The sequence below is a fragment of the Pseudorca crassidens genome, chromosome 19 (assembly GCF_039906515.1).
Source record: "Pseudorca crassidens isolate mPseCra1 chromosome 19, mPseCra1.hap1, whole genome shotgun sequence".
Taxonomy (NCBI): domain Eukaryota; kingdom Metazoa; phylum Chordata; class Mammalia; order Artiodactyla; family Delphinidae; genus Pseudorca; species Pseudorca crassidens.
Window position 1 is genome coordinate 54,784,055 of NC_090314.1, and position 60,948 is coordinate 54,845,002.

Genomic DNA, 60,948 nt, shown 5'->3' on the forward strand with positions numbered 1-60,948 from the left:
GAATATGTCTGGAAGTTCTCATAATGAAAAGGTTGTTTTTAACGTATCGAGTAGGAACTCAGCCAGAGTTGAGGAGCGTTCGGCAAAGGATGTCAAGGTGCAGACGGTGGGCACCGACCATGAGGGAGCCCGGAGCCCCTCCCTGGCCCTGCCGACCACTCTCCCTCCCCAGCAGTCTCCCTCTTGACTCCCATGTTGTCCAAGAACCCTCGGCTGTGAGTAATGAATGTGCCGCTCCGCGGGACATGTGTTTCCAATCACTGCTCAGCAGTGAGTCACCACGGACAGCTGCTGCCTGTCTCCGACTCCCACCCCTCACGTCGTCCAGATCCGCCCTGCCCCCACCCAGCTCTGTGCTCAGCTGACAGGCCCCTCCTGCAGCTCCTGCGTCCTCCTACCTCTGGGTCCTTCTGCCTAGAACAGTGCTCCCACCTTATCTGAATCATTCTGACCAACCTCCAGGTCTCCACCCCAGGCCATCCGGACCTCGCCGGTGCTCTTGCTCCTTGTCTGGCCCCCAACACACTTTGCCATCATCTCTGCCTGTATTTCTACTAAAAGGTGGATCGTGCTCTAGCAGGAAAGGGGCTGTTTTTGTTCCATCCACATCCCCGGCACCTGCACATGCCTGACACACAGCTGGGGCCCAATACAAACTTGTCGAATGAATGAATGAATGAGTAAACAAGTGAGCTATAACCTTAAGAAGTCGGGAGTCTCGGGGAAGGCAGACATGAAGACAAGTAACCCGTGTGAGAAAACGCAAGGGGTCTGAGAATTCCAGGTAAACGGGCCACAGAAGGGCAGTTTCCATCTCTACCCCTCCCTAGGGCGGCCCGCTCTCCACACCACCCCAGCCGGCCACCTCCCTGGGAGGGAAATCAATCACGAGCCCCCTTCGGCTGTCTGGGCTGGCTCCTGGGTCTCGGCGAGGAAGGCTCTGAGGCCACGTCCAGGCTCAGCGGGGAAGGAGCGCTGGAGAGCGATATGCCTGGTGGCGGGCTGGGGTGGGGGGGACAGGGGTCTACTCGCCAGCCAGGAGGCCACACCTGGGACACCCGACTACCTGGCCTGAGGAGTCAGACCACAGCCCAACTCGATGGGGAGTGCCGAGGGGGACCCAGGGCACCCTCTGTGTCTTCAGGAAGCTCAGCCTGCCTGGGTGCTGAGAGACGCAGCCCACCCAGCCCCTGTTGCCTTCCCTGTGGGCATCCAGGCGACCGGGCTCTGTGGTCAGATGACACCTGTCAGGGGAGCCTATGCTGGAGGATGCAAGTCACCTCCAGCAGTGACTGGGTGTTGGCCTTGTTCCCGGGCCAGGGAATGCCTGGGCAGAACTGGGGCTGTGCGGGACAAGGAGAGAAGCAGTGGGATTTGGGGCAGGACTGCACACGTGATCCCACTTCTACCAGGGGCTGGGCAGGCCCGGGGACATGGGGTCCCAGAGGGTGAGCCACTGCCTTTTGGCCCCTCTTGCCTGTGGAGTTGGGCTGCTATCTCGTAGCTGAGGAGAGAGTGGGAGTGCCAAAAACTGAGAGTCAACGAGCCAGGCCCACAACTCCAGAGAGCAGCTGGAAATGGCGGTGAGGACCTGATGAATCACTTTTCAGGGAGCCGGGCCTCTCCTCGCCTTCCTCCTGGCTCTGTTCGTTGCCTTCTGATCTCTTTGTTGGGGACGAGAGCCACCCACGCGCCGCTCTCCGTCTTGTCTGGCAGTTCAGCTCAAGGTTGAACGAGGGCCTTTAGGCATTCTGTCCCCTCGCCCTCACCCCGGACTCCCGTGGATGACCTCCAGGGGCTGGGACCTCATCCGTTTGCTCCGAAGCTCGTCACAGAGGGAGGGAGTGAGACAGGTTGGAATCTGAAGGTGACAAGAAACCGGATTGGGGTTGGAAGGAGCTTGGTGATGCTGACCACGGGCTGACCTCGCTGAGAACCTGAGGCATTCCCAGAGAAGAGAGACCGGGGCGGGGCAGGGCCGGGGGGCAAGGGGGAGAGAAGACAAGGCAGGAGCACGGAAAGGAAAATGGGATTGGGGAGAGGAAGGAGAGAGAGAGGAAATTCTTGGGCATAGTCCTAATCATAGCCTTGAAATGAAATTTACTGCTGCACTCAGCATGGGAAGCCAGCCAGAGCCGCCAAACCAGCCCCCCTTCTGTTTGGATTAGGCGATGACATCATGGCCATGGGCCATCACTCCCAACACCAAAGGAAGGGCAGGATGGCGGGGCGGGAAACCTGAGCCTCCTGCCTCTGGCTTGCAGGGAGGCGAACCTGAAACCACGAAAACTCAGCCCCAACCATCCCCTGCTGAGCTGGGCAGCCAGTCCCCCAGCTGTCCCGCCCCTCGCTCCTGGCCAGCCCCTGGTCCCTGGAATGCCAGCTGTGGCTGCTTCCGGGAGAAAGTCAGGGATGGAGAAGAACTGGTCCCATCTCTGCTCGCTGGCCCTCCTCCCTAACCCGCCCATGCGAGGAAGCACGTGACCGCATGCCCAGGGCCAGAAGGAAGTGGCCTGGGCACGAGCAAATGCAGAGCAGTGCCCCAAAGCGAGCCACTGCCTGCTGTCTCTCATAGTCCTTTGTTTTCCATGTAAATGAAGCCTACGGGGGGCTCTGGGAAGAGCCCAGTTCAGGGAGAGCTGAGAGGCAGACAGGTGGGGAACCGGAGGAGAAAAGCACAGCTCCGGGGTGTGGACTTCTGGGGCACAGACTGTGCAGGAGCGGCTCCCTGGCCCTCCCTCGCTACGGGAAGGAGGGACGTGCCCTCCCTTGCAGGACTGGAGTCCCTTCTGAGTCACAGGGAGGCAAAACACAGCCACAGGGAGCAGAGGCAGTGCCATCTGAGAGTCCATGGGAAGCAAGGTCTGAAAAGGCTTCCCGGCCCAGGGGTGAAACCACGGCTGTGCCAGAGCCGCCTCCCTGGAGGAAGTGTTTACGTGCTGCCGGTCTAGGCTGTCTGCTCTGGATACATCAGATGCGGCAGTGTCTTCAAGCCAACAACTTACTTCATGGGCTTTCTGTTCACCCCCAGGACAGCCTCCCTCCCTCCCTCCCTCTTTTCTTTCTGGAGTCACTCTAGAATGGATCAGAGCAGCATGGGTGGTGTGAGTACGCTGCCCGGTTTGCGAAGGCTGTGCTCTGCATAGTGGGGAGCGGGGAATTAAGACACAGGCAGGTTTGCAAGGGGTGTGCCCTGGCTCAAGGCTGCCTTTGCCCAGAGGGGACCTGCCTGGGAGGGGAGGAAGGGGGATTGACAGGGAGTGAAGGAGAGAGGCCAGGTCCTGCCTTCTTAAAGATACTTTATGGGATGGCATAAAGTATAGCCACAGGCGCAGCCAAAGAAACCCCAATGGGAGGCGTGAGCCAAAAGCAGTGTAGAGGACGGGGCAGGAGCTTTGGAGAGTAAATGCCTAGAAAGAGCTGCAGCCAGGGCAGGCTTTAGTAGTGACGTACCGAAAATGTAGAGAAATGGCCATATTTCTGCCCCAAGTGCTGTCCATTTTAGGGTTGGACCATCATCTGAAATTGCTTTCCCCACACAAGGAGCAGGATATGACATCTATCTCATCACCTAAGTCCCCGTCACCCGGAGACATGCAATGAACTTTTTGGTGAACACCTGTTCATACATCCGTCTGCATCCCTGCATATGTGTAATTTCCCATAAATGGACTATCACGCATGCTGTATGCTCATGCACACATTATTATTATTATTAATTATTTTGGCCGTGTGGCTTGTGGGATCTTAGTTCCCCGACCAGGGATGGAACCCAGGCCCTCAGCAATAAGAACGTGGAGTCCTAACCACTGGACTTGCCAGGGAATTTCCATGGGCACTTCTTAAACAACAATCTTTATACTATTTCTTGCCTTCCCTCTCTCCCATGAGAACCAGTATGGACAGAGCACCATCTCCCAGCCTGTTCTCTGGGTGATACGTGGGTACAGGGACCCTCCCTACGCATTACTATTTGCCCTACAGAAACGGAACCTTGTTGTTTATATCTGCATTTGGTCTCAAGACCAACGATTTTTATCAATTTTCCTAGTTAGGGGTTATCAGCTAGGGAAGTTTTGCCACCCAGGGGACATTAGCAATGTCTGAGGACAGTTTGGTTGTGCAAATTGGGGGGAAGATGCTGTTAGCATCTAGAGGGTAGATACCAGGGTTATTGCTCAATACCCCCGCCATGCACAGGACAGCCCCGCTGTGCAGAGGACGGCCCCACCAGAGAAAGGTCTGGCCCCAAGGTCAGCAGTGCCGAGGCTGAGAAGCTGGCCCAGCGGAAGAGGATTCATAATGAAATTAATGAAATGAAACAAAAATCGAAACGTCCTTTAGAGTGTCCACGGCTGATCACAAAGATGTTCATGTTGACTGTGCAGTGACCCGTAGCCCATCTTCACGCCACACACAGGTCATTCTTATTCACCTTCTTGTCCCCTTTGGGATGTCCTATGGTAAACAGCCCCGCCAAGGAACTTTGGGGACAGATGTCTGGGCTGCGTGTGGCACCGCCACCTACTGTGGCCAGGAATCTGATGCCCGGAGTCGACACGGGGGTGGCGGTGGGCATCAAGACCCCGTTGCCAGCTGCCCATTCCTCTCCGGGGGCCACACATGACAAACCACCAGGCACAGGGACGCATCCCTCACCCTCATCAGCCACCAGCTCCCGCGACCCCGGACCGGCCCGAGACACGCCCACTCTTTCGGGGCCAGATTCCTGAGCCTGTGGGACCGATTTTCACACTACATACTGTAGAGCGTCTGGCTCTCTAGAACCTGCCGGAAGGAGTGTGAGGCCTTCAGCTCTGCTCCAGCTGTCTCGAGGGAGAAAACACTCCAAGCTCAGGAGGAAATGGATCTTCGGTAAACTGGGAGAGTGAATCGAGTGAGAAGAGGCGTCTCTGATGCCTATCCTCGTGCTGGCTGGACAGGGCCTCCTCTCTGAGCCTGGTGAGGTCACTCTGACTCGGTTTACCTGAGAGGAGCAGGAAGGACCCTGGACAGCGTTTACGCTGCCAAGCCCAGCCCAGGATGTGTTTGCTAGGTGTGCTCCCACAGGGGTGGGACCGGCTGACAGCTCTGCTGGGCTCTGCCTTGAGAAAGTCTCTTTGGGAAGGAGGCAGGGGCAAAGTGGGCGTCCCTGGTGGGAAGTAGTGGCCCCAGGGGTTGCGGGTGGTGATCTGAGGGTCCTAGAAGCCCCCCTCCCCGGCCGGCCTGGCAGGTGCTGCCCCCTCCTGTCTGTCCTGAGTCCTGCCGGGAGTCACAGATACAAGACGAGGTCCAGCAGGCTGTGGTCAGAATGCACATGGGGGCTGGGCGGGGGTCTCCCGTATGGCTCCCCTGTTAGCCTGCCCCCTAAGATCAAGGTCCGGGAAGCTAGTTAGGAGAGAAGCCCATGGAGAGAGCTATCAGCCTTCGGGTCCTCCTTCTTCCTGCACGTGAGGCGCCCTGACCCTGACCTCCCTCCTTGGGCAGAGGTCAGAGCTGCGGCCCTCTCCCCACATTCATCCCCAGTTGCTGAGCCCTCTTGGCGGTGGAGCAGAGAGCGTGTGAAAGGGCATCTGTTGACACCGTAGTCAGATCCTAATGTACTTCTTGTCTTCAGTAGATTCCTCACCTGGGGCCTCAGTTCCCATGGTTTTGAGATGGGAAGATTCTAACTAGGAGCACAGGCAGAGGAAGACGAGGAGGAATGGAGAGGCCGGGGCAATGAGGCGGGGCGCCCAGGAGCCAAGGCCGCCACAGGCACCGTGAAATGGCTGGGCGTGAGCTTTCGGGGGCTGCTCTGTCCCTTCATCTGCTGTGCCCTCGTGAAAGTCGTTTAACATTCAATGCCTCCTGATGGCAGCCACCACATGCATCGATTTTAGAGCCTCTGCTCAGCCATGCTCAGAAATCCACTAGGAAGGGGACTTTATCATCGTTTTGTGGATGGGGAGACAGGCTTGGCAAGGCCAGCGAGGAGGCTGGGCTGCTGCAACTCTGAGTCACAGGTAAACCCTCTGCCCTCACTCCTGCCGATCCTACCACAGAGCTCCATCCTTTCAGAGGGGCCCGCTGCGCCCCTCTGCTCCAAAGCCTCCAGAAGCTCTGACCTCAGAATAAAACACGGTCCCCTCCCAGACCCTCTAAAATCTCCTCCATGGCTCCTCTCCCCTCACTTCTCTTCTCCTTCACCAGCTCAGGAGTCTTTCTACCCACTGGCCCAGGGACCATTGTCCGTTCTGTGGAGGCCTGAATGCCCAGCTCTCAGGACAATGCCCACTGCAGATGCTCAAGTAAGCATTGTTGATGGAAGGAAGGAAGGAAGGCCAGCCCAGGCCCCTCATTTCCTGCCCTGTGCCTGGCGTGGACCCCTAACCCCTTCTGCACCATCATCAACCTACCTGTAATGTATTTCTCACCCTCAGGTATACTTGATCATTTATGTGTCTATCTTGCCTGAAAGGCTGAGAGCCCCTATGATAGATATTTGTTTCTTTCATAAACTGACAAATTGATTTCAGCTTCTGTAAAGTTCAAGAGCATTTCGTTCCACTTGCAATAACAAAGAAAGAAAGAAATGAAAAGGCTACAGGCAGCCAACTTGCGATAATTTTCCAAATTAACTGTGCTTAAAAAATTAGCATTTCACAAATGACACGACTTTATTTTGCAGAAACAAAAGCCGAAAAAGTGACTTTGGAATTGTTAGAGTACTAAAAATAACTGCCCTGCCTATTTAACTTTTCTTCAAGTTGTCTGTTTCAAAGCACGCATAAACAGAAAGAAGCTGTTTTTCCATTGTTTCAGTATTTCCCAGTTTCACATCTCAAGTCAGCAACACAGTTTAGCGGGCAATTATTCTTTAATTGTGTCATTTTTCTCAGTTTACAACTCCCTGGCTAGATTACAAACATCCTGCTGGCAAGAACGAGGCTTTATGTGTAACAGTGCCCACCACAGAGAGGGCTCAGAGACAGGTAGACAGGGACCCCAGGGGCCACACTTTCTGTGCCATCCACACCTCTAAGACCCTCTGCCCTACCGTGGAACACAGAACTGTTTTGGGAAAAGTCCTTCAGCTCCCACATTTGTAGGCTAAGGGAGCAGAGCCCGGAAAATGCCTTCATCCGATCCTACTGTCTCCTGGGCTCCTGCCCCCACCCCCCGCCCCGCTGGCTGGTCAAAAATATGGTCAGTTTATATAAAATCCTGTTTTGTTCATAGTAACCACTCTCCCCTCCCCCTCCAACTCTACTGGCCAAGCGCACTTAAAATTCTAAGGCCTCCATTTGAAAAAGGAATCCTCGGTAAATTTCAGGAGGCCACCCAGCCAAAGGGGCCTGGGAGAGGGACGGCAGGGAACGACCCCTGCTCCAAAGCGCACATCCTTTTCCTCAATCCCTGGCTAGAATCTCAGGGACCCCAGGGGTGGAAGGGAATCAGGCAGTGTACATCTCCAGTGCCAAGCGGGAGGGGAAGGGGTGGTGCGTGGGCCGCCTGTGCCCTGGAGGGGTGGGCTGCGAGTCCCAAGTGCTGAGTCAGGGTCCACTGGGCACTGTCCTCCCGCAGCGCCCCCCCCCCCCAAGCTCTGGAGATTTGGGAGGCTGCGGGGTACGGTCCCGGACGGTAGGAAGCCAGGTGCGCAGCGGCGGGTCCCGGCGGTGCCAGGCTGGACACAACAAAAGCCGGGCTTGGGGGAGGGCCGGGAGGCGCGGGAGGCGAGCGGGGAGGAGGCGGCTGGGAGCTCCCGGAGCCGGCATTGGCCGCCCGCCACTGGGGGGCGGAGCCCAACAATCCTCGGAGAGCAATAAAAGGCCGGCTCGGCCCGCGCCCGCGGCGCACACAACCATAGAAGGCAGCTGAGTATCGGCGACCAGGCCCGCGGCGCGCTCGCTCGCTCTCTCGTTCGCTCGTTCGTTCGCTGCCCCCCGGCCCGCTCTCGTCTCCGCGCTGCCGGCCGCGCCCCGCGCCCCCTCATCGCCCCCGCGACCAAGAGCCGAGAAAGTTTGTGCGGCGTGTGCGGGCCGGAGCGGAGGGCGCGGCCGCGGAGCGCCGCCCAGACCCGCGCTGCCCCGGCCGGCGAGAGGGGAGCGCCCCGAGCCCAGGCGGCGGCGGTTAGCCGGAGCCCGAGCCCGCGCCCCCGCCCCCCGCCCGCCATGGGCGCCGCGGCCCGCAGCCTGCGGCTTGTGCTCGGCCTCCTGCTGCTGGGGATGTTGCTCCGCCCGACCGACGCCTGCAGCTGCTCCCCGGTGCACCCGCAACAGGCGTTTTGCAATGCAGACGTAGGTAAGGACGGCGACCCCGCCCCGGCCCGGCGCCCACCGTCCCTACGGGACGTGCTGGACCCGTAGGTTTCGCCGGCGCCCCGCCCGCCCGCCCGCCCGCATCTTGCAGAGGGACCCAGCGCCCGCCTCCGGGGCCTCGGTGCCTTCTAGAATCCTGCAAGTTGATGCCAAAATCGTACTTTTTACCCCCTTCCTTCTCTTCCTTTATTTTCCTCTCTGCCGAGATGCTTCTCAACCTCAAAATTCCACCGAAATTCCGCTGCAGCTCCAGCCCCAGAAAAGGGAGCCAGGGAACGGATTGGATTTTGGCAGGCGGAGGGCCCCGGGATGCCAGCGCGGGGGGTGGGGTGGGGAGGGGGGGGCGGAGCGGGGAGAGTGCGGGACACAGCCTAGGGGGTGGGGGGACTCTCGACCTCGGTGGGTTGAAGGACCGGGGACCCCAGGAAGAAACTTTCACAGGTGAGATGGGACTTGGGCTCCTCTGGGCTTGGAGCTGGGTAGGGAAGAGCTGCGCTGCCTGGGCCTCTCCCACCAAGCCGCCTGTGGGGCTCACCAGATTAGGCTGGGGCTGGATGGAAGCTTCCCTCCCCTGGTCAGGTTCCCCAAGGGCTCAGTGGAGCAGCTGGAAAGAGCCCCAGGGCCGGCTCCTCCCACGTCCTGCCCAGGAGGCATTGCACACAGGGACAGGCAGGAGGGTCCTTGAGTGGTGACTGCTTTTTCAGGACATCCACACAAGCTGGGGACTTTGGTGACTGGAGGTTGCAGGTAGTATGGCTGCTCAGGGTGCCCGACAAATATCTGTTCCCCTCAGGACCCCTTGCTCCCCACACATGGGAGCTAGCGAGGAAAGGAGGAGAGCCCAGCTATTTGTTCTGATAAGCAGAGGGGCAGGAGACAGAAGTGGGGAGAATGCAGCAGAAATGGGAGGAACCCGCTGGGCCCTGGAGGTTTCCATCCAGTTCTGGCACTTGCAGGCCTCTACTGCCCTGGTGACAGTCAGCCAGGTTTTCCTGGGGCAGGTTCAGTTTAACCAAAAGGATGGGTGCACAGCAGGTGGGCCTCTGCAGCTCACTCTCACCTCCTGACAGGTTTGTTTTGTGCTACTAAGTCTCAGCTGCCAGCCGTGCATCCTCTTGCCAGCTGTGGTGAGGCTGGGCTGCCCTCACCTGTGCAGACTCAAAGGCAGGGTCTCCGGGTTTCTCCTCTTGTCAGCCATGCCCCTCTGATCTCCCCACACTCCCCACGGCTCCTGGCCACGCTTCAGTTGGCCCTTGGAGCTGCCGCTGTTGGCCTGGCGCGGGAAGTCTTCAGGTGACCCTACCTGTGCGCCTCACGTAGCTCAGGCCACCTGCACTTGGGGCACGGTGTGTGCTTGCAGAGTGGTTTCCACACAACCCGAACTGGGGAAGTTCTCCAGTTTGGCTTCCCTGCTCAGCAAGACTGGTGGGGGGAGGAGAGGCTCCTCCCAGTGGCGGAGCCAGGATTGGCCTTGCATGCGGTGTCCCCTGGGAGTCCAGGCCTGTCCAGGCCCCTTGCGGAGAGAGAGGCTGTGCTTCTAGGGCAGAATCAGGCCCAGGCTCATAAGGAATCCGTGGCTCAGGAGACTCTAGGGCTTGGTTCACAGGGGCTGAGCAGGAAGGGGTCGGGCCTTGGGTCCACCTCACACCCCTCGGCCGCACGGAGAGAACGCCCAGCCAGCCACTCCCATCCTTGCCCAGTGTCAGCTGAGGCAGCGCTGGGGCCGTTTCTGCTTTGGGTTTGGATCAAGGGCAGCAAAGGTCAGGGTGCAGCAGTGTCCGAATGCCCCAAGGCCCCCTCTTGTTTTGCGCATTACCCTCTCCTCCACCTGCATCTGCTGGCATTTATGGCTTAGTCATCACATCAGCATCATCGTAGAGCCAAAACTTTTAACCCCAGCCCAGCTCAGAGGTTCCACAGGATCGCGCCACAAAGCCCATTACATTAGGTTCCCATGGCTGCTGTAACAAGTGACCACAAACTGTGGGGCGTCAAACAGCGAGAATTGATTCTCTCCCAGTTTAGGGGGCCTGACATCCAAAATGAAGGTGTTAGCAGTGTAGGTTCCTTCTGGAGGCTCTGAGGGAAAATCGGTTCCACCCCTGGTGGCTCCAGCAGTCTTTAGTGTCCCTTGGCTTGTAGACACATCACTCCAGTCACTGCTCTGTCTTCTGGTGGCCTTCTTCTCTGTGCGTGTGTCTCTGTGCCTTCTCCTCTTATTAGAATACCCGTCGTTGGATTCAGGGCCCTCCCTAGTCTGCTATGACCTTATCTTAACTTGATCATATCTGCAAAGACGCTATTTCCAAATAAGGTCACATTCACAGGTTCTGGGTGGACATGAATTTGGGGTGGATGCTGCCCAGTGTTGTTCCATGGGCAGCCCTTCTGTGCTTAGTCAACTCGGGATATGTCCCAGAGACATCCCGGGGTGGCCATGGAGTGAACCCCACAGTGAAAGCTGTAGCCTTTCCACATGTGCCTCTCCTTTGGGTGGTGCAAGTTCATGGCTTCTGGGTGATGATTCCCCGCTCTGGCCGAGAGCATAATTGCCTCGGGTCTGGGTCTCTTTGTAGACATCGAACGTCTGGCTCAGACCTTGGCTTTTGTAGTTTTAAAGCCCTACAGGTGACTGTGCCACCAGGGCAGTGGCCTGGGGGTTCAGGAAGGGTGATGGTCTGCTGTACTTGGGGTCCCTAAAGACTGACCTTTAATGCAGTGTGCTGGCTCCTTTAATTGTTGGCTGGACGCAGGCTTGTGAAATGGCTTGGTGTCTACAAGAGGCAGTTGGTTTAGGAAACATTCATTTTTCTGTCTGCCTGTGTAAGGATTTCTGGGGGCATCTCCTTAGCTCTTGCAGCCGGTAGGATTGGAACTGGGGTCGGCAAAAGAGTTTGTTATGAGGTTATGAGATTGAGGATGAAGGGGTGGGAAGAGGTGACCGGGGCTCCTCCTGGAAGGCCCTGCTCCCTGTCCTTTCCAGAAAAGTGAGGATGAGCTTCCTTTCCAGGAAGTCTTTTCGCGTCTCAGAGCCCTGCTCGGATGTGCCGCCAGCCTCATTCCCTCTCATCTAATGGGGTCCTTCGCCATCTCCTACAGGCCTGCACGGCTCCAGTAACCTGGCTGGAAACCAGCTTTGGGCTTGCTCTTCAGGTAGTGCCACAGTGCGGGAGCCTGGAGTTCCTTAGCCAGCTGAGTGGCTTGGCAGACCTGGGCCGCTTGGGCCGGTTTCTGGGGTCGAGGGTGAATCCAGGAGCTCTCTGGGCCCAGATGATAAACTCTCCCCCACGGCCTGGATGGCGAGGCCCAGGGCCACTGTCTCCCAGGAGGGCAGTCTCCATGCCGTCTTTCTCAGGATGCTCCCATTTCTAGACGCTGCTTTTTGCAAACCCTCCGGTGGTCTCTAGCACCAGCTGGGGCAGGGCCCACAGCCTGGTTGCCAGGGCAAACAGGCTGGCCTTGGGCACACACTGATGGGGGCCAGATAGCGGCCACTCGGGGAGAAACACAGTAGGCACTCAGAAGCGGCAGCATCCTCACCAAACATGTGCTTGGGGAAAGCAAGGCAGGTGAGCTTCCTGTGCGTTGAGTGAGGCCTTGAGCGCACGGGGGCTGGGATGGGGGTGGTGCTGTGTAAAGATACTGTTGGCAACTCCTTTCGCAAAGTGTATAATCAGTCTGTGTTTCGTAATCCCGATTTTCCTATCGGGCTCACCTGTGTTGCAACAAGCAGTTACAGGGTGCCCAGCTCTGCCCCAGGGGACATAAGGGAGAAGGAAGGCACGATCCCTGCCCTCAGGAAGGAGCGCTAGGACACTGGTGCCAAGCAGTGTGGAAGCACGTTTAAGACTGTGTGTCAGGGTAGGCAGAAGGCATGTAGACTCCCCCCACCCTGACCGCCCGCCAGGGGCGTGGCTTAAAGTAAGTCAGCCTCCATGTGCTTCGGGCAAATAATGAACCAAGTAACTGTCACAAGGTGAAAAGCATTTGGGCATCTGAAGAGAGATAACGGGTTCCGATGAGAGGATGGGGAGGGGGCCTTGGGGGGCCCTCGAGTTCCTGGGCTTGGTCTTGGACAGTGTTCCTGGAAGGATGTATTCGCCAGGGGAGTGACTGGAACCTGGGTTGGGAGATGGGAAGAGATGTGTGCAGCGCTTGGAGGCTGTGCTGCGGGCATGGCACGTGGCTGGGAGGGAGCTCTCCCCACCCCACGTGTTCCTCCCTCTCTGATCTGAGGACATGGTGCCAGCCTGGGGCCTGCTGGGTCCCCTGGAGTCGGTGGTCCTGGCCGCTAGTCCTTGAGCTGCAGGTGGGCTTGGGTCCTGCCGCTCTTCTTTTTCATCTCAGCTGGCTTGCCCAGAGCATCCCATTGGTGCGGGTTTAGACGACTCCCAGGCTTTGGGGGTCGGGGGGTGGACGCAGCCACCCTCGTCCTGATGCAGAGCTGCTGATCCAGTGCCCAAGGGGCTGTGGGAGCAGATGAACCCCTTGGGTTCCAAAATGGCTAAGAGGTATGCTTGGAGGACCCCAGGAGGTCTGAAGGATGGGAAAAAACAGCAGGAAAAAGCAAAAGCATGTGTATAACTGAATCACTGTGCTGTGAACCTGAAACTGTCACAACATTGTTAATCAACTGTGACTCCAATATAAAATGAAAAGTTAAAAAAATAAAAATTAAAAAACAATGAAATGGGCTTCCCTGGTGGCACAGTGGTTGAGGGTCCGCCTGCCGATGCAGGGGACATGGGTTCGTGCCCCGGTCCGGGAGGATCCCACATGCCGCAGAGCGGCTTGGCCCGTGCGCCACGGACGCTGAGCCTGCGCATCTGGAGCCTGTGCTCCGCAACGGGAGAGGCCACAACAGTGGGAGGCCCGCACACCGTAAAAAAAAAAAAAAAAAAACAAAAAACAATGAAATATATAAGTACTAAGGAAGTAATGTACGAAGTGATGACTATAGCTAACACTGCTGTATGACGTATAAGAAAGTTAGGATTTGCTCTCTTAAGAGTTCTCGTCACAAGGAAAACATTTTTTTTGTTTTTTATTTTATATCTGTGAGATGATGGATGTTAATTGAACATGTTGTGATAATCATTTCATAATACATCTAAGTCAAATCGTTACGCTGTACACCTTAAACTTACACAGTGCTGTATGTCAATTATATCAATAAAACTGGGGGGAAAAAAGCATGAAAGGAGATAAAGAGAAGGCAGACTAGGGGTGTAGGTGCCACCGAGCTCTCCCCTGCCTTGGAGCTCGACTCAGGTGCCTGCCCTGGACACCCCTCCACCCTGCAGTGTGTGTGAGAGCACACACACTCCACACACACACGAACAAGGGGCTGAGGGCAAGTGGTCTTGTGGCTAGGATGGTCTTTCTGGAAAGAGAAGGGCAGACTGAGGAAATCAAGGTTGAAAGCGTAAAGAACCCTAAATTGGAGGATGGAGCTGGGGGAACATGTACCAGGCATGGTTCAGTGCATGATTTTGCAGTGCCAAGGATAGGGACAGGCTGCCTGGGAAAGGTGCGAGAGAGTCTGGGTACAGAGCAGGCTCGGGGGCAGGAGGGCCCGAGAGGCAGAGTGGGACTGGACATCTGGTTTATCACATAGCGTTTGCATTCCATCCCGAGGGCCTGAGGAGAGGCATCGAGAGTGTGTACCTGTGGGTGACAGCGGGCATCACCCAGGGAGTTTGCTGGAAGGCAGTTGTCTGAATTAGCGTCCCATATTGGACCCTTGGGGCTCAGGGCGTGGGCATGGGTATTTCTCAGACTCTCCAGGTGATTCTGACACCCACCACCAAAGTTTGCACAGAGCAGTCATTTCCAAAGCGAGTACCCAAGACAATCTGAGTGTGAGAAGAGAACGTTATAGATACCTCACTATACGGATTGACAGGTGCACTTGTGCATAGTTTTAAACGAACAGGTAGATTTTGAGTGCTGGGCTAGGCTTCTGTTTAGTTGCTACAGGATCCGTAGACTGCGAGGGCCATAGGGGGTTGGGGTGGGGGGAGGCTTATGTGAGATGCCCCAGAATGCTGGGAGGAAAGGCAGCCAAGGGAAGTGGGGAGGGAGGAGGACTTCCAGACTGAGGGGCGGTCTGGGTACCAGCGTCTCAGAAAGGGCAGGAATGAAGCTGGCTCCCCCAGCCCAGGCCCAGGCTCTCCCAGGGCCCACCTCCAAGACCCCTGAGGCCTGGGCTGGCTGGAATCCTGGAGCCTCTGGCGCCGCCATCACTGCGTGTGTGTGCAGCTCCAGTGGGAAAGTGATAGAGACCCAGGTGAACCCCATTTTGTAGCTGACAGAATTGGGGTCCGCCTCGTCCAATTAGCATCCTAGGTTAAGCTACTGGAGACCCCAGCAAGGCGGACTGGGCAAGTGTTTGCTGTAAAAATTAAATTGAGATGTAATCTCTATAAAGAAGGGTCCTAACCTGGGGGGCATAGACGTCTGTTCAGAGATGGGCCTGGTGGGGGGCGGTCTTGAGCCCTGAAACTGTAAGCAAAGCTGTGTGTGTGTGTGTATGTGTGTCCATGTTTTTCTGTGGACAGGGGCCATGGCTTCCACCAGGTTCTCAAAGCGGTATGTGACCCCTAAAAGGTTAATCACTGCCTGTAAAAGACTTTTTTATGGCCTGTGGGGAGGGGTGAGAGACATGGTGGGAAGGGGCTTTGAAACCAAAGGGTGGGCAGCCTTGCACCCGGGCCCAGCAGCAGAGCCTGAAGCCCCGGCAGTGGGAACCAAGGGGGGTCTTTGTTGTCCCCCCACCTCCCCGAGAGCTGTTAGACATGGGGGGAGGGAAAGGTAGCTGCAGGCAGAAGAGCAATGTTAAGGGCTTGTAGTCAGTCACCCAGGTGAGCGGAGCAGGCACCTGCACGAGGGAGGGACTCAGGAAACGGAAGGCAGGCAGGGGGGTGACCAGCTGGGACGGGGGCTGCCTCTGGGGTTTGACCTCAGGGCCAGGGCCAGGCATCCCCTAACGTGGTCAGGTGTTCAGTGGGGTTCCCTGCTGAGTTCTGCTGAGAGAGACAGTGGGGTCTCCGGCTGTAGTAGCTACAGCAGATTATGGAAGTATGTGAGGGGCCTCGGAGGGAAGAGGAAGTGGGAGCAGAGGCAGTGGGAAGTGGGGACACATAGGTTTGGAGCAGCATGGTTAGGGCAGCTGCTCTGCAGCCCCACGACTCAGTCCAGGGGAGAGATCTTGGGCAAGTGCCCTCTGCCACGGTTTCCCCATCACCAAAGAGGGGATAATAATTTACCTACCTTTTAAGGTTGTGGGCAAAGATCACAAGAAAGGGCAGAGGTGCAGTGCCTAGGACAGTGTCCATGGAGGCTCTCGGGGTTGCGGCGGGGGGACTGGCTCTTTCTGTGCCAGATGCTGTGCTGGACGTGTAATCTTCACCCAGCCCTGAGGTCTGGCCATGGTTATCACACAGGTGGGGGGCGCAGAGACACACAAGCCTGGGCTCTGGTGCCTCCAGGAGGGCCCAGGGGACTAGGAGGGAAACCGTGGTAGTTCTGTGAAGGAAAAGTGACTGTGACAAGTAACAGTAACAGCAGCTGTCATCATCCATGCTAAGTGCTTAGAACTGTGATCCACACGTTCCTCGTGTTAACGCGTCTGATGCACAATTATCCCCATTTTACAGATGATCAGACTGAGGCACGGGCTGATTAACTTGCTTGGGTCACATGACTATCAAATAGCAGAGTAAGAAGACAGAGGGTTTTAAAATGAAAGGAGACTTAACAGCGAGGAGGCTGAACGTGGCGATTCTGGTCCACCTTGGCTTGGAGGGAGGGGGTGGTCTCTGGGGAACATGAAGGTTGGAAACTCCTGGAAGCTGACCTTGTTCGTGAGATTTGCTCATCAACTGGAGATGAGCTAAATTAAATGAAGCTTTATCCTGACAGCAGAATATTAAGCAGTCATTTTAAACAGTATTATAGATTCATGTTTTTGACCTAGAAAAATGTTCAGAGTGCATTAAATTTAAAAGCCCAGTTACAGTCAGTATGCTTTCACATTTCAAACACTGTCTAATATAATTTTTAAGTGCACCATGCGTAACTGTACATTGTAACAAAAAGTTATCAAGCAAATACTCAAATTAAGAGACTAGTCATTGCCACCCTGAAACCTCAGTTAATCCCTCCTGGTCCCAACCCCCTCCTTTCCCTTAGATAACCACTGTCACGGGTTTTTATGGTGAAAATTCCCCAGCATACAGAAGTTTTATTGCTTCTGTATGTATCTCTATCTTTTTTTACTGTGCATGTACAGAAAAGTCTGGAAGGGTGACTGTCAAAATTCTAGACAGTGGGTGAGATCAAGGGTGATTTTTATTTCGTTTTGCTTATCTGTATGTGCTAAATTTTCTGTGATTAACGTGTGTGAGTTGTATAATTATTTTAAAGTTAAAAGGCAATGGGGTGGAGGTTTCTTCAGGATGGGGGAGGCAGAGGAGAAGGCTGAGGGCGAGAGGGTGAGTGCCCTGAGCCCGGAGGGAGGGGGAGCGCGTCCAGGGCTGCCCACCTTTGCCTTCATCCCCCAAGAAGCAGATTAGGGAAGGGTTTATTGCCTCTTAAGAAGGCTGTTATTGTTTTTCTGCCTCAGAGACTTACGCTTTACTGAGGTGTAATTCACATACTGTTCACCCACTTAAAGTGTACAATTCAGTGGTTTTTAGGGCAGTCACAGAGCTGTGCAGCCATCGCTACCATCTGATTTTGCAGCATCCCGAGGACCCCTGAGCTGAGTACATCTGAGGTTTCCGAGGTGAGACTCAGGTGGTGTGTTTCCACCTGGTGCTGCCCCAGCAAGGCCGTGCCCTACAACAGGACGCACAGGATGCAGTCGGCCTCCTAAAACTCTGCTGGCCTTTCAGCGCTTGGCAAACTGCACCCTGGCCCCAGACTGCCTATTGTGGTAAATACAGTTTTGCTGGGATGCGGCCACGCCCATTCCTAATACAAAGTCCGCAGCTGCTTTTGAGCTACAAGGCAGCGTTGAGTAGTAGCGACAGAGCTACATTAGTTATTGTACCATCTGGCCCTTTATGAGAACTTTCCCCCACCCCCCTGGGTGTGAGCTTCCTGGGGCTGGCTCACCTCTCACCTGATGGCCCGCTCCCTGCTTTCCAGAAGAAATGATGCTCGTGGATATCATTCTCTGAACTGACCCCGAAGATGCCGCAAATCTTGAACCTGTGGGCCTAAGAGAGAGAGGGATGAGTTTAAAGGCCATAACCCCTCTGTAGTGGAACGTTCTAGGGTGGAGAGTCCCTGGGGACAGAGCCTGGCTCGGGATGAGTCTTCATGTGGCCCTTTCTGATCTGTGGTCTGGAGATCTTGGTTGGCCTTTCCGGGAGACCCCTTAGGGTCAGGGCATCCTCACGAAGTTGGCTCAGCACCCCGGCTCTGCACCAGGCATGGCCGAGGCCCCTCTGATGACAGTCAAAGGCCCTAGTTAGGTCTTCCCTGGTTGGCACAGCGATTGAGAGTCCGCCTGCCGATGCAGGGTACGCGGGTTCGTGCCCCGGTCCGGGAAGATCCCACACGCCGCGGAGCGGCTGGACTGTGAGCCATGGCCGCTGAGCCTGCACGTCCGGAGCCTGTGCTCCACAACGGGAGAGGCCACAACAGTGAGAGACCCGCGTACCGCAAAAAAAAAAAAGGCCCTAGTTAGGAGGCACTTCAGCAGCTGATTCTTAACCAAGGACAGAATGAAATGGACCGACATTTTAGAGGAAAAAAGACGAAGTGGAAGGTATTGGGAGAAGAAGCCTGGGGCTTTGGAGCCTGTTAGAGCTGGTTCTGAGTCCTGACTCTGTGCCTCTGTGAGCCTCGGTTTCTTCTGTAAAAGCAGAATTAAACTCCTCAGGGCCGGGCCATAGCAGATGCTGAGTGAATTTCTGATGTATGAGTAAAGTGTGCAAAAGCATGAGAGGGACTCAATAGATGTCAGCCCCACCCACTCCATCTAGAATTCTGAGACCCTGGATGATGCTTCTGTGAAACCTTGTGGCCTCTGTCCCCAGAGCTCCTCAAGAAGAAAGTCATGTGTGTGCAAAAGGGAAATAAACCTCCTCTGACATTCCTGGACCCCCTCTGCTTTCTCTGTTCTTCCTACAGTGTGTAAAATTCAGCCTGGCCTCTCTCTCTGTGGCCCAGCTCACTTCTGCTGCCCTTCCTTTAGTCCAGATCAAGAGTTCAGGGCCGGTGGATGGGTTTTCAGCACAGGCCACGTGATGTGAGGGAGACGCGCTCACGCCGGCTCCCAGCACTGTATGGAAACTGTACCTCTGATGGTCCCCTGCTCTGCCTTCTCCGTGCCGCCACTCCCTGGTCACTCCAGGTAGTTGAAAATTCACTGTGCAGAGTTGGTTGACCCGCCCCCGGCCGCCTTGTCCTCACCTGGGTCCCATGACATGTCAGGGTGTAGAGAACAAGGACGGGGTGGGAAGGATGCCAGGAACGCGTTAGATGTGGAGGTGCGCAGGAATTATCTTATTGGGCCACATGTCTAGAACGTTTGCAGGCACGCGATGAGGTCTGAGCTTGCGGTGACCCCGGGCGCCGCAGCCTCTGGAGTCCAGGGTGCTGTCAACAGACAGCACTCCGTGTAGCCGGGAGAGAAGGCCGGAGGTCACTCGTGGGCTTCAGGTTCCTGTGGATTGTTCTGCTCCGAGGGGAACATCCCTTTCCAGGAGGGCTGTTGACCCTGTGACAGGGCGATTTTGGGGGCAGGCACAGTTCTCTCCTGGGGGCTTCTCTCTGCAGCCCTCCAGCATTTAATCTTCAATCCTCAGAAGCCCCTGGGAGAAATGGCCCAGCCATGCCCAGGCAGAAACCAGCTATCTCAGGAGGAATGGTGTTGGAGCAGAGCCATGATGAGCACTGTCAGTCCCCAATTCTTGGTTGTGACATCTTGGCCCCTTGGCCCTGTTGGATCCAGGGCAGGGAACAAAGGAATAAATCTCAGGTGGTGTTTGTTTCTTGTGCACCGGTTCTGCGGGGGCGGGGGGGGGGAACCACCGGCAAATAGTCACCAATCATGTCTCTTCGATAAAAAAACATCGACTGTCTAGGGATTTTCAGTGCAAAAGGACTTCATCTCTTCCATTTCACAAGGACTCATGAGGTAGGTGGTAGGTCAGGCAGGTGTCCTCCCCTGTCTGGATGGAGAGCAGTCCATGATTTACCCAAGGTCGCGCAGCCAAGGGCGGCACCAAGAATCTAAGGAGCCGGATCCTGGCTCAAGTCTCTGGAAATAGATCAGACGTCACAGCTTTGGCCTTTCCGTTGCTCTGTTCTGTGTGGCCAAGAGGCTTGTTGTCTTTGGAAGGGCTGACGCTAAGTAGGTGTGTTTGGTCCTAACCTGAGCAATTTAGAAGCTTGGAAGGGCATTTTGACAATGCTGATCAAGGACTTCAAGTCTCCCCTTGAATGTCAATTGGTGCAGCCACTATGGACAACAATATGGAGGTTCCATAACTAAAAGTCAGACTCACCGTGTGATCCAGCCATCCCACTCCTGGGCGTGTGTCTGGAGAAAACTAATTCGTAAAGATGCATGCACCCCAGTGTTCATAGCAGCACTGTTTACAATAGCCAAGACCTGGAAACAACCCAAATATCCGTTGACGGAGGGATGGATAAAGAAGATGTGGTATATTTCTACAGTGGAATATTACTCGGCCATAAAAAAGAGTAAAATAATGCCATTTGCAGCAACATGGATGGACCTAGAGATTATCATACTAAGTGAAGTAAGTCACATAGAGAAAGACAAATGTCATATGATATCACTTATATGTGGAATCTAAGAAAATAATATAATGAACTTATTTACAAAACAGAAGAGACTCACAGACATAGAAAACAAACATGGTTACCAAAGGGGAAAGCTGGTAGGGCCAGGGGCGAAGGATAAATTAGTAGGAGCTTGGGATTAGCAGATACAAACCACTATATATAAAACATATAAACAACAAGGTCTTACTGTAGAGCACAGGGAACTATATTCAATATCCTGTAATAAGCCATAATGGCAACGCATACAAAAAAGAATATATGTATGTATAATTGAATCTCTTTGCTGCACACCAGAAATGAACACAACATTGTAAATCAACTATACGTTAATTTAAAAAAAAAAAAGAAAGAGTCTCCCCTTTGGTCAAGTAACTCTAAAGCTAGGAATTTTTTTGCGGGAAATAATGAAGTGCATGTGCTGGCATCTCGTGACGAGGATGCTCACCTCCATCCTGTTTATCTCAGTGTTAGAAGCAGATACAGCAGCAGGGCAGTGGTCAAGTAAATCACAGCCTCGGATGCTCTGTGGGACCAAAGGTTGTAGAATTTTTTTACTGAAATGTAAACTGTTCAGATAAAGGAGGGGAAATTAGGCTTTCTTTTGCAAGTGTGTGTTTTCTAATTTTTCTCTGTTGAACTTGAATGATATGCGTCGTTTTTAAAGTCAGAGTTTGCTGAAGTGTGGGTCTGACTGTGCTCAGCAGTAGGTTGGGCCGCACTATTAAAGCTGGGTTGGTCCTAGTTCATTGATGGGCCCCATGGAGCAGAGACCCCTGAGCAGAGCAGGTTCATCCGGAGGATGGGGGCTGCATCCTAGGAATCACGAAGATGGTGTCGGGAGAGCCCGGGCTTGGGTGAAATATCTTCAATGCAGGAACTACCTGGGGAGCACGGCAGTGGTGGCCATTCCAGAATGCGTCAAAGGCCCCACAAGCTGAAGTTTTTGGCCACCATGATATCTGCACTCTCCCCAAGCCCCGCCCCAAACTTGTCCCATGCTGAAGGTGGGTGTACATGATCTTGCTGAGAAGAGGCTAAGGGATTGGGGGCTGGGTGTGCTCTGGGAAAGGAGAAATGGACATAAGACTTTGTGTCTATGGGGCCAAGAAGAGGGGCCCAAAAAGTGGGTGGGGAGCTGTGGTTGAGAAGTTCAGGAGCAGACTTCCTGCCCCACGCCGGGTCGGGGACCACATGACCTCCCCAGGGCCCTTCCAGCCCCACACAAAGGCTTTCATCCCTGGATCAGCTCTGCCTCCAAGGTTCCAAGTCCCTGCTGTTGACTTTCGTGAGAAAGCAAACCCTGAGATCGGTTGCTTTGACATTTTGGGGCTGTTATCATGTTCCCCAAACTAAATTTCTCAATTGTCAAATTTGTGGAGGGTGCCCTTAGCCCTAGAAACGAGGTCAGGCATGTCCTATTTCTTATTTTGGGTGGATGGGTGGGTGGGTGGGTGACATGGGGGCCCCAGGCCAGCATTCCTTCCCCCCACCTCCAGTCGGCTCAGCTCAACAGTGGATCCTGGAGGGGCAGATATCCCCAACCTGAGTGGGACCAGACGCCCTCCCTGTGGGAGGAGGGGTGGCCAGCGTTGTCGGGAAGCCCTGACCTTGAGGTGCAACAGCTCAGAAGAGTGACACCCCGATGAGGAACGTCACCGTGCTGCCAGGCTGGGACAGGAAGGATTTTCTCCCTGCCAGACCGTCTTTAAACACCGAAAGCACGCGCACGTCAGGCATCTTCACGGGGCCCCCGAGGTGGCCATCCCTCTGCGCATCACCCCAGCTGTTTGAGCCAAATCTTTGTGATCGGTGGACTCACAACAGGTGTGCTGACAGGTGCTCGTCCTCTGGCTGGCTCGTCACTGTCCCTGAGTTCACCCCAGCTCTGATGTCAGAGCACAACAGCTCTGTTGTTCCCATGGCAGCGGCTGCCAGAGTTCACCAGCTGGGGCGGGTGCTGGGCTGCTGGTGGAGGTGGGGAGCTGCGATTCCAGCCACCTTTGGTCAGTGGGCCCCAGAGACCCAATGCAGAGCACCCAGGGCTGAGGTTCTTGTTGTGTCCCTGCCCCCTTATCCATTGTGAGGGTGGACTTCTTTCTGTGCCCAGTGGTTTGGTGAGGGCGCCTTGGGAAGTGGGCCAGTAAGGGTGTCCAGGACACATGCCAAAAGGCTAATTTGAAAGTCCTTGCACCACGGGGTTCTGCATATACAGTTGGATCGGGGAGGATGGGCAGTGGAAGCTGGTGGGATGGGGTTGGGAGTGAATGTGGTGGTTTGGGGGGGGAGATCATCATACAACAAGAACAGTTGTTGGCACTGGGGACCCCTGACCTAGGTGGGGTAGCTGCAGTAGTAAGGCTGGAGGGAAAGCAGATGACATCGTCAAGAGACATTTAGTAAGGCGCCAGTTGGATCAGCCATAAGCAGCCCCCCAGCTAGCCTGGTATCTCCTGTGAGTTTGGAAGAGCCTGTGCCTCATGTCTGTCTTAATGAAGCTGGTCGGGGAGGTAACGGAGACAAGATGACAAGGGCTTGTTCTCCTAGAGGCTGGCTGCCCGGCCATCTCAGCCTTCTAGAACTGTCCTTATCCTGAGTGTGCATCAGGGAGATGGTTAAACATGCAGATTCGCAAACCCCACCCCAGGATTCGGGTGGAAAAACGTGTGGCGGGGCCTGGCCAGGACGCATAGTCTACCGTGATCACCTCCCCACCAGGTGATTCTGATGCAGCTGGTCTAACACCCAGCCGGCTTTATGAACCACTACTCTGGAACTTAACTGAGGGAGAGTCAGGAAGTGAGCAAAAGTGGAAGCTCTGGGCAGCACACTGGGTGTCACAAAGTGTATTTCTAGCAGCTAGAACTCAGAGAAATGGAGTTTAAAATGTTTCTGATGTTTGTTTTATCTGGGCTTGGCTCGGATGCCTCCAGTGATGGGTGTCTCACTACCTACCAAGTCAGCCCAGTGATTTCAAGACAACCCTGTAGAAAGTGCTTCTTTCCACCCGGGCCAATTTCTGCCTCCCTGTAATGTGTTCTTGGTGGTCTGGTCCAGGCATCTGGAGACACGCACAGTAAGTACCACCCTCTTCCCCAAGCAGCTTGCCAAGGATGTGGGTGTTTCTGATGGTGATGAGCGCTAGCATCTGTGTAGATGATGGGTGTTGCTGTTATTATCCCCGTTTTACGGATGAACAGAGACTGAGGCACCCAGAGTTAAGAAACCTGTGCTAGGTCACACAGTTAGTCAATACTCTGAACCACCAGAGTACACTGTTCTAGACTCTTAGGACTTTCCTTCCTATGACCTGTTTTTGTTTTCATTCTCCTCCTGAACTCTGAGACCCTTCTTCCCATCCTTAACCACTCTCTGCCTTTCTGAACCATATCTGGGAAGACATACCTCTCCCTTACTCAGATTTTCTCCTTATTTAGTAAAAGTGTAATTCTCATTTAGTGTGTATTTCTCATTAGGTGAATTCCTAATAATTTCTTTTCTTTCTTTTTTGTTTTTTGCCGCACCGCGTGGCATGTGAGATCTTAGTTCCCCGACCAGGGATTGGAAGCGTGGAGTCTTAACCCCTGGACCATCAGGGAAGTCCCCCTAAAAATTTCGATAGTTGTATTTTGATTTTAAAACTTGCAGGCCATCCCGTTTGATCTTCACGCATCCCATGGGGTGGGAACAGGGTGGGTGTTCCTCCAAGTGCCTCTTTCACGTTGCGGCCGGGAATGTCCAGGTGAGTCTCACCTGTGCAGGGGCTGGGCTGGACCATTACCCTGCTTGTTTTAGGCGTTTCTAGCAACACAGGTAACGATCGCATTGGCTCTTTTGGTGACCACGGTCTCTGCCGACTGAGCTCACAGCCGGCTCAGACCCTCTCGTCTCCAGCTTTGCTCCTTCGGAGCTACATTCTCCACTTGGCACTGGCAGGGTCGGATGTGGGGACCCATGTGTGGGTTGTAGATGTTTTCCCAGTATGCTTGGCCTTGTTAGATTTGGCCAGGGGTTCAAGCCTGTGAAAAATCTGAGCTGAAGGCTTGCATGCCAGCAGCACGGCTGGTTTTCCATCTCCCTGTGGGTGATTGAGTGCCGGGGACATCGCATCCAGAGCTGGTGGCCATGGATTCAGACGCTCGTGTACTTGACTCATGGAAAGCCCGCCAGGGCCCCAGCCTCTACTCTTCTTGCTTTAGACACACTTTTAAGACACTGCTTTGTGTGGGTCCCACGTCATAGCAGTTTAGAAGCCGTATGAGAAAAGGGGGATAGGGTGCTGTCAGACACACAGACAGAAAGTTACAACTACGGAGGAAGCTATAAGAAGTACACTTAAAAACTCCAAATTATATTCAGGGATCATTTAGTTTAGAGGAACTCTGTCATATATATATATATATATATATATATATATATATATATATATATATATATATATATATACACACACATATGTACACATGATTTTTTTAGTGGGGGTCCTATATATCTTAAAAGCCCTTGAGGGATTCTCTATATTATAGTTCTAAAGATAATCCAGAGTTGTAAGAAGGTCAAATTATATCCCTTCTGTGCGCTCTCAGGAGACGAGAAATGTTTAACTTTACACATGAAAGAGTAAGCTTTACTTATATGGAAATGTTCTCTCTGGCCATGCCAGCTAATTGGGAGCCCTTTTTTTTTTTTTTGGCAATACGCGGGCCTCTCACTGTTGTGGCCTCTTCCCGTTGCGGAGCACAGGGTCCGGACGCGCAGGCTCAGCGGCCATGGCTCACGGGCCCAGCCGCTCCGCGGCATGTGGGATCTTCCCGGACCGGGGCACGAACCCGCGTCCCCTGCATCGGCAGGCGGACTCTCAACCACTGCGCCACCAGGGAAGCTCTAGGAGCCCTTTTATAGCTATTAAATGTTTCAAAAGAAAATGTGCTAAACCGTGTCCCTGGGGCGTTGAATCTGTGGGCCCCGGAGTAAAACGGGAGCATTTTCCTGTTGCTGCGGAAATCAGGGGCGGCCTTGTCAGGGAGGAAGAACCAGAACAGGGCTGGGGAGAGGTGGGTGGGTAGAATGAGGGGGGGCTTTCTTTGAGGAAGAAGGACGGGCACGAGCACAGTGAAGGTGTTGGACCTGGGTCAGGGGCATTTGGGATGCCCGGCTGGGGAAGGGGGGCCGGATCCTGAGCTGCTGGAATGTTCCCAAGCCTGTCGGCCAGGGACTGCCCGACTGACTTTGGTGAGATGGTTAACTGAGCGCATTTCTGGGCCCCTCCCCACTGAGGCAGAGGTGGGATCGGTCTGGGGCGGGCCTCCAAATCTGCATCTTAACTAGCAGTTCAGGCAACCCGTGAGGCAGGTGGCCTCTGGCTATGCTTGGAGACTTGCTGGTGCCGATTGCACAGGGCCCGTTGCAGATGCTCAAGTGACACAGGTGGCCGAGTTAGAACAGTGGCTGTAGCCATAGTGCTGGGGAGGAGGAGTCAGGTGGGGTGGAACGGGGGTAGTGACAGGGAGCCTGGTTAGGAGGCTCAGGTGAGACCCTTCGACCAGAGTCCGGTCCACCTGGCATTGGAGCCCCTGGTTTGGGCGCCACCCAGCCTCCTTCGTGGTCATCTTTCTTCCTCCTCGGCCTGGGGTACCCTGGAGCCTCCATTGAGGGATCAGAAGGCAGGAGGGCTGCTGCGGGTCTGGCCCTTCCTGGTGGCCTGGGAGGGGGTCTGCCTCGGCTGAAAAGTCATCTGAGCCACTACCCAGGTGACCGCCGCGGGCTGGCTCCACGCACCGGGGACGCAGAGGGTGAGAGGAGAATGGGCCCAGTGTCCCTCCCATCTGCCGCTCTGAGTGGAGCTTCTGTAAGGAGAGGGCTGCGGCTTCCCGAGGGGTTGAAGGCAGCCAGCACAGGCCAGCCCGTCCCGCTTCGGGGGAGCAAGGTCAGAAGGCCCGAGAGAGAACCCTGACACTCAGAACACTGGTCTCAAGTCAGTGCGCAAGGAAGGGCTTGGAGGTGAGGGCATGGGGCAGCTGGGGACATGGGCAGAGGGCAAGGGTGCCTCTGCCGGTTGGTACAGGGATTTCAGTTCCTGAACGAGGGAGCTGACTCTAATTTCCGGGCTTTATCCCTAAGATCACCACCCAAATGTTTCAGGTCTTCATCCATTTGCGTGTCTCCAGGAAAACCACCTGGGCAGCAGTGGGGCGCCCACCCCAACGGGCCTGGCTCAGGGTGTAACGGGTGACCGAGTGGGTGGGGGCCCTCCAGAGTGGGAGAGGCTCGTGCAGGTTTTGCTCATTGTCACCAGTTAACGTGGGGCGTGAGCCAGTGGCTCCAGGCCCAAAAATAGACCTTGGATCCTGGGGTGCAAGTTTCCCCATTCTGTACAGGTGAAGAGACATTCACAGCGCTCTCCCTCTCCTCACCTGTTTGGACACCCCTGTGGCCATTCCCAGGGGTGGGAAAAGCTCAATCTCTGACATTTGGGACCCAGATTCCAACCCAGCTCCTCCCTGTGAGCTGGGACGGTTACTCAGTTTCTGCACTTCTGTTTCTTGGTGGAGTACAATTGCTGGGTCATACGGTAGATCTACGTTTACCATCTTATAGAACTGCCAAACTGTTTTCCAGAGCGGCTGCGCCATTTTGCATCCCCACCAGCAGCATGTGAGGGTTCCGATGTCCCCACGTCCTCACCAAGTCTCGTCATTGCCTGTCTTTTTCATTGTAGCCTTCCTAGTGGGTGTGAAGTGGTATCTTCATTTTGCGTTTCCCTGATGAGTGTTGGTGTTGAACATCTTTTTATGGGCTTTATTAGCCATACGTAAATCTTCTTTGGTGATGTGTTTATTTCAACCTTTTGCCTATTTTTATAAATTTAGTTATTTATTTTTGGCTGCATTGGGTCTTCGTTGCTGTGCGCAGGCTTTTTCTAGATTGTGTTGAGCGGTGGCTACTCTTCCTTGTGGTGCGCGGGCTTCTTATTGCGGTGGCTTCTCTTGCTGTGGAGCACGGGCTCTAGGCACGCGGGCTTCAGTAAATGCGGCATGAGGGCTCAGTAGTTGTGGCACACGGGCTTTGTTGTTCCGCGGCTTGTGAGATCTTCCTGGACCAGGGCCCGAACCGGTGTCCCCCGCATTGGCAGGCGGATTCTTATCCACTGCACCACCAGGGAAGTCCCTGCCCATTTTTAAATTGGATTGTTTGTCTTCTTGTTATTGTAAGAGCTGTTTATACAAACTGATTCAAGTCTTTTGTTGGATATGTGATTTGCAGGTATTTCCTTCCAGTCCTTGTCTTGTGTTTTCACTTATTAACGATGTCTTCTGAAGTGCAGAGGTTTTTAATACTGATGATGCCACACTTACCAATTTCTTGTATTGCTTGTGCTTTCGGTGTTATATCTAAGAATCTTTGCCTAACCTGACGTCATGAAGATACAGTTGTTTCCTTCCAAGCATCTATGGCTTTAGACCTTACCTTAAGGTCTGTGATCACTTTAATTTCTGTATATGGTATATAATTTTGTATATGATGAGATAAGGGTGTAAATTAATCTTTTCTGCATGTGGATATCCAACTGTCCCAGGAACGTTTGTTGAAAACGAACAAAAAAATGACTCTTTCCCCCATTGAATGGCTGTGGCGCTTTTGTTGAAAATCTCAACCATTGTGTTTAATTTCCCAGCTTTCTCTTTCTCTCTCCTCTTGCTTATCGTGGTGGTTGGCAGACTGGTAGAATATGATGTTAACTGCATTTCCACATGTATAACTGCATCATCATAGTTTCCAAGAGCCAGCGGCTATGTGACCATTGGTCAAAGACAAGATGGTCTACCCGAGTAGCAGCTGCCGTCTGCCAGCTGTGTGATTTGGGTCAAGTTTCTTAATTGCTCCCTGCCTCAGTTTCCCCACCCGTGAACCAGGGGTGCTAATAACTCCTTACCTCAACGGTTACTGTAAAAAAGATAAGCGGAGGGCAGCCCACACAGTTGACATTAGTTGTTCCGCTGATGCAGCTGTGTTTCTGATGACCAGCATTACTTTGGGCTAAAATTGCTCAGCCTGGCTCCGCACATCCTAAAATAAAGAAGGGAAGGGATACCCACACAGTTGAGGAGCGCTCCGTGCAGACCGCAGTGCCTAGGAAGCAGCTCCCATAGCCCACACATCTGGCCGTTTTTGACATCAGCTGCAAGTGATACTCTTTTTTGGTGTGAATGCACCTTCTTTAGGAAGGCCTGGCAGAGCACGTGTCCCTGAGTGATGCCAAAGAGATGTGAGAAAAGAAATACCACTAGCTTAACCTCCTCTCTGGTTTGCACTGAATTCTAGTACAAACATGCACGTCAGCACACTCACCCACACTCACCTCCCCCTACACACGCACACACACACGCACACACACCCCTTTCCTGGCAGGCTCCTCCTCCTTTACCGCTTCCTCCTTTCATTTGTAAGTAGCTCCCTCCAGAGGGCCAGACATTTGCATCACCCCCACCTGAACTCTAACTTGTCTCCGAAGGTGGGGTCTTAAACCTAGCACTGGACATCTGGAGCCTGGTCCCTGTTTGTCGTGGGACCGTCCTGGAGGGAGGGGGGGTGTAGCACCCCCCCCTTCCAGTTGTGACAACCAAAACTGTCTCCAGACATGGCCACATGTCCCCCTGGGAAGCAAAACCACACCCCACTGAGAACAGCTGCTCTGCCGGGTCTCATTAAAGGCGTGTGAGACAGAGATCGGGAGCCGGAGAACAGACCCTCGTGGGCAGATGTCAGGAGAGTGATCTGGAGGGTCACGTCCTCCGGCCTGTCCTGCACTCAGAGCCCCATGTGCCTTGTCTCCAGGGCCTCACTGTGCTCGGAACGCTCCGGGCAGCGCTGTGCATCTTCCTGCCCTGTGGGCTTGCCGTGAAACGGCCGTAGCACCTGTGGCTCCTCGGCCCTGGTGCCCTGGAACCTCCACTCTTGGTTCACACCACCTTCTCTCCGAAGCGGTGTCTGCAAAGGCCCCCGACATGAAAGGAAACGCGGAGAGAGCCCCTTGGCGGAGCCCCAGTCCCGACAACAAAGCCTTGCTTTTGAGGCAGAAGCACCAATTGCTACACATCCGAGAGAAAGGAGACCTGCCCCCGCAGAGGAGACAGGACCTCTAGCAGTGGAAGAGCTGCCCCAGCGCTTGGCCGAGGAGCTGCAGGCAGAGCAGCAGGAGGCCCCAGGCCAGCAGGTCCGAGGCCTGGAGAGGCTGTACTTAGCACGTCTGTTGGAGGGGAGGCGGTGGCGGGCAGACTGCCCGAGGACCATGAACCTGACTCAGAGGGCTCGACCCAGCCAGGAGCAGCCAGGTCGCCCAGGGCCGAGAGGAAGCACACAGTGGCCGTGCGGCAAGAGAAGGGACACAGGGAAGAGCTGGTCTGACGGCAGCCCTGGGGCACCACGTCCCGGAGAAGAGCGGTGGACCAGGAGAGGCAGGGAGCCTCCAGAGCCACGGGCCTGAGTCCTTGTCCCCTGAGCCCACCAGAGAGGAGTAAAGGAAAACACGTGCCTTCAACGAAGACCGGCGGGGGCCACCGTCCCATTGACCCTGGGCTGAGCAGAGGGACAGACTTGGTCCCTGCTGCTGTAGGGGAGATCAAATGCCTGGAGGAACGGGAGACTGAAACAGCCCAGGACGGCAGGAGGCAGCTGGGGAAGCGAACGGCTTGTCTTCAAGGCCCGAAAAACCACTGTTTGGATCAGAGCCCCGAGGGCGAAGCCGACGACCTGGAACAGCTGTGGCCAGTCGGCTCGACCTGCAGAAGGGGGGCCTCACCGCTGGCACAGCTCTGTGACGAGAGCAGGTGGTAGGGAGAGCTGGAGTTTGCCTCTGAAGAGTTGTTGTTTGATACCAACCGGAAGCTGAGAAAACACCTGAACTTGCACCTGGATCTCAAGTCCGGGATGGATCAGAGCCCCAGTGAAGAACAGGGCTTTGAGGAGACGCAGGCGTGGAGAAGGGAGAGCCAGAGAAAGAGGAATGCAAGAGATGCAGAGATGGACATGGTGCCCGCCGGGGAGCCCGCGAGTCCAGTGGGGGTGGACGCCCACCTGACGCCATCCAGAACCAGCTTGAAAAAGTTACTAAGCAAGCCCAGGAACCAAAAATCCCATAGGATGGCCAAGTGCGTGCTTGAGAATGACAGTAAACCGTGGTCTCCCGAGGCAGGGACATCTGTCGATGAAGAGAACCTGCTCTCGTGCAGCCCCCAATCCAGCCAGGAGCCTCCCCGACCGGACGCGCTGGTGCAGGGCTCCCTTCAGCTTCACCCGCAAGAACAGGCAGACAGAGGTGGCTTGACGGCATCAAGGCAGAAGCAGAAAATGCAGGTGGAGCAGAGAACACCAAAGCAGCTGGACTCGCTCGAGCAAGTCAGACACCCCAAGATGAGCTTGGAGGCCGACCTCCAGACAGAGCTGGAAGATGGGAGGAGGGAACAGAGGCAAGCTTCTCTGGCTCATCGGAAGCCTGACTCCCCCTCCAGACCAGGAGAAGAAAGGAGGGTATGACAGCAGCCCCACTTCCCCCTCGGCCAGCATCGTCCACGATGACAGGCACAGTCAGATGATCCGTGACCTTCAACAGCAAATTCTAGAGCAAAACAAGTTGCACAAGCAGTTTCTTGAAGAAGCCAGGAAATGCTTGTGAGAGTTTCAGGGAATATGTTAAAAGCGAGAGTCCTGCCCCTGGTAAATACACCACTGATAACTGAGCGTTCTGCCAGAGCTGGCACCCAAGTCTGTGCGATTGTATTTGCACCATCTGCTCAGAAACCTGTAGCCTCTTTAAAATGGGCCATCAGTCATCCTTCCATCCTTTGGAGCGAATTCCTCTGCAGGAATCATACTTATTGCCAGTCTCGCCTTTAAAACTAAGTCCAATTCAGGAAGACTCCTTAGCACGAACATGTGGGGCGCGGTAGGAGGGTCTGGCCATTGTAGCACAAAGGTGTGTCCCGGAGCTGAGGCTGTTTTCACGTGCCACAGCACAGATGGAAACACCAGGTACATTTAAGTGCTTCAGATGTTTTGGCGAAATGAACACTGGACTTTGAGGGGCATGCAAGGTCAGACGGGCGCAGTTTCAAAAGATACATCATTTGTTGCTTAGCCAGTGGCTGAGACGTTAATGGAGAGATTTAACAAAAATCTTTTAGTCTTTCAAACCAACATCATTTAATAGGACATCAGTAACATTCTTATAACTTTAATATTAGAAAGCAGGAGGGAGGGAGAAAGGAGAGGGAGAGGGAGGGAAAGAAGGGGGTGGAAGCAAGAGGCAGAAAGAGGAAAGAGAGAGAGGGGGGAAATGGTTCCCAGCAACTCAGCCCTATAGACTCCTTCTGGGGCTGGCAGTGCTGGGGGAACCAGGGTGTCTGGTAGGTTCCCTACCCTCCAGCTTTACCTCTGATCCAGAAGCCTTGGCAATTGTGGAGACCCTACACTGGGTGGGGTTTTATCTGCCTGTTACATACTTAGGGGTTGGAATGGGGGTGGACAAATCTTTTCTGCAAAGAGCCAATAGTAAGCATTTTAGGCTTTGCTGGCCATACGGTCTCCAGCAACTACTCTACGCCTGCCTTTGCAGCTGGAAGACAGCCACAGACAACACATAAATGAATGGGTGTGACCGACTTCCAATAAGACTTTTATTTACAAAAATAGGTGGTAGGCAGGCTTTGGCCCTTGGGCCAGAGCTAACTGACCCCTGGACTTACCATATGAAGGAGATGTTCCTTCCCTCCCTCCGTCCCTCCCTCCCAAGGACCTCAGATGCACCGGGTGGGATAAATCCTCTTCATTCATGATATGTTGGCATCATTGGGCCATCAATGGCCTTTTTTTTAATCTTATTGATGTTTGGCATCATAGCCCAGCCGTGTGAAAGTGACCAACAGAGTGAAGGCAGCATCTGCTGCGACCCCAGCCCATCCATATATAGACAATATAATGAACAACTGTGAGCCTACCACCCAAACCCAAGATCTGGAATGTTTGCTGAAAACCAGCTTTATCTGTGTGCTGCTTCCCTCTTCTCTACGCTGTTCCTCCTTAGCTGTATCGCACACCCGCTGAACTCGGGAGTTGTCCCTGCACTTCACTACAACCCGAACACAGCCTGTATTGTTTAGTTTTACTTCTGCTTGAACCCTATAAAAAGGATATTATATCATGTGTGGTCTTTTGGAAGCGTTTTTGGACCCAGCATAGTTAGTTCATTCGTGTCACACATAGGTGTCATTTTTGCCACAGCGTCATAGCATGTGACCCTCTGAGCCTTCTTTCCATAGCTGCTTCTGTTTTGTGCCAGTTCCCCAAAAGTGAACTACGTCCCTAATGCATTTGGATCAGAAGGCCTGGCATCAAAAAGTGCTTTGGGAATGTTTGAACACCACAGCTGGGATGTAGGTGTGGGAAAGGTCCCATCCCTCCTTTTCTTCCCATTTTCACCTTTTTTTTGGGTCCCTGGAAAATGTTGACCTGATATTATACTGTTTTTCCTTTGCAAGTACTGAGTGACAGACACTGCCCCACGTCACTGGAGCTGAACAGTGAACAACACACACACAGGACATGTTCTAGTGGAGGATATAGGTAACAAGTGACCACAATGACAGAGGGTGATAGAGGGATGCTCAGAGAGGTGGGGTGACTGACCGGAAATGTGTCTCTGAGCATCGAGCCCACAGCCCCTGAATGCGACCATTTGTATGGAGCAGTAATGGCATCCCACAAGGTGTTTTTTGTTTGTTTGTTTGTTTTTCAGTTTTGTTTTAAAATCAATAGCTTGAGTGAGGAACCTTCCACCATCTCACGTCTCCATCGTGTGAGCCTCCACTGTCTGTGGCTTTTCCATTTTAGGTGGAGAGAATGTTTGATCCCAGCCCGGTTTCTCTCACCTGCTTCCGGAATAGCGGGTCAAGGCTGCAGAGCTGCTCTGGGTCAGGGCTGCAGAGCTGCTCACCAGTTTGGTCTGAGCCCAACAGTGAATACGAAAAAAGTCCTGGGGCCAAGAGAGCTTTGTCACTCCCAGGCCAAATGAGGATTCCCTGCGGGGAGGGGCCCTGGCCTTTAGCGGCTGCTCAGCTGGAACTCCCGTCTGCCACTACGGGATCACCTCAGTCTGAGGGTGGAGGGGGTGCCGTGGGATCACTGGGTTTAAAGCCGTGGCCACGATGGGACCCAAACACTGAGTAATGAGATCCTCATGACTCGGGCTGGAAGCCGCAGCCTAATGAAGGGGCAAGCCTGCCTTTAAGTGCGTTATTTTTGTTTCCACTTTCAGAGGTCATGTTTGTGGCCCGTGTGTTCTAGGTGAGGAATTGTCCCTTCTTGGCCACACTTGAGCTAAAAGTAGGTGTGGGGGATGGGCAGCGAGACGTGGTGGAGGCTGACTTAACTCTGCCTGGCCTGTCACTCCCACACTGTCCCCTGGAAGCTGGATGAGACGCCCTGCCCTTTCCCACCTGTCCTGCAGAAGGCTGAAGGGGGGCGGGCCAGGGTACCCCCTTGCCCAGGTCAGTGACGTGGGTAATGAAACAGCCCTCCAGGACTACCCCCGCCCGCCGCCCACAAAAAGAGCTGACCCTCCAGTGATTCCCGATAGAGATGATGTCACCGGTAACTTCCATCTCTCTTTGGTACCCAGGGGGTGGGCTGGGATCCCAGAAGACACTGCCTTCACTCCCTGTCGGTCACTTTGACATGACTATGGTGCCCAGGGCCCTGGGACAGCGCCACCTGGAAGGGTTCCGCCCAGTACTGCCAGGGGGCAGTGGGGACCCCGACACGGTGCCTCCTGCTAAAGGGTCCTCGCCCAGCGGCCTTCCCCATGCGTCCTCCCTCCCTCCCTCATGGGCTCTTCTTCTCTGAAACTGCATCTTCTAGAACTTTCCCCTGGTTTTGTGATTCATCCCCCCACTTTTGGGGGCAGCTACCCTGTTCCTGTTTCACTCTGTGTTGTCAGGTCACTTCCTTGCGGCCCAGCCAGTGAGTCCTCCCCAGACGGCAGCCGCTAGGGAAGGCCTCCGTGGCTGGCCTGCTGGTGGACAGGCCTTCCATTTGCCCAAGGGATCCATAGGCGGAAGACGGCGCCGGTGGTACCTGCTGCGAGGTCCGCTGTCCGCAGGCAGGTGCGGGCCAGCAGTGACCGACAAGGACCAGGACACTTCGGAAGCAGGGACAGAAGTTCTCCCTCAACAGTGTGCCTGCTCCAGCCCTGGAGGGGCCGGTGGGCACCCTCGGTTTGGATGTGACCCCGCGTTCCATGTGTGCTGCCCTGAGGGTCCTTATGCCTGTCCACCCCCCCACACACTGCCCAGCCAGGTGTGAGGTTGTAGTGGGTATGAGGACATCCAGAATCTCAGAAATGGAAAATAATGGGAAAATAGGTTTTTCAAGTTGGGGTGGAGGGCAGGGGACCCTCTTTCAAGCCTTGAGGTGCGGGCAGCTTCTTGCCTCCACGTGATGGAGACATGATTAAGAGCTGATGGCGGAGTGCAGCCCACCCTCGTCCTGGCTGGAGACGGGAGGCTGGGTGGACTGCACACCACACACCACCCGCTCCGAGGGGCAGCTGGGCTGCCACCTGGGCTCTTACTTGCTAAGCTAACGACGACTAGCCGAGGAGAGGGGGCGTGAACTGCCCAGCCTGTGCACCCAGCTTCCCTCCACACTGGCAGCTGGGAGGGTGGCTCTGGGGTTCCAGCCTTTCCATCGCTGCTCCTGGCTCCTGAGAAATGCCGTGGATTGGAGTCGGCCCACAGACCACATGCCTCAACGTCCCACGCCAGGGCCACTGCTGCTGCTCTGTCCATGCGGACGGGGGCCTGAGCCACAGGCCCGGCACTCGAGTGTTCACGCCCCAAAACGAGGCATCCTAGAAGGGGAGACCTGCCCGAGGTCACGGCCCACCAGCAGCAGCGTGAGGACAGGACCCTTGTCTGCTGCCCCTCACTTCTTAGCTGTCCGTCCAGCCCCTTCCTCAGCCTGTGGGTGGGGAGGGATCGCTGGGGGGGCGGGAATCCTCTCAGCATCTCTCCCTGCCCCCCCCCCCGCCCCCTGCCCCGCCTGGTCCTGCCCCTGCCCCCTCTCCGGGCTCCAGGCTTGGGCTTGCAGGACTGAGCTTGGCTCCTTCTTGGGGTCTTGGCGGAGAAAGTGCAGAGCAGCAGTTCCCTCCACAAAGCCGCACTGTTCTCAGCAAATCCTCCCAGGAGCGGGATGCATTTTTTTCAAATGATTCAGCAGCACGTGAATGGGAAGGGCCCGAGCCCAAGGCTTCGGAGACCGTGACCAAGGCCTCTGGCATGAGATCCTGCTGGGCCCGCAGGGAAAAGGGGGGAAAGGTGGCAGGGCTTGAGTCAGGGGTCCTATCTGGGTCCTGGGGGGTCGGGAGGGCAGCGTGGAAGCTGGGCAGTGAGTGCTGCAGCTTCTCTCTGCATCACCAAGGCGCTTTTAGAGATGCTTCCCTCCTGCTCCCAAGGGGAGCCAAAGCAAAGGGACAGGAAATGGAGATGGGAGAGCTGGTCTCCATGGAGACGGGGCATCCAGTGGACAGCGGCTCACGTGTACGTGCTAGAATCTTGAACAGCCCTGGGCAGGCCTGGCAGATCCCCCGGTACTGGGCTCATGGGCAGCGTGGACCAGGGCTGGGGCTGTACTGCTGTTTCCTGTTGTCTGTCCTGCACCCGTCACTCTCCCTGCCCCACCCTCAACTCCTGAAAAAACACATCTGCTCTGAGCAGTTGTCATTCCAGGCGTTTTTGACCCTGGCCTGAGTCACGCTGGCCAAGTCTTGCCCTCACACTGGACACCACAGCCCTGCCGCGGACATCTGTTGGCTCCTGGGGTTGGGGAGGTTTGGGGGACCTGGGGGGGGGGTCTGGTCTCTCACAGCTGCTCCAGGGATGGAAGAAGCCCTCGGTTCCCTGCATCATCACAGGGCTGTTTTTAATTACTTCATTTCCCTGAAAGCAGCGAATTTGGAGGAGGTCTGCTCCACCCCTGGCTGAACGGGACCTGGCATTGAGGCCAGGGAAGGCAGAGCTGAGTGCTTGGGGAGAGCCCCCAGGGCCATGTCCACCATGGGGCAGCTGGAAAGGTGAAGGCTGGGTGCACAGTGAGGCCAGAGGGGCAGGTGGGGCTAGATGCTCCCACGGCCTTCTGGGCACCAGGCCAGCACTGACGCCATGCATTCCTTGTGACATCTCCCAGGCTGCTCGGCCACATCCCGTTTCCACGTGCCGTTCTGTTGGGGGGGGGGGCGTGGCCCCGAAACCTGGGGAGTCCCAGCGGTCTGCAGTCCATGTGAGCACGACCCTCTTTCTAAATCATCATCCACCCGCCCCCTGGCCCTGTAGCTGGTGCGGTCTGCCCCCCACCCCAAAGAAGCGGATGCAGCCCACTGCAAAGGCTCACAGTGTCTTTATCATGCTCCCCACAGCCCACTGAGATGGTTTAGTTACTTGTAAGCAGTTAGGCATCCCTCAGTAATCCAGAGCAGGGCTCTGAAAAGCATGATCACTTCATTACAGCTTTCGTGGGGCAGAGCAGCAGGCTGTGTGTCTGGGGTGTGGGCGCAGGAAGTGGGGCGCCCCTCATTTCTGACTCTACCCTTAAGGGCTAGTGGTGGCCGGGTTGGAGGCAGCCCAGTCCACCCTCTGGGACTTGGGGCAAGTTCATCAAAATTCAAAGGTTAAGGGGCCTCCGCCAGCTCAACCAGCCATACAGTGTCACTGTGTCCACCCTAAAGGGACAAGAGACTCATCCCAAGAGGCAGCCTCGGGATGTAGCTGCGGGCATTAAGCGAGGACTTTGGTAGCTCTGTGATTTGAGGGTGTAGATGTCTACCCTCGTGCTGTCCCTTCTCTGGAGAGTGTGGACAAGAGTGTGGAACCCTCCAGCCCTCCCCAAGTACCCCAGCAGTGCAGAGCACACCTGGAGAGCTGGGGGTCCGAAGCGTGGCCTGGAGTAAGTGGGGGCTGGGTCTTGTGTGGGACAAAATCGTTGCTTTCTGAGTTCCTCTGAAATGGTTGGCGTGTAGTTTTTCCCAGAGACAAGGAAACGGACCAAGTGACCCTCTACTCTCAAACCAGGGCTCGCGTTCCAGGCACAGCAGCAGAGCGGCCCCCACCCACTCTTGATTGGGGCCAGTAGGGTCTTTGGCAAATGTGCCGGCCAGTCGAAAGCCCCTGACCTCTCCCGCACAGCGGATGGCTTTGAGACCGTGTGCGCCTCACCGGAGGGACCACTGGGCGTTTTCCACGAGGCTGCGACCAAGACTGAAGAGTAGGGCGGCGAGGTCCGTGTTAATGCCTGTCTCGCTGGGCGCCCCTTCCAGATCTGAGCTGGAGGCTGCAGTAGGTGGGCGGGGAGGTGACGGTGGCCTCTGCTGCTGCTGAGGCACCCTTGCTGCCCTGAGTCAGTGCAGACACATAAGACTCAGATGGTTCAGGGTTTGTTTTTTTTTTTTTTTTTTCACAGTATGTGGGCCTCTCACTGTTGTGGCCTCTCCCGTTGCAGGGCACAGGGTCTGGACGCACAGGCTCAGTGGCCATGGCTCACGGGCCCAGCCGCTCTGCGGCATTTGGGGTCTTCCCAGACTGGGGTACGAACCCGTGTCCCCTGCATCGGCAGGCGGACTCTCAACCACTGCACCACCAGGGAAGCCCGGGTCAGGGTTTTGACCTTGTATTTAGATGTTTTTCCGAATCCTGGAGATTCCCGCACCTGTTGCAGGCAGGCCCGTGATTTTTCCCTGCGCCGGAAGCTCTGCCTGGGCAGGCTCTGGGGTCTGGGGATTCTGGGGTGTTGAGTGTGTTGGTGCAAGGCCGTGAATGTCTAAAAGTCAGAGTCCTGAATCCACAGTTTTACCGTGCTCTGGGGTCGGGAGCCCACGCCGAGCAGCGTAGCCCCGTTGGGAAGGGTCCTACAGGATACGTTCGCACGTGTAGCACATGGCATTCCTCTGGAGAGAAGTTGGGCCCGTGGGAAGACAGTCAGGATAATTCAGTTTATTTCAGTGTGAAATAAATGAACTTCTGACAGGCAGTTCTCTTTTGGGGCCTGGCTCCCCCATAGACTATGTCCTTGGCTTGTTGTTCATCTCCATTGCTTCCCCGATAAGGTCTGCAGACACACGAGGACTGAGACGTTGGCAGGGTGTGGGAGAGACTTAAATTGGCCTGGGCTGGTCGACTGTGCTGCTCCTCTGGACCGGCCCTGGCCACAGGGTATGCTGGGGACACCCAAGGTTTCCTGCCAGCCTCCTCCCTGTCCCCTCGCCCCAGGGCAGTGGCACAGTCTGGCCTCCGTTGGTTTCGCCTGGGCTGTTGTCACCTCTTGGAGTCTGAACATAGCCTGTGTTCTTTGGATCGTCGTCCGCAACCTTGACTTTCCACCCACCCCGTTCTTTTCCATCCCAAATCTGGCTGGGTGGACTAGGGATTGTTTTTGCAGGCTCCTAGCGGGGGAAGTGACGTCATGTGGTGTCCACAGCCTGAGGGGTGGGGGCAGGGGCTCTGCGGTTGCTTGTGCTTTGAATTAAGTCCACGGCTGTGCATTCCAGTAGCCAACATCTGGCAGTGAATTCATCAGCCAGTGTATCACCCTTGATCTCAAACCCAGATGTTGTGTTAACGGCAGAAGAGAAAGAAGAAAAAATCTGAGCAGCCCAGGGAGAGGCCATCATTTTTGCGTCCAAAGCGGTTCGAACAGGAATCTTTATAAAGACTGCCTCCTACTGCTGCCTCTGGTTCCCCAGGGGCAGGATGGTGGAGCAGAGCTGCTCACTCGGGGGGTGGACAGGACCTAGACTGATCCCGCAACCCAGGGCCAAACACCAGGCCCAGCATGCAGTAGGTGTTTGGTAAACATGAGTCCATGCCTCCATTTTAACTTCTTCCCAGATTCTTTGGGTCTCTTTGCTTCTCCCCAGCCCTGTCCTTTAAATGGCCTGGGACTCAGAGAGGCCCATCCCTCACTTGGAGCGGCCTCCAGTCTGGAGCTCAGGGTTATGCCCATTGTGCTAGGTGCAGGGAACACGTTTCTGGAAAGCTCTTCTTGCCTCCTCCTCTGTCCGCCACTGGCAGTTGGAAAGAGTGTGCTTCTTGGTTTTCCTGTCCATCATCTATCTTCCTGCCTGTGTTGGATCTCCTTGAAGGCAGGGACTGTTACTGAAGACCTTTCCACACTTTACCCCTTTTTCCCTTTGGGCAACAGGAGGGGGCCCATGCTTTTTGGATTTATACTTAAAAGACAGTCCAACTCGGAACTCTGAGCTTGGCATGGAAGACAGTCCCCACTCTGGCTCGTGCCGGGGGCAGAAAGCTGAGGGTCGGGATGTCCGCAGCCGAGTTGGCTGGGGTCCACTGTGCGCTGCTGCCCCGCCCTCCCTCCCCTGTGAGGCCCCTCAGGTCTCCTCTCTGTAACTTGCCTGTGGGAACCTCTGGCTGTGATCAATTCATCAGCCGATGCTTTGCCTGTGTCCTCCCCCCCCCACCCCATGCAGAGTGGTGCTGAGCCCAGATGGTACCTGCTGCCCTGAGCAGCTCAGCGCTGTGGATCCCTCGCACCTACGTGGACAGGTGTGTGCCCAGCATCTCTCTTTCGTGGTTGGAGGGTGTTGACACTTTGGGGAAGGTTTCCATAGAACTGGGCTTTCTATTCTCTCTTGCTTCACTTTCTTTCCTTCCATTTCTTTTTTTTTGTTTGTTTATTCATTTATTTTTGGCTGCATTGGGTCTTTGTTGCTGCACGAGGGCTTTCTCTATTTGTGGTGAGAAGGGGCTGATCTTCGATGCAGTGCACAGGCTTCCCACTGCAGTGGTTTCTCTTGTTGCGGAGCACGGGCTCTAGGCGCGCGGGCTTCAGTAGTTGTGGCATGTGGGCTCAGTAGTTGTGGCGCATGGGCTTAGTTGCTCCGTGGCATGTGGGATCTTCCCGGACAAGGGATCGAACCCATGTCCCCTGCGTTGGCAGGTGGATTCTCAACCACTGCGCCACCAGGGAAGTCCCCGAGGTGCTGTGTTTGTTCTGTCCTGAGCTACACCTGCATCGTGTGTCAGGCACCGCATCACGTGCCCCCCATCTCTTAGTCCTCCCACACCTTGATGGTGTGCAGATACTGGCGGCGGTGTCTCCATTTCCGATGTGAGCAGCTGAGTCCCAGGGAGGTCAGGGAACTTCCCTGAGGCTACACAGCAGGGAGGGGCTACAGCAGGATGGAGCCCCACTGCTGCCCCCTTTCAATTAAGAACTCAGACTGCCTGGGAGCCGTAGGAGATTTTATAAGAGAAAAATTCATGGACCTTGATGTGTGGAATGGAATGGAGTCTCTTGGCTGTTGGGGAGTAGTTTTTGCTTCTTTTCTTTTCTTTTTAATTTTATTGATGTATAGTTGATTTACAATGTTGCTAATTTCTGCTGTACAGCAAAGTGATTCAGTTATATATATATATATTATTTTTCATATTCTTTTCCATTATGATTTATCACAGGATATGGAATATACTTCCCTGTGCTCTACAGTAGGACCTTGTTGTTTATCCATCCTGTATATAATAGTTTGCATCTGCTAATCCCAACCTCCCAATCCCTCCCCACCTCCCCCTTGGCAACCACAAGTCTGTTCTCTATGTCTGCGAGTCTGTTTCTGTTTCATAGATATGTTCATTTGTGTCATATTTTAGATTCCACATATAAGTGATATCATATGGTGTTTGTCTTTCTCTGTCTGACTTACTTTGCTTAGTATGATCATCTTTAGGTCTATCCATGTTGCTGCAGATGGCATTACTTCATTCTTTTTTATGGCTGAGTAGTACTCCATTGTATATATGTACCACATCTTCTTTATCCATTCATCTGTCGATGGACATTCAGATTGTTTCCATGTCTTGGCTGTTGTGAATAGTGCTACTATGAATATAAAGCTGCTTTCATCGTTTGTTTGTTTGTTTGTTTGTTTGGCTGCATTGGGTTCTTGTTGCTGCACGTGAGCTTTTCTCTAGTTGCAGCTAGTGGGGGCTTCTCTTCATTGTGGTGCATGGGCTTCTTATTGGGTGGCTTCTCTTGTTGCAGAGCACAGGCTCTAGGTATGTGGGCTTCAGTAGTTGTGGCATTCAGGCTCAGTAGTTGTGGCTCATGGGCTCTAGAGCACAGGGTCAGTAGTTGTGGCACATGGGTTTAGTTGCTCCGTGGCATGTGGGATCTTCCTGGACCAGGGCTCGAACCCGTGTCCCCTGCATTGACAGGCGGATTCTTAACCACTGTGCCACCAGGGAAGCCCAGGGGTACTTGTATCTTTTTGAATTATAGTTTTCTCCAGATATATGCCCAGGAGTGGGATTGCTCAATCATATGGCAACTCTATTTTTAGTTTTTGGTTTTTTGGGGGTTTTTTTGCGGTACGCGGGCCTCTCACTGTTGTGGCCTCTCCCGCTGCGGAGCACAGACTCCAGACACGCAGGTTCAGAGGCCATGGCTCACGGGCCCAGCCGCTCCACGGCATGTGGGATCTTCCCGGACCGGGGCACGAACCCGTGTCCCCTGCATTGGCAGGCGGATCTCAACCACTGTGCCACCAGGGAAGCCCTATTTTTAGTTTTTGAGGAATCTCCATACTGTTCTCCATGGTGGCTGCGCCAATTTACATTCCCACCAACAGTGTAGGGGGGTTCCCTTTTCACCACACCCTCTCCAGCATTTGTTATTTGTAGACTTTTTAATGATGGCCATTCTGACTGATGTGCAGTGGTACCTCATTGTAGTTTTGAGTTTTTGCTTATTTTCTAATGGCCAGCAGTGTGTTTATTGAACACCTATAATGCAGTAAGCATTGTGCAGGGTGCTGGACCTCTGAAAAGCAGTGCCAAAAAGTTCCAAAAAGCATGCAGAACTAGGCGTACCATAGTAAAAGCAATGCAGAACTAGGCGCACCATAGTAAAAGCAATGCAGAACTAGGCGCAACCATAGTAACAGCAATGCAGAACTAGGCGCACCATAGTAAAAGCAATGCAGAACTAGGCGCACCATAGTAAAAGCAATGCAGAACTAGGCGCACCATAGTAACAGCAATGCAGAACTAGGCGCACCATAGTAAAAGCAATGCAGAACTAGGCGCACCATAGTAAAAGCAATGCAGAACTAGGCGCACCATAGTAAAAGCAATGCAGAACTAGGCGTACCATAGTAACAGCAATGCAGAATTAGGCGCACCATAGTAAAAGCAATGCAGAACTAGGCGCACCATAGTAACAGCAATGCAGAACTAGGCGCACCATAGTAACAGCAATGCAGAACTAGGCGTACCATAGTAACAGCAATGCAGAACTAGGCGCACCATAGTAAAAGCAATGCAGAATTAGGCGCACCATAGTAAAAGCAATGCAGAACTAGGCGCACCATAGTAACAGCAATGCAGAACTAGGCGCACCATAGTAAAAGCAATGCAGAACTAGGCGCAACCATAGTAAAAGCAATGCAGAACTAGGCGCACCATAGTAACAGCAATGCAGAACTAGGCGCACCATAGTAAAAGCAATGCAGAACTAGGCGCACCATAGTAAAAGCAATGCAGAACTAGGTGCACCATAGTAAAAGCAATGCAGAACTAGGCGCACCATAGTAAAAGCAATGCAGAACTAGGCGCACCATAGTAAAAGCAATGCAGAACTAGGCGCACCATAGTAAAAGCAATGCAGAACTAGGCGCACCATAGTAAAAGCAATGCAGAACTAGGCGTACCATAGTAACAGCAATGCAGAACTAGGCGCACCATAGTAACAGCAATGCAGAACTAGGCGCACCATAGTAACAGCAATGCAGAACTAGGCGCACCATAGTAAAAGCAATGCAGAACTAGGCGTACCATAGTAACAGCAATGCAGAACTAGGCGCACCATAGTAAAAGCAATGCAGAACTAGGCGCACCATAGTAAAAGCAATGCAGAACTAGGCGCACCATAGTAACAGCAATGCAGAACTAGGCGCACCATAGTAAAAGCAATGCAGAACTAGGCGTACCATAGTAAAATCTGGCAGCACTGCTCCTTTTAGAACTGTCATCTCCTTTGGATGTTCCTGGTTCATTTGATGTCATGAGCTGAGGATGATGCCGCGGAAGAGCAAACTTAGGACAGGACTAACCTGATGTTTACTGATTTGCATAAACACCTTTCTGTGCAGCATTGCAATAAGGTATAGATGAGGCAGGTCGTAAGAGGGACCAAGACAAACCTAACCTGTGCTGCCGTCCAAGTATCTCAGGGTCAGCTCAGCAAATAGTGAGCCCTAACTGTTCTGTGGTTAGAGCATAGCTTCTGTCTGTTAGAAGCTCCCAGGGCCCTGAGCAGATGGGTACAGATGTTTACAGCAGAGTGGATGAGAGTTGCGGAATATACCAAGTGCTGCGGGAGGACAGGATTTCCCTGAGGGAAGATGGGGAAGGGCTATTTCAGCTGGGTCTTGAAGGACGTTCTCCAGGCAGAGAGAGGGAGATGGCATTCAAGGCAGAAGAAACTTGCCTGTCTAGAGGTATGGACACCCCTGAGCAGGTTCAGATTCAGGGAGTATTATGGACTGGCGGAACAGCAAGAGTGGGGGTCCACCACGGCAGCCGAAATAGTCACTGGCTGGCGCCAGGCTGCACAGGGTCTTCTGTTTTAGACGAGGGCAGTGTGCGGCCGAAAAAGATGTTTGAGCTGCACGGGACGTGACTGAGAAAAGATAACATGTGCTGCGGAGGGAGGATGGGTGGGGGGTGGGAGGAGACGCTGGGATCAGGTTGACCAGCTACCAAGGGCAAGGCCCTCTGTTTTAGGGTGGCATTTCCTAGATGTGGCTTTGTAGGTTGGGGCCAGGCTCAGCCTGGGAAACAGGAACCTGTGGCCTTGGCCAGTCATGACTCAGCGCCGACAGAAGGAAAAATAAGGATGGGTTTGGGCCTGGGTGGGGCGCTGGGGCTGTGGCGTGGGGCTCTGGTGCCAGGCTGGGATCCAGAGCGCATTTCAGGGGTCCAGGGGGATGGACACAGATGGGGATCCGTGTGCCTGGGCCTCCCTGCTCTACGGGAAAAGACAGCCCTGCCTGGGGGCTCTGAGATTCCAGCTGCCCATTGGGGAGTGGAGGTGGGAGGTGCCTCTGAGCCTGTCTGCTCCTTGTTTCTTTATTTTGCTCACACCCACACTCACGTGACCCTCATCCAGCATGACCCTGAACAGCGCAGGCTCAGCGGCCATGGCTCACGGGCCCAGCCGCTCCGCGGCATGTGGAATTCTCCCGGACCGGGGCACGAACCCGTGTCCCCTGCATCGGCAGGCGGACTCTCAACCGCTGCGCCAGGGAAGCCCAGGACAAAGCTTTTAAAGCCATTAAAACAGGCCGTGCTACCAGCTGATAAGCCTCGAAATGAAAAAAGGGAGGGCTCTGCCCGTGACAGGGTGAACCGCTGATCCGCGCCCCGTCAGGTTATGGGTTGGAGCGGAGTCTGGGCTTAATTGCTACTAGGAAGCCCTGGGGTGCATGGCTCTCGAGCAGCCTCAGGCCCCAGGGAACATTCCGGAACCTTCCCAGACTGATCTCTTCCCCTCTCCTTCATCTCGTGTCACGTTCCAGGATCATCCTTCTTTCTGTTTGGCCTTTTTCCTCGGCATCCGTCCCTTATGTCTGCTAGAGTTGCTCTTGAATGTCTCCTCCCCCCGTTCAACAGTTTAAATGTTCAACCTTCCTCTGCCGTGCCTCTGATAGAGTATGTGTTATTACAGAGAATCATCCCTGCGACATCTCTCAGGGACACGTTGAGGACAGATTAGGAGGCTGACGAGATAGACCTTTTAGATGGAAGACCCCCAACCTAAATGTGATGGGGCCCCTCGTAGGTAGGTAACTCCCCCTCAGCCTTCAGCCCAAGAGAGCCTGATTGCCGGTTGGCTATGGGGGGTGGGGACTCTCACCATCCTTAACTGCGAGATCAGGACTGCAGACCAGTCAGTGTGCTTATCTGCTTCCCCAGCCGCAGATACATACACACTGGGGAGAAAGAAGAAAAGCCCCAGAGTACTCAAGCGTGACATCAACAGCGAGCTGCTGTTCAAATCAGTGACGGCCCCAGCAGCCCCCTGTTGTGAGGGACGAGAGCTTCTGCTCTGGCGCCCTGTCGACAGAGGGCTCTAGCTTCACTCCTAGTCTCCCCCTCGGGATGGAGTCTGATGCTGTACCCAGGGCTGGGGTCATCTTGCCCCTCACCTCCCACCTCCCTGCTGCCCCTTGCCCCCTCCTTAGAGCCAGGACAGTCTTTCGGGGACTCTGCTCACCTCTCTGTCTTTGTTTTGCAGTGATCAGGGCCAAAGCCGTCAGCGAGAAGGAGGTGGACTCCGGGAATGACATCTACGGCAACCCCATCAAACGGATTCAGTATGAGATCAAGCAAATAAAGGTAACGGCCACTGTCCCTGCGTTGCTCCATTGGGCAGAGCTGTGGGAGCTTTGGGAGCAGGGCCGGGGACCGGGCGGGGCTGGCCCACCACCTCAGTGCACCACTGGGTCCCTAGGACTCGGTCCATCCACCTCTGAGGCAGACAGCTAGGAACGAGGGCGTCAAGCCACAAGTGGATCTGATTTTCCTTAATCCGTAAATGCTGAGAAGTGGTGTGGGCGTGGTCTGTTCCCACCAGCTAGGTTATTTCAGAAATGCATCATCTTCGTGAGCCTCAGCCTTAAGTTACCAAGTTCACAGCATCTGTGGAACGTTCTGTGAGTGCCTCTTCACCTCTCCATGGCAGGTTCAGAGGCAGTGGGAACTTGGCTGTTGCCTCTGGGAGCCCACGACCAATGTGAGAGCAGGTGACCTGATTCCCCCAAACTGCGGGTGGACTCTAGTCTCACCGGGTTAGCTTTATGCTCTAAGAGGAGGGGGGATTTGGACAGAGGAGGACTCCTGTGGACAGGTGTGCTGGGACAACTTCCTGAGAGAGGGGAGTTGAGAAGGAAATGGACATGGCAGCCTGGCCGGTGACGGAGAAGATGCTTCGCCAGGGGAGGGGAGGGACGGGAGGCACTGGGGGCTGCAGACCGAGGGGGTGGTGGCATTTGTTAGGTTTTCAGAATGGTGGTTGTGTTCGAGGTCATGTGGCAAGGAGCCCATATTTGGGAGGGAGGGAGAGAGGGGAGGACATGGCGGGGAGGTTGGGAAGACAGGACCAGTGCTGATGTTGACAATAACTAACTTGGTCTACAAGAGGGAAGAAGATTCTAGGCTCCAGCTGGAGGAACAGCGTTTCAACCTGGGTAGTAGTTGTGGCCATCCATATTTAATTTTGTTACAAAAATAAAAAATAGAACATAAATGTTACCAGAAGGTCAAAGAAATGCTTAATCATTGTGCCTATGTCATTTAAAGAGGTGACCCAGTGCCTACATCTCTATTTATGAAGCGGGAAGGACAGTTATCTCTGCTCTCACGCCTCATTGAGGGGTCGTGAAAAGGCAGGTGTTGACAGCAAGGAAGCACTTTCAGCCCTTTGGTGACAGACGTCATTGATAACCTTTCTTGGCATGAGTTGGGGTGTGGCTCTTGCAAAGCGGGTTCGTCGTGACATTGGGATGACCCTGTTCCATTTGAGTTTGCTTGTTGAAACTCTTCCCCCCAAAACCAAACAACGCTATTAATCTCGGTTTAGCCACAGCGAGAGTCCTGATGCAGTTCGTGTGGAATCGTGGAGCCCGCGTGTCTGTGATCTACAGCCATGTTTAGGCTCCTCTGTTGTGTGGTCCTGGTGCATGCGTGCGCTCCCCTTTCCATTACCCCCACCCCCGCTCACCCGGCTTCCAGCAGCCTGCACCCCCAAAACTGGCGTGGAGGGCAGTTCTCAGTCCACACTCAGGCCACTGCCTGTCCCTGTCCCCGATGGGGCCGCAGGAGCTCCCTGGCTGTGGCTTTCTCAATTCCTGCCCAGGCACTGGAACAATGCACCCCTTCACCTGGGCAGCAGGTCTGTTCCCAAGAGGCTGTAAGAAAATCACAAGTTGAAAAGTCAAACTCCACTTGCCCAAGGAGTTACGTCCTAATTGAGAGGCGCCTCTCCACTCTGGTCCCCGTCAAGTAGCCAGTGCGTAAAATTCCTGGAAATACACGAAGTGGTGATACTCCGTGATGTGTCAGAATCACCTGGAGATACATAAGCCCCTCCCCAGGGATGCTGAGATGACCTCACAGGTGGTAGGGAGAGCAGGTGTGTTATCTGAGGCGGGTCCTTCTGGATGACAGTCTCATGCCCAGCCTGGTGACAACTGCCACACTAAGAAGTAAATCAGTGTCTCCAGGGAATCCCGTGCATTAGGAATGGTCGTCTTCTGATCTGTCTTACTGGTACATCTCCATCCCCTTTTCCATGTTGGCAGTACCACGGGTGCATGTCGGGGCGCCCCGCTGTGTTCGGGATGGGAACGTGGCCGTGCCGCCCAATTCGTTTACATTTCTCATCCTCCTCTTTCCAGATGTTCAAGGGACCTGACAAGGACATAGAGTTTATCTACACGGCCCCCTCCTCCGCAGTGTGCGGGGTCTCGCTGGACATTGGAGGAAAGAAGGAGTATCTCATTGCAGGTGTGTATGTGGATATGGGCATGGAACGTGCCTAGGGACCGTCCAGAGGTGGGGAGGCAGGGCGGCTCAAAGTGGAACAGAGCCCTGACGATACACACAGTGCTATTCAGAAGTCTCGGGGATTCCCTGCCTAATTCCCGTCAGAGAATTAGTGAATTTTCTCCTGTCCTAGACATTCCCCTTGTTAGACTAGTGGAACCAATGTGACTTGAGGGGAAGGAACAAAGTAAACCGGTATTCATAGGGAATTTGAGGTCAGGTGCACGCAAAGAGGTGAGATGCTGGAAGTGCTCAAGCCCGGACAGGAGGCGGGGAAGGAGAGTTGAAACCTCATTTTAAATCTCTTGATATTATTACGCTCTCTACTCACCTGCTGCTTTGTTCGTCGTATCCCTCTTTTTTTACTGTGATAAAATACATATAACATGAAATTGACCATTTTAGCCATTCTTAGGTGTACAGTTCAGTGGCGTGAAGCACGTTCACATTGTTGTACAACCATCGCCACCATCCATCTCCAGAACCTTCATCTTCCCAGACTGAAACTCCATGCCTGTTAAACGCCCCCCTCGCCCCAGCCCTGGCAATCTCCGTTCTGCTTTCTGTCTCGGTGAATCTGACTCCTCTAGGGACCTCATAAAAGTGGAATCCTAGAGCGTTCGCCCTTTTGTGATGGGCTGATTTCACTGAGCATAATGTTCTCAGGGGTCAGCCATGTTGCAGCAAATGTCAGAATTTCCTCCTTTTTTAAGGCTGAATAATACTCTGTTGTATGGATAGACCACATTTTGTTTATCATTGCATCTCTTTTAAAAATTATACTCTTTTATTCTTACATAAAATGATTTCCCTTTGCTTCTTTCTACTGCCTCCTCTGCCCACCCACCTAGGCTTCCCCCCAGAGTCCAGAGCAGGTGTCCTCAGAATCAGCGCTATTGACATTTGAGACCAGATCATTCTTTGTTGGGGGGCTTTTCCTATGCATGCAGGACATTTAGCTGCATCCCTGGCTTCCACCCACTGATTGCTGTAACATCCTCCCCCCAGTCGTGGGGTCTCTGACATCACCAGATGTTCCCAGGGCAGGGGCAGAATCACCCCGAGTTGAGACCCCCCGCCCCGGTCTAACAGAGCCTCCAGTGGTGCCATAAATGCTGTATGCCCGTGCTGTCCGGTATGGCCGCCACGAACCACACACGGCTGCTGAGCGCTTGAGCTGCGGCTCGTGCAACTGAGGGGCTGGGGCTTTCATTTTACTTCATTGCAGTTGATTTAAATGTAAATGTGAACGGCCGTCTGCAGCTGGTGGCCCCTATACTGGCCGGTGCTGTCTGGGTCAGCCAAGGAACCTCACTGCCCTCTTCTAGGGAAAGTAGGAGTCAGATCACAAACTTAAGAAAAAAGAAGAGACAGGACACCTCCCCTAGACCGACATCCTATTTTGTTCCCCAAATCCCAATTTAATCATAAAATGAATTCCAAATCCAAATCTCCATGATTTGGGGGATTTTCTTCCGTCCCGGTTATTCACACATTTCAACACATGTTTAGCGGGTGCCCCTAGGTGCCTAGCTCTGTGCTCGGCATGGCAGGGGTTCAGGAAGAGAGATCTTGGGGCCCTGCTGTCAGGAAGCCCATGTTCCCACCCGCGGGGGGACAGGAGAATAAATTAAAGAAAGTAAGATAAGTTTCACACGTGGGGAAATGTAAATAGTGAGTGAATGCTTAAAAGGTACAAAGAGGCAGAGACCCTAGCAGGTGCCAGGACCCAGAAGATGTAGTGTCGGGAGAAGGTACTGACCTTGGCCGTGCAAGGGCGGTGCTGCAGGGAGGGAGGTGCAGTGGGGCCAAGGAGGCTTCTGGGATCTCTCCTTGGACAAGTACCTCCCTCCCTTCCACAAAATGCTCACATCCAGCACCTGCTTCCGTGAGTTTCTTTGTCAATACCTCAAGAATTTTGTCCCTCTCCTTGGGGATAATGGGAGATTTTTTTCCTTCCTTTATAGGCCCTTCTGAACTTCCTAAATGTTTTATTTTGAGCACCTATTATTTTTTAACATCTTTATTGAGATATAATTCACACAGCATACATTTCACCCATTTAAAGTGTATAATTCAAGGGTCTGGGTGTATTTACAGAGGTGTGCAACCTTCAGCACAGTCAAAAAGAAACCCTATACCTTTTAGCTATTACCTTCCTAACTCCCACTCTCCCCTGACCCCAGCTCGCAGCAACCACTAATCTTTCTTTGTAGATTTCTTTACTCTGGACTTTCTTATGAATGGAATCATGTAACATATGGTCCTTCGTGTCTGGCTTCTTTCAGCATAATGTTTTTTAAAGTTTTTAATGTTTTGTTCATGTTATAACATGTATCAGCACTTCACTCCTTTTTATGGCTGAATAATATTCCACTGGATGGATGTACTACCCATTCAGCATTTCTCCTATCCATTCAGCATTTCACTGGGGTTGTTTCTGCCTTTTGTCTATTATGAGCAATGCTGCTCTGAACATGTGTGTGCAAGTTTTTGCCTGGACGTGTGTTTTCATTTCTCTTGGGTAGATACTTAGGAGTGGAACTGCAGGACCTACGGTGACTCTGTGTTTCACCATTTGAGGAACTGACAGACTGTTTTACAAAACAGCTGCACCGTTTCACATTTGCAGTATCTACTGTTTTTACAGTAGGAAAGATAATATCAAATGGAGAGAAGCGGATGAGGACAAAAATCACAATGCAGAGAGCTGACAACCTGACTGTGACATCACAGTAGCACAGGAAATGGCACTGGCGGAGACACACCTGGTTCAGGGACCTTATTGCCCCAGCCAATCAAAGGCTTCTAATTTTCTGTGTCCTTTTTTTGTCCTTGTCTCTAACACCCTTTAAAATGAGAGCCTCAGCCATCCTGCTGAGTCTCCACACTGCCCTCTAAGGGCTGTCTGGCCAAACTGCAGAGCTGCCGAAGCCCTTATTCAAGGAGGGAGAGCCTGCATCCTGTCGTGGGCGGCTCCTGGTGGAAAAGCGACCTCAGTGTGGGCTAGGACTTGCTTCCAGACATGCCCAGCTGAATCCTTACCCACGCTGAGGCTCTGTCTTAAAGGCCTCTACATCAGGCTTCACCAGCTCCCTGTTAATAGAAATAGGAGTGCCCTTTTCCTGGCACTGACGTTCTCCAAATGCTTTCCATGTGGGTTCCATTTAATCCTCACTACCCCCTATTATCCCCATTTTACAGATGAGGAAAACTGAGGAGTAGAGGCTGGAGCCGTGTTCCCAGGTCCCGTGGTGTGTGCCTGAACCCACTTTCACTTTCAAGCCGATTGTTAAACTTCGGTTGATGTCATGGTGGCAGCTTGAAATTGGCCAGAGGGGGAGTATTTACACCACAGAATTAGGGCAAACGCTACACACCAGAGCTTTTCCTCCCAGGAGAGCTGCTGGTCAGGCGTTTCTCAGCACACGCCTGACAGCGTCACGCTGCCGGGGAGTGGTGCAATGGTGCAGCCGGAATTTAGACCCTGGTCCGCCTGACCCCTGGGTCTGTTACACTCTGCTTCTTCCATCATTGGTCCAGGTTTCGAAGTCTCACTGCCCCAACGCCTAACCCAGCAGTCCTCCACATGCACTGCTCGTTGGAATTCCACAGGGAGTTTGCAAAAATCCTGATGGCCAGGCGGCACCCCAGACCAATTCAAGCAGAATCTCCAGGGGTGGGGCCCCGGCATCAGCATTTGTAAAGCTCCCTAGGAGAGTCCAGTGTGCAGCCAGGACTGAGAACCTGCCCTCCTCTGGGTCAAGGCAGACCTTTTGTTCCAGAGGTGCCAAATAGCCAGTCTGCACACGCTCAGGAGAGCTGAGCCCCAGCAGCGTGGTTGGTCACCTCCCTCGAGGTCAGTAGCCTCTGGACATTATTTCATCTCCTGGGGCCCTTCTCAGTCAATCAGACCTGCCTCTTGCCCCGAGATTCTGAGGAGCGGGGCACCGCCCTTTATTCCACGAGATGGGTGGTCCAGACCATGGGGCCCTTTGGCCGGATCCTGGGGCAGGATGGGGAGATGGCTTATGTCCAGCAGTCAGGAGCCCCAGCAGTGTCTCCGTGGAGCGTGGGGCTTGGGTCCTGCCCCGTTTCGCTTACCCCGAGAGTGCAAGGAAACCGCAGGGCTGCTTAGCAGGTGGGTCCAGGACAAGAGCGGAGGTCCACGTGGTGGCCGCGTGGTGATTGTTTTCCTGGTGGTTGCTTTTCTTTCTTTTGGGGGACGTGGAGGGAAAATCAGTTGTGCTCAGACCATTTTCTGAAAGGGAAGGACTTCATGTCCAAAGGGAGCATCGTGAGTCAAGTGCAGAAAGCCTCACGATTTCAAGTCACTCGTGATAACATTGATATTTTTCCCACGTGGAAGCTCAGCCGTTCATATGTGCTATTTAACATGTAACATGTATGTGACCTGTGCTGCTCCTACCACAGGCCCTTTCAATTGTCCCCAGGCTGAATGAGAAGACAGTTATACAAGTAATTGCCACACACATTTCAGAAGCTTGCTACACATGAAACCATCCAAATTGTAGCTCCACTTATAATCAAAATTAAAAACACTTGAAGAGGAATTCATGTGGTGACTGTGTGCCTATCATCTTGACTACCTCACATTTAGTATTGGAAGCAAGCAAGTGACATGGGACACATTTTAGTTCCCTAACTGGCCGTGGAACATAAGATTAATAAAAGGCACTTCCACTGGCGGCTGACTCACCCCATTACAGAGGGACCTCTCTAATCTGACTTCCTTCCCTGGCTCAGCGAGACAGCTCTGGAACAAATCTGTTTAATTTCTAAAGAACAGACTCTAGATCTTGTTTTCCTGGAGTCGGAATGGGCTAACCAAGAATCACGGGGCACAGTAAACCACTCAGCCAGCGCTGGCTGCAGCCCCAGGAGTGACCACATAGCCTGGGGCAGCCCACCTCCTCCTGGGCTGATGACTCAACTTCACATGTTGAGTTGGCTCCGTGAGACGCTTGTGTTCAGGAACTGTTATGGAATCGGCCCTGTAATTTTCTTCTACAGTCCTCTCCTCCGGAAGGAAAAATAAACATACAACCCTCAGTTACAAATTTTAATTAATTCCTGTTTTTCTGTAGCCAAGAAAGACTTTGCTTTTTTTCCAAGGCAGACAGATGTTCACGTGCCCAACCAAGTCTTAATTACCTCTACTGAAAGGGGTCGCCTTTTAACATTCTGAGATGCTACACCGTTTACACGTGACAGTTAAAGCTCATGTGAGCCCAGTAACTGGGACCACTGAAACTATACAATTTCCATTTCATCTCTATGCCCTCTGTGGAAGTTTGAATTGGTGGTGAAAAGATTAAAGAGGAAGACAGCAAGAAAAAGGTAATGAAGCACATTGTTAGAACAGATACCCATGCCATCGTCAGCAGACTTTTATTGAGCCATTACTATGTGCAAGGAACTATGGATAAAAAAGGATTAAGACACAACCCTTACCCTTCGTGTTTATGAGCTGGTTAAGGAACAAGATACGTAAGAAAGGCAAAGAACGATGTGAAGTGGGATATTGGTGCCCGTCACCTGACACAGTGGAAGTTGCTCCGGAAGTCTGGAGGGAGAGACCAGACTGAGAACTCAGCCTGCCTCTGATGAATGACCAGCCTGGGCAAGGTAGTAAATGCCAGAAGAAACCAGGCTGTGGGAAGGAGTTACTTGCCATCTGTCCATTTTGCTCCTCATCTATTCTGAACTCATAGAAAGTAGCTACAGGCCTAGAAAAAAAAATAGCTATTTTTGAAGTTTAAGGCCACCCAGACGTATATTCTTTTAGTTATTAGGATCAGAATGAATGCTGCAGTAGTCATTCTGCTCCTTGATACGTTTCTTTACCTGGAATGTCATACAACTCTAAACAGATACAAAGAAAAATAGAGCTCCTGAAGGTAAGAGGCGTGTTTAAAGAAGAGGTAAGAGCATGAGAATTCATACCTGGGGACTGCTTCCTGCCACCTGCCCAGCAAAGGATGGGCAGGTGGCAAAGGATGTCACTGGTGCCGCTCGCAGCCTCAGGCAGCCCATCTCATCTTTCCCCTGGCAATAGATTTCTGTTTCACTTCCTCCCGACAGGGCGCGGTTGACGACAAGCTGCATCAGTGCTTCGCTGAGCTATGTTTCTATTAGCAGATTGTCCGTGGCCAGGGCTATGCCTGAGATCATTAAGTCGGATGCATTGCAGCTTTGTCAAGCCGAGGTGCTCAGGGTGCAGCCCGGGGCTCCTCTCTGCCTCTGAGGGAATCGCGTGTCGCTCTCTGCCAGGCTCTGGTGTCATCACTGGGTATCTGTGCCTCTTGACAAGGTGCCATTGTAGCAGGAGGGACAAGATTTTAGACGACCTCCCTGGCCCTCGTTAGGTTCTGTCAGTCACCAGAATACACTGGCTTGTCTTTTTCTCCTTCTCAGTTAATGCCCGGGCTGTCACCAATGAGAACTCTTCACAAAAGGAGGAAGGGGGCTGAGTCAGGAGCCTAAGGTACCACAGCGTCTCATCATCCCCAATAAAAGGAATTCAGGGCAGATTTCTGATTTTATAAAATTCTATTTTTACTGTTCATAACGGAACAACCCAGAATTACAAGTTCAACATCAAATGGAGGAAATGCTTAGGAATAAATATTTGGTGGAAAGAAACCAGGAAACAATACAATCTACGTACAACATGATCTTGTGTGTGTGAATACGTGTGCATAAAAGAATATTGGAAGGAAATGCATCAAAATTTAGCTCTAGGTAATGAAAAGAGAGAAGTTTTTAAAAATTATTTCCTACCGGACTTCCCTGGTGGCGCAATGGTTAAGAATCCACCTGCCAGTGCAGGGGACACGGGTTCGAGCCCTGGTCCGGGAAGATCCCACATGCCATGGAGCAACTAAGCCCGCATGCCACAACTACGGAGCCTGCGCTCTAGAGCCCGTGAGACACAACTACTGAGCCTGCGTGCTGCAACTACTGAAGCCTGTGTGCCTAGAGCCTGTGCTCTGCAACAAGAGAAGCCACCACAACGAGGAGCCTGCGCACCACAGTGAAGAAAGCCCATGCACAGCAACGAAGACCCAACACAGCCATAAATAAATAAATAAATTTTTTAAAAAAATTATTTCCTACCTTTTCTAAGTTTTCTACAGTGAGCTTGCATTCTCTTTATACTCAGAATAAATGTTCCACAGTGTATGAGTGTGCTCGGGTTGCTATAACAAAAACCACAGACTGGTTAAACAACAGAAATTTATTTTCTCACAATTCTGGAGTCTGGAAGTCCAAGATCAAGATGTTGGCAGGGTTGGTTTCTTCTGAGGCCTCTCTCTGTGGCTTGTGGATGGCCACTTTCTTCCTGTGTCCCCACATGGTCGTCCCTCTTTGTCTGTCTGTGTCTAATCTCTTCCTCTTATAAGGGCACCAGTCCTATTGGATTAGGATTCACCCTAATGACCTCATTTTAATCAATTCTTGAAAGGCCTTCTTTCCTAATTCAGTCACATCCTGACGTGCTAGGGGTAAGGGCTTCAACATCTGAATTTCGGAGGGGACACGACTGAGCCCACAGCACACGGTACTGTCAGAACTGACCCTATGCCCAAGCCACATCCAAATGCAGGAGAAGGATGAGAACCCAGGACTCGTCCTGAGCTTGGTGACCCCTGTCTACTCAGGAAAGGCCGAGGGGAACGGCAAGATGCACATCACCCTCTGCGACTTCATCGTGCCCTGGGACACCCTGAGCACCACCCAGAAGAAGAGCCTGAACCACAGGTACCAGATGGGCTGTGAGTGCAAGGTAAGCCGCCACTACCTCCTCCCACGCTCCGCCTCACCACCACCTCCTCCAGGTGCGTGGACTGCTGGGATTTGATCCCTGGCTTTCCTGGGCCTCTCAGTCCTTGGGATCCCAACTTAGGCCAGGGCTCTGGGGAGGTGTGGCCTACCCACAAGTGAGGATGTCCAGCCAGGGACATTTGGGAGGTGAGGGGAATCTGACCATGTGGCCTGTGGCTTCTAGGAAGGAAGCCTTCTAGGAGGAGGAGTTTCGTGGGGAGAACATGGTCCTAGGAGTATCTTTCTACAAATGTACAAGGGCAGAGAATTGTGTGCCTTGTGAAAGAGTGTCCCGGGTGCTGTGCTTTTGCCAACATACCAGCCATTTCCATGCGTGGGTCCGTGTAAATGTGGGGTCTGTGTGCTGAAGCCCCAGCCCCTCTTCTTAAAAGCGGCCCAGAGGTTGCACCAAACACAGTTACAGCGGTGCTAATGCTTAGAAGCAGCCGTAGAAGGTGAGATCTCCTCCACGGCCCGCGGGCTCCCATCCTGTTGTCTGCTAACACATCAGCACTGCCCCTCCCCCTGCCCCAGCACAGGATGCGAGTCTGGGTCCCGAAGATGCTGGCCCAGCGCAGCCCTGTGTGAGGCTGTGGGGATTGGCCTCTGCCGGTTGGCGCTGCTTGTGCCGCCCTCCTGCCCATCCTGGTAGATGGGCCCTCCTGTCCTTAGCTCGTTCAGAACGTGAATTCCGACCTACAGCTACACGTAGGTCCAGCGAACTCCTCTGTGCCCAACATGAAGTTAAGAAGCGAGTTCCTCGTTTTTCCTTGCTTGGCCTGAAGGTGTTCACCTTCCTGTGAACTCAGGTTCTTTTGCCAAAATGCTACTTGCCGATCCCCTCTAAACCCATGCGTGCTTGGGAGCAAGACAACGTCCTTTTAATCTGATTTGAACCTATCCAGTAGATTCAAGACCCTTTATTGTTATTATTGTTATACTCCCAGGAGGGCAGGGCTGAGCTGAAGCCAGTTTGTTATGCTCAGAGAAGGTAGACCAGGTGGCCCAAAGTGGAGGCGCGTTCACAGTTGCTGGAGGTGCAGAGATTGTGTACTGTCCCGCCTTGGGCAGGCTGCCTACTACCATTTGGAGAGTATGGGGCTCAGGAAAGGCTACTGATGGAGCGGGTTGGACTCCAGTCCCAGCTCCCTCCCTTCCTGGTGCACTGCCAGGTTCTGGAGATGCCCCCGTGAGTGGCCTTGGTCCCTGACTGAATCCACCTCTGCGTCCCCCTTCCTAGATCACGCGCTGCCCCATGATCCCGTGCTACATCTCCTCTCCGGACGAGTGCCTCTGGATGGACTGGGTCACGGAGAAGAGCATCAACGGGCACCAGGCCAAGTTTTTCGCCTGCATCAAGAGAAGCGACGGCTCCTGTGCGTGGTACCGTGGAGCGGCACCCCCCAAGCAGGAGTTTCTGGACATCGAGGACCCGTAAGCAGGCCACCAGCACCCCTGTGGCCAATTGAAAGCCTCCAAGAGTTCAGACTGGTCCAGCTCCGACATCCCTTCCTGGAAACAGCATGAATAAAACAGTCATCCAAGTGGGTCTAAATTAGTGTGATTCTCCTCCCCACCCCCGTTTTCCTTTCCAACATCGTTGTGGGTCTGGAGGCAGAGGTGGGTCCCATACCCCACCCGCCAGCCTGGACACTGCGCAACTCGGTCTCCCATCCTTGAGCGCGGGCAGGGGCAGGACGCTCGGGCTTCCCTCCCAGGCCCAGCCTTGGCACTGTCACAAACGCTGAGCAGGCAGCGACTTAAGGGTCCCCTAGCCTGGCCAGGGCAGAGCCTGGAAGTGTGCGTTTTGTAGAAACTTTTGAGGGTCGTTGCCAGACTGTGTAGCAGGCCTACCAGGTCCCTTTCCTCTTGAGAGGGGCATGTCCCTCAGTTCCTGCAGCTTCCACCTCTGGCCCTAGGGTGGCAGCCCCTGCCCCTTGTAAGTGCCCTGTACCCCCGCAGACTCCCCCATGCCCACCACGGACTCCCAGTACCTGTGACTTCTGTGTGTCTGGGAGCAGCCCTGTACCGGTGGCTTGCTCTTAATGGAGCCCCAGTTAATTGTATTAATCTGCAGAATTCCATCGGGAGCCTCCCTCCCAGACCTTGTAGCGATGCAGGGACAAGGAGCTTCAGCTCCAGCCAAGTCCTTTGATTCCCATCCCTGGCCCCCAACACACACCCCAGCCCTTGGCGGAACCTGCCACGTTCTGCCCTGGGGCAGACATTTGCGGGGGCGGGGCTTGGCTGCCCTTGTAGTTCCTTACTGAGCTGCTGAGGCCCCTCGCTCCCTGCTTCTCTTTCTGGCCTCCGGCATCTAGGTGGAGGGGCGCGAATTTGCTTGGCGAGGGGTTGTGTGTGGCTGGTGGCATGAGCTGGCTGTGCCGTCTGCACATCCTGAGGACATCAAAAGCTGGGTCCCGCTCTGTCCCCCAACACGCCTCAGAGGCCCCCAAGCAGGTGCCAGAGGTTTAGAGTATGACCTCCCTCAAAGACTGACTGTCACTGTGCCATGCGGGGGTTCCCGAGAGTGAAGTTAACGCAGCGTAGAATGAAGTCCTCCCCAGGGAAGGACGGATTTGGGAGGGAGGTGGCGTCAGTAGAATTCTCATTGCTTTCTGGGCCTCCAGGACTCTGTGGCCAGCTTTAAGAGACATTATTCTTCTAAAGATGAATTTTTAGAGAATATGTGAACCCAAATTACAAGTGTACCCACCTCTGCTTATATTTCTTGTATTACGAAGATGTCTCGGTTAAGAAAGTTCATAGGGAACTAGGGAACCTATCTGTTCCCTAAAGGTGGTTTCCTGATGCCAGTAAACTGGGAGTTAGCAGAGGCAGAAATTTCTCAGCAACAGTAAAGATAATCTCCTTTTTCTTCCCACTTGTGTTCTAAAGATAAACTGCTCTGAGTTTGTCATGCACGCTATATGCAAACACACACAGTGAAACTGAAGTCTGTCAGCCTGGGAGTGGTCCTTCTGCAGAATTCTTCCAAAGTCATCTTCTAAGCCTGCTCTATTCTGCGGTGACCCCAAAGCACCTGTAAGACTCCTGACCTCCCCCACCATGGCATGCAGCCCCCATGCCTACCCGGGACCTGGTCAGCACAGATTCTGATGACTCCCTTTCTAGGGCAGACTAGGGGACTCTCCAGGAATCCGGCCCGCTCCAAGGGCGTCTTCATGCTGTACAGTGATAGAAAGTTTGTAAGATGTCATAATGGACCAGTCCTTGTGATTTCAGTATATACGAGAACACCAGACCCTCCAATCAGTATAACACCCCACCCCCGTCTGCTTCCTGTACGGTGTTATCATATGTAACATTTACTCCTGTTTCTGCTGATTTTTTTTAAATGTGTTGGTTTGTTTCTGACATCAGTTGTAATCATTCCTGTGCTGTATTTTTTATTACCCTTGGTAGGGGTTAGACTCGCACCTTTTTTTTTCAAAGGTTTCTGCATCGTGGGAGCAGTGGGCCCAGAGTGGAAATGGCGCGGTAGCTAGCCTATGATGGTGATTCCTTCAGACCTTTTCTTCAGTTCCTTGAGTATCGTTGATTTTCCGTCTCCCATCTTTTGTCCTCCAGTTCCAATTATTACGAGGCAAAGAATCTTTGAGTAGGTTGGTTCTAAAAGATGGCCTTTATATTCAGTCTACGCACATCCGTCTTGTAGCCATGCTGAGCAGAAAAAAAAAAAGTCAAGATGAAGTACCTGGTGGTGGCCGAGAGAAGCCACTCAGATACCCTCAAGGGTAAATAGTTGCCGTATATATATAGTTTAAGAAGGCTGCATTCAGCATTGTTTAATTTATATGTTATGTTCTAAGCACTGCTCTTTCCTCCCTCTATACTTCTGCAAGCAACTCAAAATATTTAAAATAAAGTTTACATTGTAGTTATTTCCAAATCTTGGCTTGATAAGTATTAAGAAATATCAGACTTGCCGCCGTAATTTAAAGCTTTGTTGATCTTGTTCGTTTTTGTTTGGATTTTTTTGTTCGTTTTTTTTTTTTTTTACTTTTGGGGCAATGTGATTTTGCTGGAATATGAAGTCTGAGACCTTCCTGTGCTGGGAACACGTGAGAGTTGTTGAAAGTCGACAAGCAGACAGCGCATGTCTCCGATGCCTTGTGTCATTCTCGAGTGACCGCTCGGTCCGTGGACAATAAACAGTATTATCAACGAGAGCGCTGGCTATCTCTGTGTGATCGTGTCCGACGTTCCGAGCTGCCGCTTTCTAGATTAGGAACATGGGAGGGTGCGGGTTGGTTTATCCCCTGAGAAGCAGGCCTGGACGCTTAGAGGCCTATGTGGGATGTGGCAGAGAGTGGGGCAGACAACAGGGAATATGGTTTCTTAAACTGGCCAAGAGGCAGGACGGGGCCCCTTCATTCAGCACATACTTCTCCCTTTCTGTTACGGAGCACTTCACACACACACACACACACACACACACACACACACACACTCACACATGAAAGCAGAGCCCTGCAACCATCTTGCATCGTCCACAATGAACCCACTGTCTTTCTTCTCTTCCTGCACCCACTCCCCCAACCACCCTGCCCGAGATTATCAGTAAGGGAAGATTCCAGATGTCAACCAGTTTTATCTGTAAATGTTTCAGTACATATCTCTAAAAACACAAGAACTAGCCTTTTAATATTTATTTTTTGATTTGGCTGTGCCGGGTCTTAGTTGCGGCACATGGGATCTTTAGTTGTGGCGTGTGGGATCTAGTTCCCTGACCAGGGATTGAACCTGGGCCCCCTGCATTGGGAGCGTGGAGTCTTAGCCACTGGACCACCAGGGAAGTCCCAAAACAAAAACTATTTTAAAAACATTTCCGAAATACTTTTATCACACCTTGAAAACATAATTAGAATCCATGAATGTCATGGAAGATCTAGTCAGTGTTCAGACATCTCTGATGGTCTCGTAAATGCTTTTTTATAGTTTGTTGTTTTGAATCAGGATCCAAATAAGGTCCCTACATTGCAGTCGCTCCCTCAAGTCCCTTCCCCTGCCCCCCTGCCCCCCTGCCCTGCCTCCCTTCTCTCCCTCTCAAGTTGGAAAAAATGGTCCCATCATCATTCTTTTTATTAACTTATTTACTTATTTATTTTTGGCTGTGTTGGGTCTTCGTTGCTGCCCGCGGGCTTTCTCTAGTTGCTGTGAATGGGGGCTACTCTTCGTTGCGGTACACGGGCTTCTCATTGCGGTGGCTTCTCGTGTTGCGGAGCACAGGTTCTAGGCACAGGGGCTTCAGTAGTTGTGGCGCATGGGCTTAGTTGCTCCGCAGCATG

At 53.4% G+C, this 60,948-nt stretch overlaps 2 protein-coding genes and 1 long non-coding RNA gene across 3 annotated transcripts; all 3 read left to right on the forward strand.

The window, feature by feature from the left end:
• The first annotated feature begins 7,817 nt into the window (after nucleotides 1-7,817).
• On the forward strand, nucleotides 7,818-59,829 carry TIMP2 (TIMP metallopeptidase inhibitor 2). Its single transcript, XM_067715951.1, has 5 exons — nucleotides 7,818-8,283; nucleotides 45,480-45,580; nucleotides 47,641-47,749; nucleotides 55,474-55,598; nucleotides 56,877-59,829. The coding sequence occupies exons 1-5, from the start codon at nucleotides 8,154-8,156 to the stop codon at nucleotides 57,072-57,074; spliced, it is 663 nt and encodes a 220-aa protein (XP_067572052.1). The 5' UTR covers nucleotides 7,818-8,153; the 3' UTR covers nucleotides 57,075-59,829.
• CEP295NL (CEP295 N-terminal like) lies at nucleotides 21,592-35,125 on the forward strand. The gene is given in 4 exon segments (XM_067714462.1): nucleotides 21,592-29,279; nucleotides 29,282-29,389; nucleotides 29,392-30,632; nucleotides 30,634-35,125. Coding segments are annotated over 4 exon segments (1,683 nt in total). The 5' UTR covers nucleotides 21,592-29,128; the 3' UTR covers nucleotides 30,817-35,125.
• On the forward strand, nucleotides 35,214-45,459 carry LOC137212491 (uncharacterized). Its single transcript, XR_010937525.1, has 3 exons — nucleotides 35,214-35,763; nucleotides 39,655-39,730; nucleotides 44,910-45,459. It is a non-coding gene; the product is annotated as an uncharacterized lncRNA (long non-coding RNA).
• Nucleotides 59,830-60,948: the final 1,119 nt, after the last annotated feature.

Coding starts and splice junctions, on each gene's coding strand:
- TIMP2 (XM_067715951.1), top strand. CDS start 8,154: ATGGGCGCCGCGGCCCGCAGCCTGCGGCTTGTGCTCGGCCTCCTGCTG. Junction 47,750..55,473: donor GAAGGAGTATCTCATTGCAG/GTGTGTATGTGG, acceptor CTGTCTACTCAG/GAAAGGCCGAGGGGAACGGC. Junction 55,599..56,876: donor AGATGGGCTGTGAGTGCAAG/GTAAGCCGCCAC, acceptor CCCCCTTCCTAG/ATCACGCGCTGCCCCATGAT.